General features: G+C 41.6%; 5 protein-coding genes, 1 long non-coding RNA gene and 1 pseudogene across 28 annotated transcripts; 2 read left to right on the top strand and 5 right to left on the bottom strand.

Annotated features, from left to right (window-relative positions):
• Positions 1–1,710: 1,710 nt before the first annotated feature.
• Positions 1,711–4,549, bottom strand: LOC115679516 (uncharacterized). The gene is made up of 2 exons (XM_056310922.1): positions 4,459–4,549; positions 1,711–3,853 (listed from the first exon to the last, which is right to left on the bottom strand). Exon 2 carries the CDS (start codon positions 3,831–3,833, stop codon positions 1,848–1,850), a length of 1,986 nt encoding a protein of 661 aa, XP_056166897.1. The 5' UTR covers positions 3,834–3,853; positions 4,459–4,549; the 3' UTR covers positions 1,711–1,847.
• Positions 4,550–18,452: 13,903 nt separating this feature from the next.
• LOC115679433 (uncharacterized) lies at positions 18,453–21,343 on the bottom strand. 5 transcript variants are annotated; one of them, XM_056310525.1, is made up of 4 exons: positions 21,231–21,321; positions 20,761–20,812; positions 20,444–20,617; positions 18,453–20,358 (listed from the first exon to the last, which is right to left on the bottom strand). In XM_056310525.1, the coding sequence occupies exons 3-4, from the start codon at positions 20,546–20,548 to the stop codon at positions 18,622–18,624; spliced, it is 1,842 nt and encodes a 613-aa protein (XP_056166500.1). In that variant the 5' UTR covers positions 20,549–20,617; positions 20,761–20,812; positions 21,231–21,321; the 3' UTR covers positions 18,453–18,621. The 5 variants fall into 5 exon arrangements, with proteins under 5 accessions (XP_056166500.1, XP_056166499.1, XP_056166498.1 ...); XM_056310524.1 differs by lacking the exon at positions 20,761–20,812 and having other exon boundaries at positions 21,226–21,326; XM_056310523.1 differs by having other exon boundaries at positions 18,453–20,617.
• Positions 21,344–22,330: 987 nt separating this feature from the next.
• LOC115679435 (uncharacterized) lies at positions 22,331–23,576 on the bottom strand. 2 transcript variants are annotated; one of them, XR_004005505.2, is made up of 3 exons: positions 23,311–23,576; positions 23,045–23,227; positions 22,331–22,703 (listed from the first exon to the last, which is right to left on the bottom strand). It is a non-coding gene; the product is annotated as an uncharacterized LOC115679435 (long non-coding RNA). The 2 variants fall into 2 exon arrangements; XR_008816488.1 differs by having other exon boundaries at positions 22,331–22,698.
• Positions 23,577–28,254: 4,678 nt separating this feature from the next.
• Positions 28,255–37,756, bottom strand: LOC115679436 (uncharacterized; annotated as a pseudogene).
• Positions 37,757–39,944: 2,188 nt separating this feature from the next.
• On the top strand, positions 39,945–45,362 carry LOC130137911 (uncharacterized). 12 transcript variants are annotated; one of them, XR_008816332.1, is made up of 6 exons: positions 39,945–40,665; positions 40,753–40,845; positions 40,946–41,672; positions 41,770–41,823; positions 42,697–43,351; positions 45,277–45,362. XR_008816332.1 is itself a non-coding variant. In XM_056310484.1 (3 exons), exons 1-3 carry the CDS (start codon positions 40,556–40,558, stop codon positions 42,876–42,878), a joined length of 390 nt encoding a protein of 129 aa, XP_056166459.1. In that variant the 5' UTR covers positions 39,945–40,555; the 3' UTR covers positions 42,879–43,327. The 12 variants fall into 12 exon arrangements, 1 of the variants encoding a protein (XP_056166459.1); XR_008816329.1 differs by having other exon boundaries at positions 39,945–40,108; positions 40,205–40,665; positions 40,946–43,351; XR_008816327.1 differs by having other exon boundaries at positions 39,945–40,426; positions 40,523–40,665; positions 40,946–43,351.
• A 5,865-nt stretch (positions 45,363–51,227) lies between these two features.
• On the bottom strand, positions 51,228–54,184 carry LOC115679443 (uncharacterized). 5 transcript variants are annotated; one of them, XM_056310519.1, is made up of 3 exons: positions 54,051–54,184; positions 53,258–53,429; positions 51,228–53,172 (listed from the first exon to the last, which is right to left on the bottom strand). In XM_056310519.1, exons 2-3 carry the CDS (start codon positions 53,360–53,362, stop codon positions 51,424–51,426), a joined length of 1,854 nt encoding a protein of 617 aa, XP_056166494.1. In that variant the 5' UTR covers positions 53,363–53,429; positions 54,051–54,184; the 3' UTR covers positions 51,228–51,423. The 5 variants fall into 5 exon arrangements, with proteins under 5 accessions (XP_056166494.1, XP_056166495.1, XP_030458893.1 ...); XM_056310520.1 differs by lacking the exon at positions 54,051–54,184 and adding an exon at positions 53,825–53,906; XM_030603033.2 differs by having other exon boundaries at positions 51,228–53,429.
• Positions 54,185–56,518: 2,334 nt separating this feature from the next.
• LOC115679499 (transcription initiation factor TFIID subunit 4b-like) lies at positions 56,519–65,749 on the top strand. 3 transcript variants are annotated; one of them, XM_056310628.1, is made up of 16 exons: positions 56,722–56,889; positions 57,111–57,265; positions 57,425–57,624; positions 57,744–57,810; positions 60,066–60,604; positions 60,700–60,795; positions 61,609–62,391; positions 63,209–63,327; positions 63,433–63,520; positions 63,625–63,760; positions 63,858–63,913; positions 63,979–64,035; positions 64,110–64,250; positions 64,443–64,508; positions 64,742–64,982; positions 65,213–65,749. In XM_056310628.1, the coding sequence occupies exons 3-16, from the start codon at positions 57,586–57,588 to the stop codon at positions 65,383–65,385; spliced, it is 2,601 nt and encodes an 866-aa protein (XP_056166603.1). In that variant the 5' UTR covers positions 56,722–56,889; positions 57,111–57,265; positions 57,425–57,585; the 3' UTR covers positions 65,386–65,749. The 3 variants fall into 3 exon arrangements, with proteins under 3 accessions (XP_030458959.1, XP_056166603.1, XP_056166602.1); XM_056310627.1 differs by having other exon boundaries at positions 56,722–57,086; positions 57,184–57,265; XM_030603099.2 differs by lacking the exon at positions 56,722–56,889 and adding an exon at positions 56,519–56,586 and having other exon boundaries at positions 57,111–57,624.
• The last annotated feature ends 4,097 nt before the right edge of the window (positions 65,750–69,846 follow it).

Genomic DNA, 69,846 nt, shown 5'->3' with positions numbered 1-69,846 from the left:
CATACTTCAAGATGTTAGGGTCAACTTCCATGAAAACACTTCCTCAATTTCGGTCCACATTAATCTCCACAAAAATAACAAAACAACATGACACCTCAACAAACAAATCCGAGAAACATCTCAGCAATCACAAATCATCAATTAAGCACAACCAGCTATCAAACCAACCCTAATTCATCTCTAATCAGCCCTTAACATGTCCATTAGTAACCCCTTAGTCTAGTCAAGAGTTAGGAAGCCACTTATCTCGAGTCTAGGCAAGAATGACTCGGGGGAAAGGGGCAGTAACAAGGTCAGTAGAATAGCAGTAGCGGAGCAGAAGCAGCAGTAGTGAAGCAGAAGCGGAAGTAGCAGCAGCAGCAGTAGAGGAGCAGAAGCAGCGAAGAAAAGGAAGCAGCAGCAGTGAAACAGAAGGAAAAGAAGGAAAAGACAATGGAAGAAGAGAGAAATGATGGGGTTTTTGTGTGGGAGTCGGTGGAGTCAGCTGAGAAAAGGCGAAAGTCAATGGCGTGGGGGTCAGCGGGGAAGGAGAGGAAGAGAGAGAGAAAGAGAAAAGAGTTGAGTGACTTGAGTAGGTCAACTACCCCCACTATGACTCAACCAAGGGCTAGGATTAACTAGTCAATCTCATCAAAGATCCAATGGCTCACATTGGTCGACTCCACTAACTCCTAGAGGCAAAATAGGAAATGAGCAAGAGGAGAGAGGGGCATTATGGTCCAATATTTTCGGCCAGCATGGGGGCAGCAACTTTACCAAAATGCCCTTCCATTTTTCAAATGAACTCAAACAATCCCAAGGGCAAAATGGTCATTTTTAATTCATGATCCAAATTTCACTTTTCCGACAAATCCGAGTGGCCCTATGGTTGGCCACACCAAATGTGACGTCGTCCAATGAATTAGTCGTGGCTTTCGAGAAATTTGATTCCCAAGTTCGAATTCCAAGTAATGGTCAAATTTAATTAAATGCAACTTTGGTGTGTCTCAAACTAACGGGCGGCTTTTAGGAATTATGCGTATCGACTCGTGGCCGATTCAATATCGGGCCACATCTAAGTTTACTTGAGCCATGGCGACCTCGGTTGTCATGTAATTACGAGGGTCAATCAGTAGTTCCAATTGGCGCGATCACTCGGATTAGGTTTATGATCGTTCGAAATTTATACAATGGTCAAGCAGATTCACCCGCGATCCAATTATACAACATTTGCGAATCGTTTCATAACCATCCTTGAATTGGTCTATAATGACCCATAATATCTTCTCGTCAATCCTTATGGTCGAAGTGTCGATCCATGGCCAAGTTCTTAGGTCAACGTACTTGATTCCTAGTTAGCCATTCCCTAATGGTTAGTGTTCTCGAGAGTAATCAATTCCGAGTGAGATTTAACTGAAGTGCATCGAAGATATAATCATTTCATAAATCCCAAAAATGGGTCGAATTTCAGAATGCCACACATTGAGAGATGTCTTCCAGCATAATGAACGTGGTCTGAGTTCTACCAAAGGAAAAAAACTCAGCCCTTTAAAAATCACCTGTCCGGTAACTAGTATGTCGGACCGTAGACAAGTCAAACAACCAAACCACAATCCTAGTCAGTTCTGGTTTCTAAAACTTAAACTACTTTCCAAGCAATGAGGGGCAAGGGAGTGTAAAGAAAACAAGCCTTTTGAATATATAGGATCTACATCCAAGATATATGTTGCTATGTTTCATTGACAAGTCTCTTAGCTGAATGCGATTACAGTGATTTTATTGAGAAAGCACCTCTTTACCAAGAAGGGAAAAGAGAGAAAACACACGCATATACTATAATCGGGTGCAGAGCATGACCAATCCTAGGATCACCATTCACTCTGCGACTTTCCTTTGGTTTCTCCGGTGTGCTTGGTCTCTTCAGTGTGGGTGTACTTATCAGTATGGTGCTTCAAGAGCAGCCATACATGAGTTATAAGCTCTCCGCCACGCCGCAACAGTTTCATGTGATGGTAAACTTGACAACTGTGCGCAGCGTAGCACAACATCTCCACCCAAATGCTGCTTATGATCTGCCACTTGTTGTTCTTTCCCTTTAGTGTCGCAGCCAATTTCTGCGCATCCAACAGCACATGCCAATCCCTGGTGATTATGGTTCCCATCTGATCCAGGGAGGGTTCGAGCACGTCCTCTTCTGACGACAATGTCCCCAAGGCCTGATTGCTGTCTCTGTACTTGAGAAATGGCTTCAATATGGTGCAAGCATGCTCCAATGTGATATCGGCAGTCGTTAGGGACAACATGTAGGGTCGCAGTGCTAGAAGGTACATCATGTAACTGGATAGCAGTTTGCTTCCTTCACGATTCGGAGACTCGTCAGAATCTGAATGGAGGCAGAAGGTCGTTGCCATGTGCCAAATGATGATGCTTTTGTCAAATGTTGTCGAGATGCTATATCTCAACACTTCAAGGTCCCGTGTCCACTCCACATCATCGCTGAGATTGTGAGCTTTAATCGTCCAGTCGCCACGTTCGGTGAAGGGCTTTTGGCCTCTGATCACGTTGAGCTTCTCCATATCTTCTACCAGCAATTCCTTGAGAGAGCCGAGGATTTCCACGCGAGAGTAAATCCAATACCTTCTCCAGGTCACCTGTTTTATGCCCAAGTACCTGAGGAATCTTCCAATGGGCCGCGGCCAGTCATCATCGTACAAGCGATGATCCAACAAACCGAGTTGCCCAACTGAGTTCGACCACCTTTTCCGCTTCATATACCTTTCAGCTAAGAAGTTCAACAGCCTTGTTGACACGAGGCAGTTTCTTTGGTGACGGCTCATCGCCACAATGGCCCATGCCGAAAAAGGTTGCAAAACAATTTGGTAACCTTCTAGGGCGGTGACTCCTATCAACAAGGCGTAAGTGTAGGTTATGTACTTGTCTATTAAGAAGGCTCTCCTGAAAATAATGGCAAATCGACACAAGGCTGAGACTAGACAGAAAAAGCTAGTGAAGCGGCAGATAAGACCGAGCGGTTTATAGAGAATTGGTTGCTTGGTGTAAAGTACGTCATACATGAATCCAAGTTCGACCTCAGTTGTGATGAAGGCTAAATCGCGCTGTACAGTTAACCGAGATTCCTTTAGCGATTCCGGGTGGTAGAGCCAGTTTGCAATGTGGGGCTTCAAGCGATCAAACCGATGGTACGCCTTAAAGATGATCTTTCGCTCCGTCGACCATTTGGGCCTGTCTTGCTTGTTGAAGAACTTGCCAACAATTTCGTCGTCCAAGATATCCTTGGCTGATATGCTCGACCCCTTCCAGTACACGTACGCGAGGGCCCAAACCGTCAGTGCTGATCGAATGATCCCGGCAACAGACAAGGGGAAGTACAAAAGCGGGACGGGGGACGAGCTGTCCCAGCAGCGAATCAGGATCCAGATGACGGAAATGACCCTGACAAACAGATTCAGCATCTGCCGGTTGCTGAGCCGATTGTCCTCGACCGAGTATGCGGTTATGGAGTCAGGGTTCCCAAGCTGCATTAAGAGCAACGGTGCCAGCAACCCCTTGAGCTCAGTTATGTAGTCCGGTCGATCAGGATTGTCGATCTGGACAACAGTGAGCTTGCCAAGGGCAATGGTCGCAAAGTAAGAAGAGAGCAAGTAGGTGGCGTGGATGACGTATCTGATTACGATCGAGGTCCTGTACCTCCGGCGGCTGCCAAGGATGGCTAGGGTGATCTGGCAAGCGAGGCTCATGGTGACCAGCGATTGGATGCCCCATGCTTCCCATAAATCTTTCGACGAAGGCCATTGTGTACTGACTATGGATGATATCAGATCGAATGACTTCATGGGGACGTGATGTCTTCTGCCTGAGAAGCAACGATGCAAGTGAAATTACTAACGATGAAAATGGATAAACCGCCTTGCACTCATTCCGAAGAATTAAACATAAATCTCTAAACTCTTGTTGCATTCATTCAAAATGGTCAGTAAAATTTTGGGATCCTAACACTGCTCTTATTCTTCCAGTCCAGTGAATGAGATTAATTACGTCTTGCTGTTCTGCATGAGTGAAACCCACTTAAAAGGGAGAAAGAGAAGTTTCATAAGTCTATAAGCAATGCTAGGTGCTAGTTTTGCTAAAACAGATCTACGATATTGATATATTCAATGAGATGCCTGTTTGCAGAAGGACATCTAAAGAAGCTGACTCATTCAAACACCCAACTACCGATTACCAGATTACTTAACGGACCGATTATGTAAACCAGTTCAGTACACCAAGCGTTTCCCAAACATCAAATATGAGATCACCGACACACACACATTTTTTTATCTTGCTGAACTGATCATCGGCACACTGCTAAAACAGGATAAACGTTCACAGAGACAAATGAAACTAATGACAAGATCATAAATTTTCTGGAAAAAGAAAGGAAGTACAAAGTGGTCTGGCAAGAAACCGAAACCTTACGATGCTGTGTGACTGCCAAGAAGCTGACGAATTATAATAATAGAAATGGCACTGAGTGTATCTGTGTTCCTAACACTTGTGGGGAAGCTTAAGTTAATTCAAAATTGAAGAGAAAATAAGAGGGATTACAAAACACAAAGAAAGCAAAGAATTGATTACTTGCTTGTAACTTTAATATGCGATTCTCTCTCTTTGTTCGGCTTAGAGACAAACCATAAGATTTTCAACTTTACATTATTCTTTTGCACTCAATTGTAAACTCTGTTGAGAGTATGCAAAGAATTCACTCTTACACTTCTTGGTATAAAAGTCACCGCCAGGGCTTAAACTAGTGCAATTCATGTAATAAAGTCTCTCAACTTCCCATAACATGGTCATTTAATTTATTGGTATATTTACAAATTTTTGTAATTACATTATTATCCAGATTTTGGAATATTATTTCATTTTAATTCATTTCTTGAACCAACCCATAATAAAATAACACCTTTTTCACTTCATATCTTTGGTACTTATAAGTATTACAGTAGTGACATTTAAGTATATTTTAACTTGTGATTTCTATAATAATTTAACCTCCTTTACAATATAGACTTAGGATCTAGATATACTAGGCATCAATTCCTCTCTCCAGGTGCCATTCCCTGTAATCATCATTTTTTTTTTTGTTTTTATGACACTACTACCAATATCTTGCATCCACCCATACTCCAAACGATATCCACATCAAAAGTTAATAGAACGCAACAATCTAAAATGACCTTGCATCACTTTTTTTATTGAATTTGTATTGTACAAAGCACAAAAATTTGTCACTGCTCACTGCTTGCCTAGGCACTTGGCTGATTGCGGCAACAAACCTCAACTATACTGATTCACAGTCACAGAATGCTCCGGAAATACGTCTCCGCGTATGACAATTGACTGGTAAATCCCCCGAAACAAAACATGTTGTTTGTTGGCCTCAGCAAGTGAAGATGGTATTGCTGACATTGGATGAAGCATTCCCTGTATTGGAAATTAAGGCATGACAGCGTAAGAAAAGTCATGTTTGGGGATAAGAACAACTAGAGTGACATAACTTTCGTACGACACTCGTTTGAGTGTCATAACTTTTTTTTCGCTCACTTGAGTATCATATCAGAGTAAAATCAATCATTTGAGTGCCACTTCTGGCAAATCATCCTACGTGGATTTTTTGTAATTTTTTTAAAATATATATTTTTTGAATATTTTTTTTCCTTATTTTTCTATGTTTTTTTCTTTTTCTGTGCGCCGGTCGCAAAGGCCTCGCCCTCAGCCGGCGATGTCACGCCCCGTACCCCATCGAGCGCACGACATCCTTCTGGGGTCGATTAATGCGACATCCCAGGGTATCGCCGACCTCACTTATATCATCAGAGGTTTAAGATGATCAGCGGAAACCACAAAATACCCGGACAATTAAAACTGGGGAAACCAGGGAGAATACACATATTCATTTCTTATCCAAACTTATACAATATTCACAATTTACAAACCACCATATAAGCAAGCACACCGAACTTCTATACTATAAATCATCGACATAAAAAAAAAAGATCGATGACCTGAATATCCTATCCTCAAAAATGGTACACCTCCAAAAACCTATTTCCAACCCCTACGCTAACCCATACGCCCTTTGTTTGGCGTCCACTCTGAGTCTGATTCTTCGTCCTCCGAATCTGAGTCCCCCTGGACAGTCTGCTCCTCCGAAGACTTCGGCTCAGCCCCGATCTCGATCGGGTTGTTTATATCACCGACTCAGCAGGAACCTCGTCTTGTTCCTCCTCAGCCAACTCCTCAAAGAAATTATCCTCAGGCACGAAATCAGGGGCCATCCAATACTCATACGAAGGAATGTACTCCGGTTCCTCCTCAGGCTCAGCGGGCTCCGCAGGCTCATTCTCAGGTTCCACCTCGGGTTCTTCTTCCTCTGGTTCTTCCTCTGGAATCGGCTCAAGGTCCACGTCCATTGGATCGTCTCCCGCTAGAGACTCTTCCGGCTCCGGCTCATGCTCAGCCCCTGAAGACCCCGGTGCTGCAGGCGCTGGCTGCAGTCTAGACTTCGCCAGACTAGTTTCCACACTAGTCAGCTCACCATCAGGAGGAGGTATAGCAGACGGGTACCGGTCCCCAACTCCATCAAAGGGGACGTCAAATCCACGGACGGGTCCAAACTCGTCTATCCCGTCCCTAAAGAACCAAGCGGTGTATGTATGGGGTTCCCACAGGGGTAATCCTACATCCACAAAGACTACGGTGGTATGCCTAATCCAGGTCATATTTTCTTTTACAAGAAACTCTACAACGTCGTGTTCGGTGTGCATTGGTACTCCAAAACGCTCAGGTGGCGGCGGCGGAGGAGGATTCATTGTTCCGGCCGGGGTTCTGAAATATTTAGTTGAAACAACCATGAGAATATATCTCAGCAAGTACACACCCTAAGCCCCACCTAGGCTATCACATATCTCCAGACAAACACGACAAACAATCACACCCAGTTAACACACAATCAGTACTTACCTGGTCTTTCCAGCGTGCAACCTGCACTTTAGACATAACAACACTATTTCACTCGCATGCATATTATAATTATATTTCATGCATTCGTTCCGACCTCATCACACCTTTTTCCACAACTCTCGCCAGTGACCCGCATTATAGTACACGTCTCAAGTCCACTGCGACCAACTCATAACAACACTTCAGGGCCCGCGTTACAGTACACGTGTAACAGTCTGAATTTCGACATAATTCCGGGATCAATAAAATTGACATTATTTCGCATTTCATTTTAGCAGGTCTCGTCCAGAGCTGATCACTCTCGGGATACTAACCAATGGGGTATGGCTAACTAGGAAAACGGTGCGTGGACCAGGGACCCGATCGCGAATCGGGCATCGATCTCGAGAAACGAGGAAGGAATATTTTGGGCCAACGTGGGCCGATCTTAGGAAAAGTGACGGATTTGGTTTGGCCAAGGCCAACGATGTACAATCGGATCGCAAGTGATTTTGCACGACCGAAAGTGCACATGGCCAACCAGTCCCGAACTTAACCTGAACGATCGTGACCTCTGGAACTAGTGATAATTCCTCTCTCTCTCTCTATGATTGGAACCGTCATGACTCGGATAACCCTAGGTCGATACGCGTAACCCCTAAACAGCCGCCCATTAGTGAGAGACCCTGAATTTGAAAATTTAGCGAGTTTTAGTCACGAAATTGGACCCGGACTTTGGTATCGATTTTCGAGGGCTTGCACGACTATTTTTGCGAATCCGACATCATATTATGTTGGTCACTCATATTTGGGGATGGTACGGTCGAAAAATGGAAATTCGGCCCAGGACCGGAAAATTACGATTTTGCCCCTAGGCCTATTTTTGGGTATTCCAAATTTTGGGGATTTTGGAAATTAAATTTGGGGATTAATTGTGGATAAATATCAGCCCCAAAAGATTGGACCAAAACGCCCTTGGATATTTTGGCTTGGATTAATGAGGACCAAGTGTTTTAGGGGTAAAATTGGAATTTGGAAAGTTTGGTCAAAATTTGATTATTTAAGTCAAGACCACTCTCTCTCTCCTCATTCTCTCCCTCACCTCACGGCAGCCCCCCCCCCCCCCCCAACCGAGAACTCTCTCCCTCTCTCTCTCTCTTGGCCGTGGACAAGCTAAGCCGGTTCAAGCCACCGCCGCCGTCGCCGTTTCGCCGATCGTCACCGCCGTGTGCCGCCGTGAGCTGCCGATCAGCCGATCTCCCTTTCGACTCTAGCCGAGTTAGCCTAGAGTTCGGGTAAGTCACGCCCTAAACTCTATTTAGGATATCGGGTATTAACGGACTCGTTTAGGCGCGGTTTAGGGTAGTTTAGGGGTTGATGGAAGTGATTGTAAATGGATTAGAGGAGAACTTGATCCCTTGTTGTGTTTATGGATGTTCATGTGGCTGGTGGATGATAGTTTGGACATGGTGGAATAAGTTTTGGCGGTTGAAATTCGGTAGAAATCAACTAGGATTTGAATCCGTGCGGTTTGGTGTGATTCTCGGATTCGTGACTACTGTACCCGTCCGGTTTGCTATTTTTATGGAGAATTTTGTGGGCCGAATTTGACAAAGTTTCCTTCATGAAAGTTTCTCCCAATATCTTGAAGTATAACATATTTTAAATTTGGAATTTTTGGAGGCCATTTGGGTCGCACGAAAGCCCATTTACAGACCGTATTAAACTGTCCGGAACACTGTTCATCCCGACCTTCTTGTCTTGCCGAATTTTTATAAAATTTTCCGGATCTATTTTCAATGAACTTCCTTCACAAAAGTTGTTGAAGACTTTCTTTTCTATGGCATATAAAAATTCAAAGCTTTCCAAGGTGATTTGTGTGTTGAAAGAAATGTATTTTGAGGATAAAGTAATCTGTTAGAGCGAACTGATTTTGGTCTGATTTCGAGGGACAAAAAGGCATGGTTGCAGATTGAACCGGATTTCGTGTTCTTCATAAGAAATTTTTATCAAGATGTTTTTTATGATATATCCAAAATTTAGAATTTTTGGAGTTCGTATATGCGATTGTATGGTTTGTGATTGTTGGTTGATTCTGGATTGTGTCTTGGGCTGAATGTGGCGTGATTGTGTGCCGAGAGTGTGTGGCCATGAGGCGTGATGGTGTGATTGTGCATTGAGTTCGTGTGCCAAGCATGGGTGATCGTGTGGTGTTCATGTGGCAAGAATGTGTATTTGTGAAGTGTATGTGAAGTGTACGATTGTGTGTGGCCGTGTGTATATGTGGTCGTGTGGTATGTGTGGTATGAGTGGAACGAAAGCACGGGAATGTAGGATTGGTTGGAAAGGTTCCGTCCTGAGGCGTGTTCGTTTACGCGGGACGATGCCGTCCCTGACGAGGTGACGATGCCCGGCCCGACGGGGTGACGATGCCTGACGAGGTCAGAAGACCGTTGGCCTGATGCGTTTTACGCGGGCGCGGTAGAAGGAAAGTCGAGTGTAGGATTCCGTCCTGAGGCGTGTTCGTTTACGCGGAACGATGCCGTCCCTGACGAGGTGACGATGCCCGACCCGACGGGGTGACGATGCCTGACGAGGTCAGAAGACCGTTGGCCTGATGCGTTTTACGCAGGTGCGGTAGTGGTGGAAAAGTTGGGAATGAGCTGGACTTGGCTTGACGTGTGAGGATTGCGAAAGTTGACGTATGGCGTGAGTTAGTGTGCGAGTGTGGTTGTATCGTGTGACGTAGTGCTCGATTATGGGGTAAAAACTGCTAGGCATGGTATGGGACGTGCCCAAGTGGGTTTTGCCTTATAATCGAGGCATGCGCGATTGTGATGCATTGATGCATGTAAATTCATATTACATGCTTTGGTTTTGCGACATGAATGAGGCATTATTGTGGCATGTTGGCTGTATTATTATTTGGCGTGCAGGGAGGTGTATGAAGAATCCCAGGTAGGTTCGCGTGTGAGTGTTAGTATGATTGGTTGTTTGTGTCAGGTATGTGTGGTCTGGAGGTACGTGATAGCCTAGGTGGGGTTTAGGGGTGTACTTATTGAGATGTAATCTCATGGTTGTTTCAACCAAACATTTCAGAACCCCGGTCTGATCAATGAACCTTCCGCCGCCGCCACAGCGTTTTGCAATACCGTTGCACACCAACATTAACGTGGTAGAGTACCCGACAGACGAGCAGGAGACTCAGGAGGATTCAGATTCAGAGAACGAAGAATCAGACTCGGAGTGGACGCCAAGTAGAGGGCGTAGGGGCAAGTGTAGGAGTTGTGGAATAGGCTTTTGAAGCGTACTATTTTTGGTGATAGGGTACCCAGGTTATCGATCCGTTTTGATATCGGTGGTATGTAGTGTGGCGATGCGGTGTGCTTGTATATATGTGGTTTTGTAAATTGTGGATATTATATAAGTTTGAATGAGAAATGAATTTGTGCATTCTCCCTGATTACCCCAGTTATTATCGTCCGGGTATTGGTGGTTTCCGCTGTTGATATAAATCTCTGATAAGTTTCATTTGGGTCGGCGATACCCTGGGATGTCGCATCATTCGACCAGAGAAGTGTGTCGCGTGCTCGAAGGGGTTCGGGGCGTGACAACACGCCTCAGGCCATGTCTCTCGCCCGCGTTACAGTACACGCCTCAGGCTCAACATCCACCACCTACGGCACAATCCGCGTTGAAGTACATGCCTCAGGTTGGCAGTCTTCCGGTAGTACCAGGCATCGTCCCGCGTTAAAGTACACGCCTCATGACGGCACAATTCTCCGCGTAATGGTACCGCCTAAGAGATTTCCATAATGACACGTGCCAAACCACGGACAATTTCCTCACTCAATTACATGCTCAACACCCACTTACAAATAACTTGGCCAATCACACGTGACTCGTACACGCACCAATTCACACACATTCTAATGCTCATTACGCATTTAGCACGGCTGATTGACAATTAATTCAATTCAGCCTGGGCGGGCACATAATCAAGCACATTTCAATCAATCAATTGCACACCAATGCACCCAATTTTATTACTACAATTCAGTCACATCACAAACACACAATTGACATACAAATTCTCATTTTTCCACCTCCAAATTTCGGCGAATCAATTCCGGCCCTTCACGACATTTTCTCACAATTAATCGCCGAATCCAAATATCCAATTTACGTACCGAACGGGACATCATAGCACACCTATCAGCCAATCACAGCCCACTTTTGACCTCAAATTTTCCACAAAAATTTCCCAAATTCATCTCTAAGGCCCGCTAATCCATTCCGCTCCTAAAATCATACAAATCCGTGCCTAATTAAACCCGATCACACCTCAAATTTGTCCGTCGATACCCGACGTCCTAAGTAAAGTTTAGGGCGCGACTTACCAAACTCTAGACTAACTCGGCTAGAGCGGAAAGCGGTGGCGATCGGCGGGGACGGCGGCGAGCGGCGGCGCAGCTCGGCGGCGTGGACGGCGTGCGGCGACGACGCGGCTTCCTTGGCCGTGACCCATGGCCACACGAGAGAGAGAGAGCCGGGAGGGAGAGGGGGCGGCGTGGGGTGGTGGTGGTGCGGTACGGTGGTGGCACGGCGGGGGTTGGGCGAGCGGTGGTCGGCGGCGACGGCGTACGGCCAAGGGGGATGGGCGGTCGGCGGTGAGGGAGAGAGAGAGAGGTTGAGCCGAGAGAGATGGAGAGAGAATGAGGAGAGCGAGAGAGGTTTGGGCCTTTAAATAATCAAACCAATAATTGAGGGCCAAAATGACGGTATTGCCCTTCTCTCACAAATCCAACCGACGGCCCAGATTCGATCTTATCCTGAAATCGACGGTCCGGATCGAATCTTTTCCAAAATATCCAAGGGCAATTTGGAGATTTCTCAAAAAGTCCAAGGGTAAAATTGTCATTTTCCAAAACTAGGGCAAAATGACCAAAATGCCCCTCCTTCTTAAAACTTGCCCTTAACAAATTCCTAAGGGTAAAACGGTCACTTTCCTCATTTCTTGCCAAAATTGAATTTTTCTGAAGGATCCGGGAAAATCCGAAGCTGTACATTCCAACCACAACGTCGTCCTAACGTCCCGTTGTGACTACCTAATTTTTCTGATGTCCAATTTGGGCTCAAATAAATAATTAAATTTTATTAAACGTAACTCGAGCATTTCTCAAACTAACGGGCGGCTTTTTGGGGAAATTCGCATATTCTACCCGTGACTGATAATAAATCGAGTCACGTGCAAGTTCATTCGGTCCGTGACGACTTCGGTTGTCACTTAATCGCAAGGATCGATCGCTAGATCCGAGGGCACGATCGTTTGGTACAGGTTTAGGGCCATTCGTCAATTCATTTCGTGATCCAGCGGAATCACCCGCAATCCACTACTATGACAGTGGCGAACTGACCCCTGGCTATCCTTGGATCGACCAACAGTAGTTCAAAATGTCACATCGGCGATTTTAGGATCGAAAATCAATTCACGATCGAATTTTCTTTAGTCGCACGAATTTAAATCCCTAATTAGCCTTTCCCTATTGGTTAGTATCCCAAGAATGATCAGTTCTGGGCGAAAACTAACTACGAGTACGTTCATAAAACCAAACATTTCATAAATCCCAAATGGACAAATTTCAGGATGTCACAGGCGATGCCGTGAAGGCCCTGGGCGAGGCCATTGCCAGCTATGGTCGAGTGCCTTCGCGACGAGGCTGCAATGGCCTCATCTAGGGCCATGGCAGCCTTGCCGATTGTGGGTGAGGGCGCGAAGGCCCTCGCCAAATCTAATAATGTTTAGGAATGCTGAGAATCCACACCTCACAAAGAGGGTGACATGAGGGAGGAGAGAGGAGAGAATAGAGTGACAGTCGCAAAGGATAACTTACTCGAGGGACAATCTCTAAAGTTTTCTTGCTCTTGTCTTCATTGGTCTTTGGTCAGAATCATTGATTAGTTTGGTAATGTAAGTAATTTGGTCATTTATTTTATCTTGATTTAATATCACAAAAAATTACAAACTGATATGCATGTGACAAATTTACCCTAAACTAATTTTTTAACCACAAAAAACACAAAACTGATACATTTGTGACAAATTTATCCTAAATTAATGTTTTGACCATCAAAAACTCCAAACTGGTACGTTTGTAACAAATTTACTTTTCATTAGTTTTCGTTAAATTGGATTAATACCACGAAAAATCACAAATAATTTGTTAATATATTGTCTAATAATTGCCATTTTAAGAGCTAATTAATAAGATGCAAGTTGATCCTTTATTCTAAGTCTGCATACGAAGCATATCAGTAGATGCTATCTAAGATAAAGAGATTTTCCTTGAAATTTTCACTTTAAAAGCCAATCGTAAGATTAATAAGTCAGCATTTGTTGTTAACCCCCAGGTGAGATCCTCGAGGTGGTAAATAAATTGCCAAGCGAGCTCAGATGGTCCCTCTTGCAGGATGGCGATTACACTTGGCTTTAGTTCTCCTAAACCCATCAATCGCAACTTGATTTGACTCGGTTAATTATAATATATAATTTTTTTTAAATTTTGGAAGCTGCCACTAACCTATTGAAGGCCGGTTAGAGGTCAAGTAAATGCAATGTGGGAGGCTATTTTATTTCTGCGAATCAGAGATTTAGACTAGGGAGCATGATTACGCTATAGAATTCTAAGACCCAATTTCAGTACTCTTTTTTTCCTTTTTGAAAGATAAAATCATGTGATCTTTTCCATATTTCATTAATCCTAAGCACACACATATGTAGATGGCCATACATCATTAAGTTCATACAATAAACATCCGATTCCATCAAATATAACACTCATATTGCAACAATTAAAATGCAGTGATAATAATGAAGTAGCTAAAATGCATGTAAAACCCGATACAAGTCGGACAATCTCAGATATGGAAGACAAGCATTTTATTCTCTCGCTCTGGTGAAGGAATTTGGCAGCCCGCTGATATGTCAAACCTAATTAGACCTAAAGGGCCAAACATGTCTTCGCATAGACTTGTATGGTTTCTTAAACTTGGCTTCATTTTATGGCACCTGGAAACTTAGCATAGATGACAAGTGTGTGCTATGCAATCGATATGGAAAAATTACTCAATCAATCCTAAATTGTACGGATATTAATTAAGTCATAAACTTTCAAATTTTGCCAATTTAGTCATAAATGTTTGCGCAAAATTTTAATGTAGTCATCTTGGTCAATTTTCGCCAAAAATCATTGACACGGTGGTCTAGTCATTGTCGGCTGTCGTGCACGTTGCCACATTAGCGATTTCCAACGAAAATTGGCTGGAAAAGCTAAATTAGAATTTCATGCAAAGTTTTAGAAAAGTTATCAAAATTGAAAAATTTACAATTGAATTGGTATTCGTTTAATAGATTTAGGACTTATTGGACAATGTCCCTAATCGATTGCCTGAGCCGAGGGCGTGTGGTGTAGCTTTTGTATATAAGTTATCATGGAAGTGTGGAGTTGGATCCTAAAGTTATTTCAAATTTCAAGATGGTCACCGTGACAAGGATTAAGATTGAGATAATACAAAACAGGCAATATGAGGAGATTCGTTTTTTTTATTATGTCTTGTTTGGTAGGTCATTGATAGACCTAGATTATGATTATATATATCACACCCCAAATCCTACAAGAATAGGGGAAATGACACGACCATGCTCCTACCCGAAGGATGCAACCTTAAACATAACCAACATTAACCTATTATCGGAATGTATATCTCCATTTATATATCTAATAGATATAATCTGGTTACATCATTTGAGTTCTAAAATCCATCAACCACATTTTTCTTCCAAACTAAGAAAGTACACATCAACAAATAACATTTCAGACATATCCAACTATTTAAACTCATACCCATAATTCAACTACCAAAAGTTCCCCATCGATATCGCTCTCGTATTACTTGTTACTAGCTGAAGAACCTGAAAATATTGGAAAGAATGGGATGAGTAACCACATCTCAATGAGTAGTACATATATCTCTTTTAAGCAGATCGAGCATCCATTATACACTTTTACAAAACAATATCAGCACTCACTTATCCCAAAATCTGAATATAATACACATATAAAATCATATTGAATTATATTGCTTAACAAAATCATATACATATCACAAACATTCCTTAAATCAATCACATCATAACAAACATTAATGGTATAATCCACTGATCAATCTTATATCAAATCACATGTTAATGTCAATTCCATCAAACAATCTATTGCTCAATATCAAACCATGGTCACAATACAATGCCTGGTGACGAGGCGACCCATATTCTCTTCTTGGCAAAGTCTTCACCTATTATCAATCGGTGGCTCGGCCTAGAAGGATATCCTTACTCTAGTATGCATACCTAGAAACCCCCAACCAAGTTCATAGTGATATTGAGTATCAAACCATCATCCTCCAATAAACCACAAAACCAAAAATAGATCCATCTCATTATTTGAATACATTTTACAAACCAAAATACATATGCTTTCACAACTTCGTTCATTAAAGAGAAAATATTTCACAGGATATTTTTCAAACCATTTCAGAATTCATTTCATAAACCAGATTCACAAATAAGTATGTATAACCTTTTGCAACGTCTTTCATAAAAAAAATCTCTCAATATCTCTTTCATAAAATATTTCTCAAACCATTTAGAAATAATCGAAAAATAATAAATATCCAATTTAGATTTTTAATCAACAAACGTGCTCTTTCATAACTCATAATGTATTGAATCCATATCGCTTTCAAGACATGAGTTCACAAATTCATAGAAGAAATAGCATTACTCACCCAGAATGCTCAAACCAAACAACCATAGCTAATCAAGCCGACGAACTCAAAATCCTATCAATAAAGTGAGAAAAGATATCAAAACTTAAGTAAATAATTGTTTTAACTAAGACTCGACTAGGCGACGCTATTTCAAAGTCAAAACGCTCACTACAGGTCGACAAAAGGTCTCAAGAATGGCCAATGGCAGCAAATAACCACTAACACGATGAACAACCACTCGCGTGACAAACTTTCTTGTGCCTTATCTCTCTACCGAAGTCCAATTCAAGTTTGCTTACTGTCAAGAGAAAGTACTTTCGAAGTATTTAAAGACCCAAAGCCTGGCCGACCTAAAAATTAGCCGGCAACCGACGAAATTCGGCACTGAATGCTGCTGGTCAAGTTGCTATTCAGCATGTACAAAGCATTCCGAAAAATCGGTTTCTCTCGAATGGGAAGTCCAAATCGCAATCCATAAAAATCTAAAAGTTCCTAGGGATGTGAGGGACCTAATTAACACTATTCGACAGCTCAAACTCGGCCAGAACGTCACCGGCGAAGCCAACCCAGGTAGGGCAGTAGTTTTGACTCCTAGAACGCAACTTGTAAAAGATAAAGGCGGGGAGAAAGTCTTACCAATCGCGTGCAAAAAGGCGTATTTCGGCATCAATCGACATTTTCCAACCAACCACCACGATTTCTCGTCTTTCTCAGTGGAGCTCTATCCCCTTTCTTGTTTCTCGATCATCTCTCTCTCTCCCTTCTCAATTTAACGAACGGTGCTTGAAGAAGAATAAGGAGTCTTTCTAAAGCTTTACTTGGACTGAAGTAGGCTGGGCCGCTTTTATTTCTCAATTTCTCTTCTATTCGGGCTCTTATTTTACAATATACATAATACAAAATAAATAAAAGAACTTATAAAAAAAATCTTATTTTACTGTGTACACAAAATAACCACCGTTCGTGGTGGTCACCATTTACTACCAACGACGAACTCCATAGCAGGGGTCACCTGACCATGACAATCAATAGCGTTGGGTGGTCACCTTTTTCGAGGTGGTCATAGCCAACCACTACGAAATGGGAACAGGTTTGACTCGCAATTGGTGGTAACATGTGGTGGTCACCATCGCCGCGGGGCAACCACTGCTAGGTGGTCACCTTGGTGACTATAACGCTGGTCCACGGTGGCTAGATCCGGCAACCTGCGCGATCAAGAGAGGAAAACTCTTAGGCGACCAATAGTGGCCTAAGAGTTGTGAACTTTGCGTGGTGGGCGCTTGAGGTCAGCGGCCGACAAGTGTCGACAACTATGTTTTTATTTTCCTTTAGTTTTTATCGTTCTTTTATCTTGCCTAACTTTTTCATATATAATCAGGGGTAATTTTATCCCACTCCTAAGTCAGAACGGTCTTTCCAATCTTTTATCCGGATATATTTATATTTTTAGAAAGTAGTGTAATACTATTGTTTGGATAAGATAGCTGATTACTCAATTGTAATTGAAGGAAATAAATTGCTCAGCAACATTTTCGCTATACAAGAGAGATGTGAATAAAAAGGTCCTCAAATGGATGCCATATGAATTATATTGTCTCTGAAACTATTTTTTGAGTTACTATGGAAAATTATATTTACTTTTTTTATGGCCGGTAAATTAGATTTACTTAAAAAGTTGAAATATCACGTCTTAGACCCAAATAAGCAACCAAGAAAGGAATAAATCGATTCTTGTTAAAAGCAGACTGATTTTACAAAACCAACTTTGAGCAATAATATAAAGAGCACTAATAAAAGAGTTTAGGGGAAAGACAAGTGACATCCTAGCTTGATGTGCCTATCGTCCACTCTTCCAATTCTAATGACACATTTAGGCTAAACTCCACTAGTTTAGCTAAGAGTGCGATCACTGCCATGTGGCACATATAGAATCTGCTGCCTTGCAGAACCAAAACTCCTTCTACAGCTACGCCACTACGAAAGAAACATCTAAAGTTTTTATAAAGGGCCCTCCACACCTTGTCTTCACCCTACGTACAACCACTTCTCTCTCGGGTTTACAAATGGGTTTCGCTCTTACTACCGCTTAGAATCAGCAGTCAAAAGCTATTACAAATGTGCTCATTTGTCCATGGTTTTTTGTAGGAATGATCTTGAAATGTCACACTTGATCGCCATGAACTTCATCTTCAATTTCAAAACTCCAGTGATCGTAAAGTATATACCTGGAAACTCCAACTTTGCACTGCCGGGTCAAATGCAGAGCTCACGATTGTCTCTATGACCCTGTGTTTGCAAATTTATTACACTTAGCAAATCTTCGTTGTACGACTGTAGCACCTGCATGGTTTAGTTAAACGAGTCTGCAACATGTAAGTATGCTTATCAAATACTTTGGATTCAGTTATCTTTGAACATTGTTTTCCAACATTTTGAACGTGGTCTGAGTACTACTACCAGAGGATGAAACTCTGCCCTCCAAAATCACCTGCCCAATGACTAGTATGTCGGACCGTAGACAAGTTAATAGCCAAACCACAATCCTAGTCAATAATGGTTTCAAAAAATCAAACGACTTTCCAAGCAATAAGGGAGTGTAAAGAAAACGAAACTTTTGAAATATTTTGGATCTACATCCAATATATAAATCAACTATGCTTCATTAACCAGTCTCCTAGCTGAATGCGATTACGGTGATTTTACTGAGAAAGCACCTCTTTACCAAGAAGGAAAAAGAGGGAAAACACACACACACGCACACTACAGTCGGGTGCAGAGCATGACCAATCCTAGGATCATGACACTTTTTGACTATCCTTTGGTTTCTTCGGTGGGCTTGGTCTTGGGAGAGTGGGTGTACTTATCAGTCTCGTGCATCAAGAGCAGCCAAACATGAGTTATAAGCTCTCCGCCTCGCCGCAACAGTTTCGCATGATGGTAAACTTGACAACTATACGCAGCATAGCACAACATCTCCACCCAAATGCTGCTTATGATCTGCCACTTGTTGTCCTTGCCCTTCAGCGTCGCAGCCAATTCCTGCGCGTCCAACAGCACATGCCACTCCTTGGTGATTATGGTTCCCATCTGATCCAGGGAGGGTTCAAGCACCTTCTCAGCTGATGAGAATGTCTTCAAAGCCTCATTGCGGTCTCTGTACCTGAGAAATGGCTTCAATATGTTGCAAGCATGCTCCAATGTGATGTCGGTAGTCGTAAGGGACAACGAATAGGGTCGCAGTGCTAGAAGGTATATCATGTAATTGGATAGCAGTTTGCTTCCTTTACAGTTCGGAGCATCATCGGGCTCTGAAAGGAGGCAGATGTTCGTTGCCATGTGCCAAATGATGATGCTTTTGTCAAATGTTGTCGAGATGTTTTTTTTCAAAACTTGAAGGTCTTTCTGCGTCCACTCCACATCGCCACTGCGTTCGTGAGCTTCAAGTGTCCAGTTGCCGCGTTCCGTGAAGGGCTTTCGGTCTCTCATCGTGTTGAACTTTTGAATATTTTCCACCAGCAATTCCTTGAGAGAGCCGGGGATTTCCACTCGAGAGTGAATCCAATACCTTCTCAAGGTCACCTGTTTTTTGCCCAAGTATTTGAGGATTCTTCCGATGGACCATGGCCAGTCATCGTGCAGGCGATGATCCAACAAGTCAAGTTGCCCGACTGAGTTTGACCACCTTTTCCGCTTCATATACCTTTCAGCTAAGAACTTCAACAGCCTTGTCAACATGGGGCGATTTCTTTGGTGACGGCTCATCTCCACGATCACCCATGCCGAAAAAGGTTGCAGAACAATTTGGTAACATTCCAGGGCGGTGACTCCTATCAATAATACGTAAGTGTAGGTGACGTACATGTCTATCAAGAAGGCATTCTTGAAAATAACGGCAAATCCGCACAAGGCCGAGACTAGACAGAAAAAGCTAGTGAAGCGACCGATAAGACCGAGTGGTTTATAGAGAACCGGTTGCTTGGTGTAAAGTACGTCATACATGAATCCAAGTTCGACCTCAGTTGTGATAAAGGCTAAATCGCGATTTACAATTAACCGAGATATGGATAGCGATTCCGGGTGGTAGAGCCAGTTTACAATGTGGGGCTTCAAGCAATCAAACCGATAGTACGCCTTTAAGATGATCTTTTGCTCCTCCGACCATCTGGGCCTGTCCCGCTTGTTGAAGAACTCGCCAACAGTTTCCTCATCAAAGATATCCTCGGCTGATATGCTCGACCTCTCCCAGTAAACGGACTTGAGGGCCCACACCGTCACCGCGGATCGTATGATCCCAGCAGCAAACAAGGGGAAGTACAAAAATGGGACAGGGGACGAGCTGTCCCAGCAGCGAATCAGGATCCAGACAACGAAAACGACCCTGACGAACAGATTCAGCATCTCCCGGATGCTGAGCCGGTTGTCCTCGACCGAATATGCAGTTATGGAGTCAGGGTTCCCAAGCTGCATCAAGAGCAACGGTGCCAGCAACCCCCTGAGCTCGGTAATGTAGTCCGGTCGATCAGGATTGTCGATCTGGACAACAGTGAGCTTGCCAAGGGCGATGGTCACAATGTAAGAAGAGAGCAAGTAGGCAGTGAGGATGACATATCTGATGATGATTGAGGTCATGTACCTCCGGCGGCTGCCGAGGATGGCGAGGATGATCTGGCAAGCAAGGCTTATGGTGACCAGCCATTGGATGCCCCAGTCTTTCCATAAGTCTGTCAACTTCGGCCATAGTGTACTGACTATGGATGCTATCAGATTGGCCGATTTCATGGGGGTGTGATGTCTTCTGCTGTTCTCTCTGAGAAATAACAATGCAAGCCAAACTCATAAAGATGAGAATGCATAAACCACCTTGGATTCGTTCTAAAGAATTAAACATAAATCTCTACACTTCTTGTTACATTCATTCAATATGATCAGTTAAAGTTTTGGGATACTAACACTGGTCGAAATCTTTCATTAGTGTGAATGAGATTGATTACGTGGTGCAGTCCTGCAGGAGCGAAACACACTCAAAAAGAAGAAAAAAGATGGAGAAGTTTCAGAAGTCTATAAGCGATGCTAGTTACTAGTTGTGCTAAAACTGATCTACGACATTGATATATGTAATGAGATGGCACACCGCAGAACGACATTGAAAGAAGCGACTCGTATTCAAACACCCAATTACAGTTTACAGCATTACTTCACAGACCGTTTATGTAAACCAAACTGTAGACAAAGCGTTTCCCAAACATCAAGTATGCAATCATCGACCCACATTTTTCTTGTATTTTGGTTGAACCTATTGTCGTCACACTGCCAGAACAGAGAAATGTTCACAGAGACAAAAGAAACTAATCACAAGATCATGAATTTTCTGGAAAGATAAAGGAGGTAGAAAGGAGTCTGGCAAGAAACCGAAACCTTACTAATGCTGGGTTGCTCCCAAGAAGCTGACGATTTAGGTTCTTGCCGATAAGAGAAATGGCACTGAGCGTGTCTGTGCTCCTAACACTCGTGGTGAAGCTTAGTTTATTCAGTTCTGAAGAGAGAACAGGAGGGATTATAAAGGGATCAAGAAAGCATAGAATAATTCAATTACTTGTTACTTTAATCTCTGCGACTCTTTTATCTTTGTTGGGCTTTCGCCAGCGACCATGGATAAGCTTTACATTATTCTTTCGATGGATTCTCGAGGGGGGTATAGCACGTGATTCTTGCACTCAATTTTAAACTCTGATTGACCTTATGCAAAGAATTAGATGATAAATTTTGGGATAAAAATCACCATAAAGTCCCTAAATTATTACAAATCATACCATCTAATCCCTAAACTTCCAAATTTGTTTAATCTAGTCACTCAATGTTCCATAATATGATCTAATCAGTACACCGTAACTATTTGCAAGTTTTCATAATTACACTATTGCCCATATTTTTTAATGCATTTTCCTTCGAGTCCATGTCTTAAGCCAACATAAAATAAAATAAAAATCAATCTTTTTCTTTACCTTTTGTATTTTGGTACTTATAAATATTACAATAGTGATATTTAAGAACGCGGTCGCGCCTTTGACACTCCCTATTGCAGTGTCTTTCCCGTGTTACCCTTGCTGCCCTTTTTTGGTTCGATTTCTTACTTTTCTTTCCTTGCGGGTCTCACATTCTTCTTTCTCCTTTTTGTTCTCACTTTCAGCTCATGGTGATGCTAATCTAAAGGAACCCGTGCCCGATGGCAGCTGCAGATGCTAGCTTCACAACATTATATTCCTTCTTTCGGAGCATCCAATGTTCTGTATTTGATCGCCTGTTGAGGTGGTACTTTCTGACACTAATGCTTAGACAAGCACCCTGCGGATGCAATTTTCTCACTGAAGAAATTTATACGAGTCCCACAACCGGTTCTCCGGGGAGATCCTCGCGGGCATTTGCGGCTTTCCCGAAGAAGATCGACTCAATCCCCAAGACGATGAATGCAACAGCAAGTACAAGAGCCAAACAGGGCTTCGGCCGGTGACCATAACAAAATGAGGGACAGCGAGGAAAGAATATAATAGATGAAGATTGAAAACAAGGGCATTCCCTGTCTAGTTTTCCCCCCAAAGACGAAGCTACTGTCCTCGACCCGAAAAAAACAAAAAAAGCAAATAAAACAACCGAACCCACATTGTCAATTAACAAGCAAACCAAATGACACTTTTTCGAGCAAAAAAAACAAACGACACTTTTCTCACAGGCATTTTATCAAATAGCTGGAGGACAGACATTTTCTGGCAAGTACTTGGAAATCAATCAGGAGAGGCACTTGGGTCTCTCCTCCACTTTGGGAGAGAGAGAGAGAGACGAGCAACGGCCGAGAGCTGAGTCATCCACGGCTTCTCTTCCGGCAAACGGTAGCTGTCCTATCCAAGTAGAATCTCAATTAAAGATGTATCGAGTGAATATTCCTGCTATTCTAAATCCCAGTATTTTCACGAGAATTACTAAAAACGGTATTAATTTAACTATAGATACTCTTTGTCATATTAATTTAAATCTTGTTCCTAATTTCTTAGATAGTTATAGTTTTCACGTTTTGTGCCTCTTATGTTTTCTTTGTTCCTTAGTTATTAAAAAAGCCTGAATATAAGTCAATTTTCAAGGAAATGTGGAGCATCCTCAAAATTTCCTCATTGCTAAATTCTGTTTAAAGTGCTAGAAGACCGCCCAACTATCAAAGGAAAGTTGAAGAAAAGGTCCCTACCTTTTGGAGTTTCTTCATCACAGAGTCCTCAAAAACTTAATACCCAGCCCCTACAAGATCACGGTTGAGATCTTTCTCCACAGGCTTGTTGAAGCTTGCGAAGTGTGTTGCTACAACTGGCTGAAGAGGGATGACTAACAAAGGATTTGAAAGATCTCCACACACGGTTCCTGTGGCAGCAACCTAAAAAAGTGACATTCGTCATTGGGGTATTGCTAAAAATAGCAAAGTCATACTAAATGAAGGGTGATGATAGAATGACATACAGAACATCTTGAGATGCCATCACGACTAGTGCAGATCCTCTCTTCTTCCTAGTGACATCTTTGACCTCACCAAACACTGGAAACAACTCCTTCAACCTCTCTACGGTATAGTCAGCGCCACTCATCTCCCAGGAAACTTTAAGAACCTTCTCGTTGTCCGGACCAACCCCACCACCGTTCTTCCTATCCTTCCCCTCACTAGCGGCCTAACCAGGTTAGAATACTAACCGGAGGCAATCAAAGAATTTTGCTGAAGTTAGGCCAGAAACGATGGCTCTGATACCATGACATAAGACAAAGAAGAAATTTTGGAGACTGAAATTGTATTTCTGCATCTCTCTTACATGTACATAGGGGAATATGTAATACAAGAAAGTACGATGTAGGAAATCATATACGAAACAATATTTTCCTATTTTGCGAACTAAGTATCCGATATTATGGATTGACTGAATCAATCAATCTATCAATCTGAGATTTGCACAATCAATCTAAGGAATGAAATCCTACCTTCAACACTAATCTGCATTATATTACCCCAAAACAACATATTTGTGGGAATTGGTGATTCCGTGGGGTGCATCCCACCAGATAAATTCTCTTCCATAGGTTGACTGTGACCATTTTCTTCTTCCTAATCATCATCAATATCAATGGACTTTGAACAATCTGAACCGAGACCAACCCATTACCTACAAAAAGGGCAAGTGGAATGTGATTGGAACCACATGTCAATGCAATTCACATGAAACCCGTGATTACATTTGGTCAAGATCCTAGCTTTCTCTCCCTGAACCAGCTCAGAGGGGCAAACAGCACATTAAAGACCCTCCTTGAACTCCTGGGGATTGAACACCACCACCGGCAGAGAGCACGACCTTGGGATCAAGCCAAGTACGGACAGCCACCATCGGAGGAGAGGAGGTTTCAACTCTCGCACAGATCTGGCTAGGCAAGGGCTGCGACGCCCAATGCCCTCACCGGCCATCACTAAGGCCCCAGCAACTGGTGGTTAGAATAAGATGAATAGGAAAAACAAGGAAAAAGAATAAAAGAAAGAAAAGAGAAGGGAAAAAATTCAGAAAATTTAAAAAAAAAAAACTATAAAAATCGTCCATATCAGCCACTGTTCATTCGGCCATGCCATATAGGAAGGCTGGTGCCAACTAGATTATCATGCCAGCAATTTTCAGGCAAAATTGGCCAGATGAACTACATTGAAAAATCATCCAAATATTTAGTGGACATCAAACTCGTGGGTACCACAAAGAAACTTGGGACCATTGCTAACCGAGAAAACTAAATTGGTCAAATTGAAAATTTTAGAATTGAATTGGCAATCATACAATAGGTGTGACGCCCCTACCTCGGGGTCATTCATGCGACGTCCCATTCATTATTATATTTCGTTACACACAGGCGGAAGCATATCACGGGACAATCACAATCAATATACATAGCGGAAATAAGACAAACAACATCATGAGCAAACCTTATGTTTACAATGCATACAAACATGTTTTAACAAGCCCTTCGGGCCATGACAACACATATTTCATAGCCGACTGAGTAACAAAACTCGGCTTGGGTGATCCTATCCCCTCTACGGCTTCTCGCTCCTCGCTTCTTCACCTTCACCCCGGTCCCGTCCGCCTGGCCATCTCACATCCCACCCGTGGCTTTATCCCGGAGCCGGCCCGCCCTGAGGCACCAAGTCCGTTAGGCCCTCATCGAACATCACAAGCGTCGTGATTCGACGGTAGGCGCGGTCTTTACTGACATCTATCACGGTGAGCACTTCGGCTCTCTGCTCCACGGGATTGCCAACGCGGGCTGGGGGAGACGCCATCCTACGGACCTGAAAAAGGGGAAACAACGGGGGATGAGTCGGGGAGACTCAGCAAGTGAAAACACTAATATCAAGCGAGGACGAGACAATCGTCGTTCACACAAGTCAATTCTTACCGTACCGGCATCAATGGCATTTAAAATAGCAAAGTCATGCTACAAAACCAACCAAACAAACATCAAACGTGAGTATCACACATGAACATCATTAGATGAGAAACAACGAACAACCATGAAACCAGGAAACGGGCCAACCAACCCATGTTACAACGTATCGCAACATCCTTTCCCGATATTGGGGAATTCACTTACTCAACGACAAATAAAACTAGGGAACGGGGGTCGAGACGGGTGAGCTCGGGAAATTTCGGGCTCTTTCCTTGCTTCCTCCTTGTTTGGCCGACCAAGACAAGGCCTACCAAGGCCAAATCGTGGTTCTTGGATGGGAACGAGTAGGAACACGGGCCGGTTCGGGGTTGATTTGGGCGTGAGCTTCTCGGCCAAAGTGAGAAATACAAGAAACAAAGGAAGAAGAAGATGATAGTGAGGTTGGCGTGAGAGAGGAGAAGGGGGGAGGGGGGGGGATTTCACGTGAGGTTTCTTGCTTCCTTATAGCCAAATAGGCTTGGAGAAGAAGCCAAGTATTAATGTGCACAATAGTCAAAAGTCATGATAGCTTGTATTTAATGCCATTAAAAGCTATTAATGGACTAAAATGATGAAGAAGCTAACATCATCTCTTCCTCATTGGTTCTCCTCTCTCTCTCTCTCTCTCTCTCTCTCTCTCTCTCCTCTCACGGCTACTCCCTCTCTTTCTCTCTTGGCCGAATGGCCTCTTTCAATTTATCAAACCCCAAACTTGCTCCTCACTCAAGACTATTAATGCTTGTCATGATGAAGAGGCCTCCAAAGTCTAAGGTCATGATGGATAGCATTAAAGTTCATTAATGAACTATAGCCAAAGGATCACGATGAAGAGAGCACAATGAATCCAAGCCACTAATGATTTCTCTCTTCCTTTCCCTCTCTCGGCTCTCTCTCGGCTCACTCTCGTTTTCCCCCTGAGACGGCCTCCAATCAAAGCATAAAATATCTCATTTGAAAGCTCAAAACGTATGCTTTAAGTCACCAGAAGACACCAAGTCCAAATTCCAACGTTCTCGTATAGAAAATGCTGAATCTTTGAAATCTGACAAAACCGGACAGCTTTGCACTGTTCACGAAATTGGACTTGAAAATATAGTAAATGGACTCCGAAAATTCTCATATTTGAATATGTCATAAACAAGGCCTTAACAAACATTTTTCATGAAGAATAAAAAATCTAAATCTCTCTGTAAACACTATTTTTAGTAGCTCAAAGACAGACTAAAAACAGTTCGCTGGAACAGACTTCTTGTTTCTCAAAGTAAGCTCTGTTCAGAATCCAAATCATCTCGAAAAATTCCCAAATTTGTACACGTTATAGAAAAGGACGTTCTCAACAAATTTTGTGAAGAAAACGTTTCCAAAATCGGCCCAGAAAAGCTTGTAGAAAATAAATACGGTGTAAACATCACCGAAATACTCATTCTAGGCAGTTTTACACGGTCCGAAAATCAGACCATCGTACTACTCATATCAACTCCAAAAATTATGAAATTAAATTATGTAAAACTTCAAGATGTTTGGAACAACTTTCAAAAAGTAAGTATTCGGAAATTCGGATCACAAAAGTCTCTCCAAAAATAACAAAACGAAGGGATACAAAGGATCCGAAACTGGGTTTTCCAAAACAAGAGAAAACAATTTAGTTCTGATTGGAAAACCATCAAACTTAAACCATAGGCATTTCCCAGGGACTGAAATTGAGGATGTGACAATAGGTTTATGATTTTTTGGACAATTTTCTCCTCCAATTTCTTTGTTGATTGAATGTCTCCAACATTATCTTACCCTCTATAATAATTATTTTACTAATTTTTCCTTGTCTATTTGGCTTACCCTGTAACTGATTAGACCAACTCCCGAGCCTTGTGATCTCTGACTAATGCAAAAAGATGAGCAGTTCTCGAATACTTGACCATCTTGTTCTTCATTTTAGCCCCCGATCCCATGGGAACAACGGGACAAATGAACCGAGCTTGTGGATTGAGCTAGCGATTCCTCCTTCATGGACTCTGCCTCCGTAACCAGTTGAATTTTCGAGAAAGTAACTCCAATCTAGTAGAACTGGATGGATGGAGGTGGAGGAGGTTTTTTATGGGCGCAGCAGAAGTTCGATACCTTACCCAAGAGGATCGCCAAGAGAAAGCCCAAGTCTAGCCCGTCAACATATAAAGTTGGATCCATTTTCACTCAAAAACTTATATATTAACTATTCCACACCGCACCAATTCTCTAATATGAGACTTCTTTAACACAATTCAAACATGCATCTTAACAATCTCTCCCTCACGTGTAAGCTTGGTGTTAGGTTTGCTTCCTCCTTAATTCAGGTATCATTCTACACCAAGTTATCTCAACTTAAATCTCCAACACCCACCTTCATCCATTGTCTTTTTTCTAGACCGAACTATAAAGTCTACCATCAGGCCTGCGTTGCTGCACCACAATGCCCACTTGCCTGGAAACCACTTTGGTCACCAAATTCCTTCACTGAGATATTCACCAGACACCGGATAAGTTTTACTACTTGATTGCATCTTTGGAAATTTTAGAACTCAATTGCACTTTCGCGACAAATTTTAGAACTTCTGATGCACTTATCCCAAAGTAAAATGATTAAATAAAAGAAAGCATGAAAATATTAGGAGGAAAAAGTATATTGTTTCTTAGTGTTTAATCCAACTAGATTAAGCGATCAAGCATGTTCGCGTGATTTCACTAACTTCACCGAGTAACCGAGTTCATCTAATCAATTTGATGAGCCCGTCAACAATTTTTGTGAGCAATACTAGAGGAAAGCAAATAGATTACCATACATGACAGATGTACATGCATAAGCTGCTTATATACATAGGAAAAAATATTAAATCATGTCTTCATCTAATAGTTTAATTTTTTAGAATAGTTGGTGGTAGTCCCACATAATCTATATCTAAGGCTATGAAAATATATAATTAGCCATACAAATAAGAAATTTAGAAAGATTTGAACTCAACATCCTGCTCTGATATCACATGACAAAGCCAACCGTGGATCAATATTTAAATATTCTAACATAAACAATTCATTCACGCGCGAAGATGCTGCCTGTATATAGTTTTAGCTTCTTTCCTCCTGAAAATCCTCTGGAAGCAACTAGAACAACCTTTTTCCGAGGAGGGAGATTCTGTCCAGGCAGTGGGATCTTTAGATTGCTCTGGGATGCTCGAGTGGTATTTGTCTGTCTTGTGAGCCAAGAGAAGCCACACATGAGTGATGAGCTCACCTCCTCTTCTCAGTAGCTTGGCATGGTGATACACTTGACACTTGTATGCTGCATGACACAGCATCTCCACCCAGATGCTGCTGATGATCTCCCACTTGTTGTCCTTCGCCTTCAGGTCGACCACGAGCTTCTGCACTTCCAACAGCACGTGCCAGTCGCGAGTGATAATTGTTGCCTTATCATGGTCCACGAGGTCTGTGACATTTCCATCCGCAGACAACAGTTCGCTAATTGCTTGGCTATGGTGTTGGTCCCTCAAGAAAAGCCTCAGTGCGCAACAAGTGTGCTCTAGCGTGATGTCGGCAGTGGTGAGGGACAACATGTAAGGACGCAAAGCAAGGAGGTATATCATGCAACAAGGAGGTATACTTCGAGGACCCTTGTTTCTCACACCGGGTACGCCCACGTGAGCTTAGGGAAACTGAAGTGTTATCCGACGACATGTGACCCCTGCGTGCGGAATGCGGGGGTTCGGGGGCAGCGCCCCCGACACGGGTGTCCCGCTGCCCGGTCAGCGGGCGGGGGTTCGGGGGCAGCGCCCCCCGACGGGGGTTCCGCTGCCCGGTCAGCGGACGGCTGCCCCGCTCGCCGGTGAGCGGGCGGGGGCTCGGGGGCAGCGCCCCCGAAACCTCAACGGGTTTGGGCTTTTATTTAAGTTGGCCCGTATGGTGCGAGATTAAGATATTTCGTATAGGTTTAGGTTTTGGGCCCGTTTGGGGCATATATATATTTTGCTCGTTTTTTTTATCATTGTAACGAGTTGAGTGGCTGTAAACCGAAAATATAATAAAATCTCTTTGCAGGACGCAGCCCTACATGAGGGTGAATCTGGGTAAATTCGTGCATCGTCTATTTTCTCTGTTTTCTGCGTGATCGTTCTGTTTCGGTTCTCGATACATCCCTTCAAGGAGTTTGCTTCCTACATGAGCATCGGAGTTTTTGCTTTCCGATAAGTGCAGGATTTCCATCGCGACATGCCAGATAATGATGCTCTTATCGAATTCTGTAGTGATGCTATCGCTCAGTGTTTGATTCTCTTGGATGTCGTGAGTCTTGAGCGTCCACTTACCTCTTTCCGTGAAGGGCAGGAGGTGTCGTTTCTCCTCTAGCTCGGTCATCTTTTGAACCACCAGTGCCTTGAGGCCCGAGGGGATGGTCTGGCGGGAGTGTAACCAAAACCTCCTGAAGATCTCCCTTTTGCCAAACCAATCAAGAACCACGCCGACAGGCTTCCACCAGTCTTTGTATAGGAGGTGGCGGTCTAACAAATTGAGCTGCCCTATCGACCTCGACCATCTTTTCCGCTTCATGCACCAATCGGCTAGAAATGGGAGGAGCCTTCGAACGAGCGGCACCTCAAGGTTCATACACATCTTCACCACTGCCCAATCCGAAAATGCCAGCATCACGATCTGATAAAGCTCGAGAGATGTGACAGCCATCAGTAACACGTAGGTGTAGGTGATAAACATATCGATCAAGAAGGCATTCTTGGAGATGACAGCGAATCCACACAAGGCAAGAAGCCACAGAAGCGGCCTATGAGGCCGAGTTTGGTGTACAGAATCGGCGCTTTAGTGTAGAACACGTCAAACATGAAGTCCAGCTCAATCTCCGTCATGGTGAAAGAGCGGTGGGCAGTGTAATTGTCAATGGACATGCAATCGTGGGATATGAACAGAGGGTGGTACAGCCAGTTCAAGAGGTGGGGCTTCAGACAGTCAAACCGAAAGTAGGCCTTCAAGATATCCTTTGCGGCGTCAAACTTCTCATCCTCTGGGGGGAAGGCTTCGAACACTCGCTGAATGCTGGCTTCATCTTTCATGTCCTCAGCGGTCACGCTCGAATTCTCATCATACACGGATCGGAGAGCCCAGACCCACCCCGCTGACTTCATGATTCCAACCATGAACAAGGGGAAGTACAGCCTTGAGACTGGGGACGATCCATCCCAACAGCGAATGAGAATCCAAACCACAACGACAACCGTAGCTCCAACGTTCAGAACCTGTCTCAATCCCAGCCGGTTATCTTCCACCGCATAGGCCGTTATGCTGTCTGGGTACCCAAGTTGCATCAGAAGCAATGGGGCCAATAGCCCTTCCAACGCTGCATTGTTACCCGGATTTTCAGGATCATCAATGCGGACCACAGTAAGCTTGCCCAGCGCAATTGTCGCAACATAAGAAAGGAGCAAATAGGTGGCCCAAATGATGAGTCTAGCTAAAATCGACGTCATAAATTTCTGACGGCTGCCTAATATTGTGAGAACAATCTCGCAGGCAAGGCTTGCAGCGACCAAGAACTGAATCCCCCACGCTGCCCACAGGCTTTTTAACAGTGGCAACACGGTGTTGATTACCGAGAAAATCCAACTGATCAAACTCATGGCAGCTTCGTTCAGGTGTGCTCACTAGACATCAATGCAAATGCCAGGGTGAGGAAAATGTTCACATTGCTTCTGAAGAATAACTACTAAGAGCTTGCACATAAGTGCATAAATGCATACATTATTGCATGCATTACTTCTCTCAATCTGTCAGAATTTCGCACAACTGTAAGTAAGAATGTGCACATAGTTTATCCTACAAGCTATGCATAATTGGGACACCGGATCTTCATTTGGTCTGTATTGGATGCATCATATGCGTCCTGACACACACGGATCAAACCCAGCGTGCTTTTTTATGCACAAGGTATGAACCGATGAAAAATATTTTCTTGAGCTTATCGTGTTTCGCTTGTTATTAACAATGACTGTCAGGCGTTATAATTACCCAAGAACTAGAAAGGAAGATTTACAATGCAGTTAAAATTCTTTTTGATAATTTTCTCATCCGATTATCTGACAATTATAAGAATTAATTTAGTTCATCGAGAGTCCAGGCAAAGAGAGTACACAGGTAGATATCTGTTTTTCCGAAGCCTATTTGTTTACACTTAAAACAAAAGGAAAAAGTTTTTTTCTCCCGTCAAAATTTACAAAGAATTCAGAAAAATATTTAAAAATTATATGCAAATCTACAAATTGACCAATGAAAGTTGTGAAAGTGTCGGGCATTTTGAATATGAAAAAATAAGTAAAAATTATACTTTCTCCGCCATCTATCTCCATGTTCATCTCTCTTTCCTTTCCTAGAGTTGTTGACCGTATTTTCTTTTGCAAGACTTGTATTTTACCCTTTTCTTTGTTACTCCTTCTACTTTATTTATTTATTTATTTTTGGTGATGTGCTCATCTAGATCTTCACTATCTATGAAAGTGGCACACTTCTCGTGAGTCTGCATTTTCAGAATACTAAAGCATTTTCTTAAATCAAATAAGATCTAAGGTGACTAATATCTAAAGGAAAGAATCATCTACTCCAAGAAAATTTCCCAATTACAGCTGAAAAATAATATCATTTTCTATTATTAGCTTTGCTTTCTTGAAGCTAGTAAGTTATGACCATTCTTAGAAAATATGGACTACCCTTCCGTGGGCTAGGGGAAGCGAAATTATTGGTCTTCCATTTGGTTTTATCGTCATCGATTCTTGGTTTGCAAATGGTAATTACAATTTCAATTGTATTTTTCTTGTATATTTGAAAAGGTTATGAGTTAAATCTTTAGTTACTTATTATTTTTTCCAGTGATTAGAATTCTGATTTTAAAAATTAAAATAAATATTTTATTTTCCGGAAAAAGTACATTTTTCGCAGTTTGAGTTATATTCAATTTTTACTGGATTTTCAATGTAAACCCAATGATGGACCGGGTCTCGTATTCCTCGTAAGGCAATCATGAAAGCACACAATTGGCAAAACATACTAATTTATTCAGTTTTGTCGAATTTTTTATGTTGACTGTCACGCCCCGAACCCCAACGAGCTCGCGACACCCCTTCCACGGTCGTATTGAACGCGACGTCCCAGGACACGTCGCCGATCCAAACGAAACATCCAACGATAAAGGCAAGCGGAAGCGAAATAAAAACAACCCAGACAATTAACCATGACCAAGGGATAGCACTAGCATAAAAATCAATATACGCATTTTATAAAAATACTTGGAAGATACAAACAGCAGAAACACGTTCATCAAAAGGGGTAAAGGTTGAATAACCTACTTCACTATACAAAACAGAGGCAACCAAAAAGGTGGAATGAAACATCAAATGTCCACAGTCACTCCCGGTTTCCGAACTGCACATGACAACTATTCGTCACTCCAAACCTGAAAATGTTTAACAACGGGAATGAGATAAATCTCAATAAGTAAACAACCCAAACCCCACGTAGGTCAATGCGTACCCAGACGAGTCTTAACATGCAATCTAATAATCGACGTACTAAAACTCGAACCAACAATCTTACCTCGCCATAACTCATGCACCATCCCTGCACATTAGCCCAGTCACTAAAATGCAACAACACTCAGGCTGTGTTCGTTTGGCGGAAAATATTTTTCAGAAAAATATTTTCCGGTGTTCGGGGGCGGAAAACATTTTCCCCTCAATGAGGGAAAACGTGACCAAATTGGCGGAAAATGATTTCCGCTTCTGAAAAGCAGAAATCATTTTCCACCAAACTTCTCCTTCCCCCCTCCGGTTGCCGCCGCTGCCCCCCTGGATGTCGGTCACCGCCGCCGATAGCCGGTCGACGCCGCCGCCACCGGTCGCCGGCCGCCGGTCGTCGGGGGAGAAGAAAAAAACAGGGGAAGGGAGGTGGTGGCGGCCAAGGGGGGAAACAGGGGGGCAGAGGTGGCTGAGGGGAGAGGCTGGGTGGCGGAGGTGGAGCGGCAGCGGCCGGAACGGCGGCACGCGGAGGCGGCGAAGCCAGGGTCCGAAACAGGGGAAGGTGCCGGGGAAGAGAGAAACAGGGGGAGGGGGATGGTCGCGAGGCGGCCGGAGGCGGCACGGCGGCGTCGCGGGCGGCGGGGCGAGGCCGGACGAGCTGGGCCGCGGCGGACGCACGGCGGTGGTGACTGGTCCGGGCGGAGCAAGCAGGAGCAGAAGAAGCAAGAGCAGTCGGCCCGACGAAGAAGAAGAAGAAGAAGAAGAAAAGAAAAGAAAAGAAAAAGGACGAGAGAGAGAAGAGGGGACAGGTCTGCATGAGCAGAGGGGGAGTGGACGTGAGCGTGAGAAGGGGGGAGGGGACGCGGCAGAGAGAGGAGAGAGAACAAAAGTCAATTATTGCATTCGAGTGTGATCCAACGATCACGGTTCAAACTCAAAAACGATCCAACGGCCCACGAAAATCCTAATTAATATTTTAGGAAAAATGGCCAAAAGAAAATAACTCAAAACACACTACGAGGAGATTTACTAATCCAAATCTGCACCCAGTTAAAATTTCACTTTCCACATATCTCAGGCAATATCGAGGCTAGCCATAATAATATCGACACCGTCCAATTAAATTCGTTCCGAAACTCCGAGAAATTCGACGCCAAAGTTTAGGCTCTAAATAACGGCCAAATTCGATCGAGTGCGATTCTAGCGAAATCTCTAATTTAAAAATAATAACCCAAGAGTGATCAGTTCCGGGCGAGATTTTATTATAAGCACACTGACGAAATACCCGTTTTATAAATCTAAAAAATGGGCCGAAATTCGGAATGTCACATTGACTTTTTCGGTGACTAAAGAAAGAAAATGTGGAGACTGATTTGCGGAAAACAGAGAAGTTTTCATTGGAAATGTGGCAATTCCTCTTGAGGCAATCATGCATAAAATTATTTAATTTTAAAAAAGATAAGATACATAAACATACGTACGATTATGCACCAAAAGACATCAACAGTGCTAGCTTTTTGGCAATTCACATAATTTTTCTTGTTTCAGTTTAAACATACATAAAATTATTTTAAAAAAGATACGATACAAAAGGTGATTATTTTGAGTATTTTTGTTCATTCAAAGGATTATAAATCGTCATTGCAATCTTATGCAAGATCAGCATATTCAAGCAATTAATGTTTGGTAAATCACTCTTCGATATAATTTTTATTGGAAAGAAAAGGAATTGAAATATCATTTTTTAACATAGCTATGCGAAAATGAGCTTAGCCATTTGTAGAGAGAGTACTCAAAAGTTTGTTTTCTTTTTCACTTTTGAACAAATGATGAATTTATGCCTAACCGAATAATTTCGTTTTGGGATTTTCTTTTTATTAGCCTCCACATTCTATTGAAGTTCTCTAAAGGTGAATTCTCCACAAATTCTTTATATGGTGGCTTGTAAGTTATTCTGCCTCTACTACCTTTCATTCATTAGCTTTTCAAATTATTTTCAAAATATATTTATAAAAAGAAAAGGAAAAAGGTGGAGGAGAGGTGTTACGGGAGTATTTAGTAGCAATGTGTAGGTTCAGAGTGGGTAAAATATTTGCCCTACACTGCATGATCTTGGAATCACCGTGCAACTTGGAACTTGTTGGTTCCACAGATTCTAAGGTACCCTATACTATCTTGTTCTCCTATTTTTCTCTTTGACCAAAAATTGTTGCGATACTAGTTATTAAGACATTGAACATTCAACATAAAAAAAAAGAAGAAGAAGAGATTACATGTTAAGATACATGCACATGTCTAATAGTAACATAATCCTAAAACATTACAAACATCAAAAGTAAAAATAAAATAGATAAAATCAGCTTCTACCTATCATTTAAATACATGAGTTGACATGAAAACCTATCATAGTCTATTGAGAATGAGAACAAGAATTTTGTCATCCGTAGACATTGCCAAGCTCGTCACACACACTCACACGAGAGAGAGAGAGAGAGAGAGAGAGAGAGAGAGAGAGAGAGAGAGAGAGAGAGAGAGAGAGAGAGAGATGTTTTTCAAATGAGGTTGTAAACTACTGATCAGTTAGAGTTTTCGCACATTGAAATGTGAAAAATTTCATGAGGAAAATGAGAAAGTTGTGAATAATTAAGTACTCATTTATTTACTAAAGAAAGTAAAAAGGGAGTATCTTAGAAAGGGTACATTATACTCACTGTTCCGAAATTAATTGAACCTACCGTGCAGGTTCTGCAAGGTCCGCAGATTTAATGGGTTCTCCTATACAGTCCCAGTATTTTGTCTTAAAAGAAACCTATCCTAACTTTGGGTCTCTGACCTCATGGACTAAGGCCTTCTTCGTTTATAATTTTGGGAGTTCTATTACTTGTAAGCTTTGGGAACGGTGATAGAAAAGATGAGTCACACAATCAGAGGGCCACATGTCAACTTCTCAATGGCCTTCTACTGTGTTCACCAAAATGCTCATATAGTGATGGATTAGATGACTTTAGGACAATTGCTCTCCGGTTGAATTTTCAAAAATTTAAGTAGAAGCGGTTTGGGAAAATTGTCCAAAAAATCCTAAACCTATTGGACTTTTGCCAATTTAATCATAAACCTTCAATTTTACTAATTCAATCCTAAACATTTTCACTTATTGCTAATTCAGTTCATTCGATCAATTTTGGCTGGCTGGGGCTGACGTGGCTACTGCCATCCGACCAACGTTGAGATCGAGGATGACCTCACCGTTGTTGGCTTTCACCTTGCCTAGCGACGGCGAGTCGGCCTCGCCCAGCCAAGGCGAGGCTAGCTAGCGCCATCGTAGGTCGGCCTCGCCCAACCATGGCGAGACCAACCTCGTCGTCGCTGGGCAAGGTCGGCCTCGATCTCGCCCAGGCAGCGGCGGGCAAGGCTCGCCTCACTAGTGGCTGGTGGGGGTGAGCTTCGCCAGAGGTCGACCTCGCCGGCCAGTGCCTTTGGCCGATCACCGAACTGGTCAGAGAGAAGAAGGGTAGAAAAAAAGAAGAAAAAAAGGAAAAATATATTAAATATTCGAAAAAAAAAAATTAAAAAATTTTCACGTCAACGCCGGCTGATCAAAATTGGCCGAATGGGCTGAATTGGCAAGAAGTGAAAAGGTTTAGGACTAAATTGGCAAAATTAAAAGATTTATGACTGAATTGGCAAAAGTACAATAGATTTAAGACTCTTTGGATAATTTTCCCCTCCGAAAATAATTCCTGTAAACCTACCATATTTCTAAAATCCCATTCACAAAGGACAGATTGCATTCAATAGCATATCTGCTATACCTTTCCAGACCTAGCAATCTGTAAATGTCGAAATTGACAGGTTGTGGAGGAACAGAGAAGGGTCATAATTTCTCCTGAAAGTTCTTTCATCAATCGGAAAATGAACATCGAAAACAAAACTAAACATGGGCTATAACTTGCATAGAATATGGTTGAGTGTACTGACCAACAAATTAAAGTACAATAATTAATTGCCGAAACATCCAAAGCGCGGAGAGCTGACGGACATTTTTAGAATGTTATGGGTTAGTAAGCACAACAAGCAAATGCAAGCTAACTAAAGTGACAGGAAAGAAGGAGGTCCAATGCAGTGCAAGACTAGCGCCACCACACCTGAACTCTGAGGGCTGACGATTCCCAGGAGGATTAGTTAGAAGACGCACACCCGACATCAGAAAATTCGAAGAAACTAAAGCAGAGAAAAGCAACAGAGATATTTGTCCTAAGAAGCAATGGGAAGGAACAAGTACCTGGAATAGGTGACGTTGTCTCTTAGCTAGCAGAACACTTGTTTCTTAGCACTCAACAGCAATTCACTGTTTGTGGAACGTCCATTTGTTAAGTAAGAAAAGGAAAGGCATGGGGATAAAAAGGGCAAAAAGAAATGGGAATTTGATTATTTGCTTGCAACTTGGGTCTGAGGCTCTTTTCTCTTTTGTTTGGCCTAACGGGTACGTTACTGTGTCTGAAGATTCGACGTCCATCTTTAAGGTCACACGTGATTCTCGTTCTTTCCTGGACTTTTGGCTCTTGGATTGGACAAAATGATAACTCTAGCACCAACCTCGGGTCTTGATGAGGAAAACTTCAAGAAAAATGTTTGTATTTCTTGCGTTTAATAGGATTTGTCAAATGAGCTGGAAATCATTATCGGAGGTTCGGTGTCGGAAAACTTTAGAACGCATTTAAGACAAATAAACCTTGGTTCGGTGTGTGATCTCGGGACCTTGGCTGCAAGACTCAAGACCTCGAGCCTTGTGCTTAGGATTAAGGCGCCCAGATTCTGTTGGAATCATCTATTCTTCACTTTTATTTGCTAAATGCAAATTTTATCTTTATTTCAAGTCATATTATATAAGGAACGCTTTGTCACCATCGGCATTTGGAGTATGCAGTGAAAAGACCTATAGAAGCTAGATTGACCTTGATAGACGATAAAGAAGTTGGAAAGAACGGTATTGTCCTGAGAACTTAGAAGTTTCATGATAATTTGAACAGACTAATATACTCAAGAAGACCAGATAGTAGTTCCTAAGTCAATTACCAGCAGATTGCTTGGATAGACTCGATGGACTGCTAATACAAGTAGCTTTCTATATTAACTATGATGAATACATTCATCATGTAATTACATGATCGGGATAAGGAGACTTTGATTTTTCTTTAACTTATTTCGGAAGTCAAAAGGAATAACAGCTAGCATCAAGACTTGGAATTTCTGAATAAAGAATTAAAGCCAAATTAAATAGATTGTTACTTATTTTACTCACTCAATCAGAGTAATGGACTATTACCAAGAATAGCTGTCTCTATGTGGGAAACCTTAGCATCATTAGGATGATTTGATTATGGGCGACCAGATTTCCAGTGATTGTGTCCATCATTTCCAAAAATAATTCAATCCTCTTGAAGATTATCCAATGATTAATTTGGAGATTAAAGACAACAAAAGAGGACCAGCACACATTGAAGGAGTAACGGAAAATTGAGAATGCTACAAACACTGATATAGTCATATTCTCTCTGTGTACTGTGAGCATGATTACATTCACTTGTGTTCTACTCTTTTGAGAGTTGTTGTTACTCATTCTAATCTACTAGTTGCGGAGTGTACGTGTATTAACAGTGCTTGGTTATTGATAGTGGGATCTATCACCTTCAGGTGGAAGCAACACGTGGTTCATTGTAACTACTCACGAGGTTACTAGTGTACTCCAGCCTTGGTAAATGTTAGTCTAAAACAGTGAACGTAGGCTTGACTTGAAACGAATCACTATAAACTATGTGTGCAGCTTTTTTTTTTTTCTCTTTACCTATTTTATATGTATCTAAATAGAAGCATCTTGCAAATTGTTTTTGCATCTATCAAACTTAACTTGAGTTATTCCGCGACAGATTGTGAAGTTTTGTGAATCAACTTATTTACCTTAGGTTGCATTGTTAGCCTCAACAATTGTTGTCTGAGCTTGCGATGCTTGTTATTTGAATTTTTTTTCCTTCTAAGCATAATGATCATATTTTATAACTAACAACATTAATCCAAGTGTTTATGAAGGTCAATCTACTCATATTGAAATCAGGCTTCATTTCGGTAGTCTAGTCAAATGGTTGAGTCTTGAAGAACAATAGTGTTTGGGCTATGGAAATTAAGCAAGACAGCACTTAAGCAACACCATGGCAACCAACAATGTAGGGTGGTCACCTCTTTTGAGATACGAATAGACTCATCAAATGAGTGGGTCGGGTTGGATTTGGGTCAAGTCAAAAATGGTTAGACCCAAATTGACCTATTTAACCCATTTTAACCCATTTCCAAGCAATATAAATCTAGTGACCCAACATGTATTCGACCCAACCCATATTGCTAAAAACTTTAATATTTAACTCAATTTAGGAAAATTTATACCCAAACTGAGGTGAGAGCTCGGAGTAAGCGAGTTCGAGATTGAGTGAGGGTGGGAGAAAGTCATAGAGGTGGGTTGGGTTAAAGTAAGTTGTGAACCCATCTAACACCCATATTATTTTGGTATAATCATTCTAAACCTAATTATGACCCATTTACTAAATATAACTGACATACATAACAACTTTACCCATCAAATATCGGTTAAGAAATGGATTTATGATCAATTTTGACAAGTCAACATACAGAACAGGTTTGACTCGCAAGTGATGGTGACATGTGGTGGTCACAATCACCGCAAGACAACCACTATCAAGTGGTCTCCAAAGCAAGGTGATAACAGCGGTGGTCCACGACGGCTAGATCTGGCCAACCCATGTGATCGAAAGAGGAAAACCGTCAGTTGCTTGATGTTGCACCTAAATTTTCACTATTTCACTTAGTCATTTGCCACATAGAAAATTAGAGATCTACCCCGACCCCTAAATAAAAATATCATTGGCATTGGTTCACATTTGTGTTATAAGCACTGGGAGCATTTTTCATTTAGTAATAACAGGTCTAAATAAAGTGCATTTAAGTTGGTTCAGTCATAAATTGTCGTGGAATTAGGCCAAAGTGCTGCGTGGGTTTGAGGAGCGAGACCATAATCTTATTTTTTTTTTTTGGCCAGAATCAAATACTTTTCATTGATATCTAGTAAAACCATAACCCCTTTTCGGAGTCTCAAAACAGAGCAAGTCTCTAAGGGCCTGCGGAGGACAAATCAACCAGTGATCAGCGAGTGTTTTGTTCATGTGGGTCTTCGCTACCCAGTCCGCGACACTGTTTGTATTTCTATTACAGTATTGCAGTTTTAAATTTGTAAAGAGAGACAGCAACCCACGTGCTTCAGTAATGAGTACCTGCTGTTCCCACGGCAGTGCTTGTGAAGACTTCAAGGTGTTGACCAGGTTTAGACAATCTGACTGGACAGTCAGTCTTTCATCAGCACGTGAGGAGAGAAATTTGAGGGTTTCTACCATTGCTAGGCATTCGGCTTGCTCGGCTGAGGAGGCAGGAACGTCCTTTGCAAATCCGTCAATCAGGGTTCCAGCTGAGTCGCGGCACATACAGGCGATTGATCCTTCGAGTGATCCAGGTTGGTGACCTGCATCTATATTGATTTTCGTTTCGCCCCTTTCTGGAGGAGTCCAGGCGTCTTCTCCTTCACTGTTCTCGGCTGCGCTTTCGTTGTCAAGGTTGTTCCACCTGCTGAAATTTCTGAGCAATTGATGTCCTCTTTCAACCAGCAGCTTTGGATCTGGGAGGTGCCTTCTAAAGACAAAATTGTTTCTTGCTTTCCAGATTTCCCAGAAGACTACCGAGATTATCTCTACACCAGGTGAGCTATTGCTTCTATGATTATAGAGCATCAACCATTCATCTATTCTTGAAATTTGGAATTTAGAAATCTGGATGTTTAGTACAGGGACATCTCAGACTTCCCTCATCCATTTACAGAGAAGAAGTAAATGTTTCGGGGTCTCCACATGCGCTCGGCATATTGGGCATAGTGGGTCAGGTATCATTTTCCTTTTGTACAAACTTCCTTCGTCGGGAGTGCGTTTTGACATACAGACCAGATGAAGTGTCTGATTTTGTGGGGGGTTTTCATTTTCCAGATTCTGTTCCATAGCTGAGTTGGGGATTGATGAGAGGACGAGGCACTTTGAGCTTCTGTTGTTTCGTTTTTACGGAGAGTGTTGTATCCGCTCTTTACCGTGTACTCTCCTTCCCTCGTACCTGTCCATATCAATTTATCTTCATTTATCTGTGGTCTAATATGTATAGTGAGGATCTCACACACCACCTGTTCTTCGAATATTCTTCGTAGGACCCGTTCCTTCCAAGTGCTTGCCTCTTGATTCACAAGTTCATAAACCATAGTTGGGTCTCCTTCATTTGCCGGTCCCCTTATAGTTCCCTAGTTGAGCCACTTATCTTCCCTGATGTTAATTTTTTGACCATTACCAACTGACCACATGACCGAGTCTTCAATTGCCGTTCTCCCCATAAGTATGCTCTGCCATCCTCAAGATGGTCTGGATCCCTTCTCTGCCTTCCAAAAGCACTTAGTTGGGTAATATAAGCCTTTTAGGACCTGACTGGACAGAGATGTCTGGTTTTTAGCTAATAGCCAAGCCTGTTTTCTAAGCATGGCTTTGTTGAATGCTATTAAGTCCCTAAACCCTAGGCCTCCCCTGTCTTTTCCCTGTTTTAGCATTGCGGCCTTCCTCCAGTGTACTCCTTTTGTTGCTGTTTGGTTCTTCCACCAGAAAGCTGTTATTTTTTGCTTAATAGCCCGGCAAACTGAAAGTGGGATCTTGAAAATTGACATGGCATATTGAGGTAATGCTTGGACAACAGTTTTTAACATAATTTCTTTCCCTGCTTTAGACATCATGTTCTCTTTCCACCCTTCAAGCTTCATATTTACCCTTGCCAGAATCCAAGCAAACATTTGCTTTTTGGATGTTCCCCAATAAGAGGGAATACCCAGGTACTTTCCTGTCTTATCAATCTCCGGGACTCTTAGTTCTCTAGCCATGTTCCTTCTTAATGCACTAGGGCTGTCTTTGCTGAAGAATATACCTGACTTGTTCAAGTTCACTGCTTGTCCTGAAGCGTAGCAATACTGGTGAATTATGCTAGCAAGGTTCTAGCATTCTTGTAACGTCCCATCTAGAAAGAAAATTGAATCATCTGCGAATAGTAGATGAGATAGTACAGGATAATGTCTGTTCAATTTGATCCCCTTTATAGTGCCATCTTGCACAGCCTTTTTCATCAACATTGATACGAAGTTTGCAACCGGTATGAATAGGTATGGGGATAAAGGGTCCCCCTGCCTTATTCCTCTAGTAGGCTGGAAGTAATTCAATGGTTCCCCATTCACCTTGATACTCAGTGAGGTTGTTGTAACACATTGCATTATCAGGTTTACCCATCTTTCATTGAACCCCATTTTTAGCATACCGGCCTTCAGAAAGTCCCATTCGATCCGATCGTATGCCTTTTGCATGTCTAGCTTTAAGACCGCCTGAAATTTTTGTTTTCTCCTTCGAACCCTTAGCTGGTGCAAAACTTCCTGGACTACAAGGATATTGTCTTGGATTTGCCGTCCTTCTACAAAGGCACTCTGTTCAACTTCAATTAACTCCGGGAGCCATGATTTCAACCTATTTGCTAGCACTTTTGAGATGATCTTATAAGCAAAATTGCACAAGCTTTAGGCCTAAACTCTTCCAGCTTCTCTGGGTTTTTAACTTTTGGCACCAAGGATATAAGCGTTCTATTTAATTGGGGATTCAACAGTCTAGTTTGGAAGAAGTTTCTGACCTCTTAAAATACTTCCTATTTTATATCTTCCCAGTAGTGTTGAAAGAACTGGCCATTCAATCCATCTGGACCCGGGGCCTTAGAGATTCCAAGCTGGAAAGTTGCTTGTTTAACCTCATCCATCGTTACTTCTTGAAGCAGCCTAAGGTTAGTTTCCTCCTTCACACTACAAGAGCAATGCTGAAGAATTGGGTCAAATTGTCGATGTCCAACTGAGGTATATAGATCTCTAAAGAAATTAGCACTCATCCTCTTTAGTTGTTCTTGATCTCGGGTCCAATTCCCTTCTGCATCTTTCAACATAGAAATTTTGTTTCGTTGTCTCCGCTGAATAGTGGAAGCGTGAAAAAACTTTGTATTTTGATCCCCCCCACTTGAGCCAGTTTATCCTCGAACGCATTGCCCAGTACATTTCCTCCTGACTCCATAGCCGTTGAACATCATTCCTTAACTTTTGTAGTTGTTCTTTTTCCTCTTCAGCAGTTTGCCTATTTGTTATGTACTGGATTTGTTCCATTAAAAGCTTTATTCTTGACTGCCCATTTGAGAACTTCTTGCTCCAGCTTTGTAATGTAGCAGCAGTATTGGTCATCCTGCTCGGGAGGCCCTCAGTTGCTGACATCAAAGAATTCCATGCCTTATTAATCACTCCTCTGCATTCCTCATCTTCTAGCCAAAATGCTTCAAAGGTGAAGTTCTTCTTTCTCCTCTTTTGTGCTTGACTAATAGACAATAAAATCGAACTATGGTCAGACCCAATAGCCGGTAAAGCGTATACTTCTGCCTGAGGGAATTGTAGTCTCCATCTTAGATTGCTTACTGTTCTATCCAGTCTTTCTTTCACCAGCTCTTCTCCTTCACGATTGTTGGACCAGGTGAATGTGCAGCCCTTGCTTTCAAGGTCCATTAGTTCGCAGCTGTGCAGGAACTCTCTAAAAGCGTGTAGTCTATAATGTTCAGCCAATCTTTTACCTAGCTTTTCCCAATGATACAGAACTTCATTGAAGTCCCCCAAGCACACCCAAGGCTGCCTGTTACTCTGGCTGATTCTATATATCTCATCCCACACCTTGATTTTATCCTGGTGTATTGATGGAGCATGAACAAATGTGACTCTCATTCTTGTTTTACAATTCTCCTCTTCGCATTCAGTATCTATTACTGCATCCGAAGCATGTAAGATTGATAAAGCAGCTGGAACATTCCACAAAATTGCTAGGCCACCCCTTATTCCAGTTGGGTTGACCACAAAACACTCATCAAACTTCAACTTCCTCCTCACCCAGTTGATCTTTTCCTCTCGGTTTTTTGTTTCCATTAGAAATAGTACGTCGGGCCTTTCTTAAGCCACAATGGCTCCCAAAGCTTGGACTGTCAAGGGTGTGCCCAACCCCTGACAGTTCCAACTTATAATCTTCGTTTTAACCCCGGTGGCTTATTAGGGCTAGCCACCACAACCCATTTTCCTATGTCTTCCACTGGCCGGATTGGCGTTTCAAGCAATTTGTCTTCATCTATTAGTAACGATTTATCTCCTTGAGTGTCATATGGGCTAAACCTTCTAATCTTCTTACGCACTGGAGTTTCTGCCCACTTTGTTTCTTTTTGTTAGTACTAAGTGGTACCATAGTTAAAACCGGTCCCTTGGGGAGTGCCTAATCTCCAGCCAAATTAACATGGAATTTTCCCAGTTGCTTACTCTGACTTGTTGAATTGCTCTTATCAGTAAGTATGTTCTTTATGCTGTCTTCCTTATTCATCCGGAGTTGCTGGATGGAGCCGGAGCTACTCTCCTCGTAAATAACTAATTGTCCAGGGTGGATTGGTGTCTCTGGAATGCTTTCCTCTTCCATATTATCAAGTAAGTCTTTACCATGGAATAGCTTCCGGAAAGGGCTGCTATTACTGACCTTAGCCTTTAGCCATGAGCCGAAAAGTCTGTCCTCATCCGTGTTCACATCCTCTACACTGAATGGCACCTCCTCGCAGTTAGGTGCATAATGTCCTATTTTCCCACAAGAGAAGCAAAAGTATGGGAGCCTCTCATATTTAAAGTCCAGCCAAATTTTCTTTCCTTCATCATCAGCAAGCATACCTGACTGCAGGGGTAATTTGAGGTCCAAATTCACTCGCGCCCTTCCATAAGACACCATTCCTCGCGTCTCAATCTTTACTTCTTGCACTAGTCCTATGGTACCAGCTACATCACGAACTACTTCCACAGAAAGCCACTCAAAAGGAAGCCCCAAAATATGCACCTAGAAGTCACACGAGTCGAAGTTATAACATAAAGCTGTGGTATTTGGTGTCCATTGTTTCAAAATCAACAGGTTATTCATGAAAGACCATGGACCTTGGTCCATTACTCTTTTTCTTCACAGCTGGAGAATCAAAGGTTATAGCGAAAATACCCTGTTCTAACGGAGTAAAGTCTACATTTTCCACTCGCCATGCTCTCCTCAAAGTGTTTTGGAGAGCTTGAAAGTTGATATTTGGGTTCTTGAGGAGTTGTCCTATCAACGTTAAATTACCTTCCTTTCCTTTTGCTGATGCTAGAGTACTCTGGATGTTCTTTGTGACTTTATCTGACCACAATCTTCCTAGTTTTTTACAGAGCATGGCTAGCCTCTGGTCTGCATCTTCTTCCGACTCCATGGAGGTCGTTTGACACTGGTGCTTCTGAAGTTTCCCGCACCATATGGCGTGAGAAAACCTTACTTTCACAGGACAGTTCCCGCTCCAGAGAGCGATTTGAGGGTTTTGCTGAAGCGTTCAAAGCTATAGATCTGTAGCGAGTAAATGGGTTTTGAGTGGGTGGTTAGTGAACGAAGCATTAGGTTATGGGGGGGCTGATTGTGATTCAATGTGGCTGAGTCTGAATTGGGAAGGAAAACGTGGGGTAGTAAAGGTTTCCTTCTGCTTGACTTCAGAGAGGCGCTTACGGGGGAGCTATTGGTGATTAATGGTGACTGAGTCTGAAAGGGGAAAGGTGAAGTTTGGTAGTTAGGGTTTCCATTTGCTAAGCTACCCCATTGGGTAGAGGGAAGCTCTTCCGAAGGAGAAGAGAGAACTCACCTTGTCGGGGTGGGAATTACTTAGCATTTTTTGACCATAATCTTATTTGAATTGTCAAGATCAAGCCAATTTAATTGGGAATTTCGACCAACAAATTTGTCTCGTTTGCTTGACCAAAAATCATATGAAAGTAAGGTTACAATTGGTAGCTAAGATAAATGTCTTCATCCTATCATATGTTTGGTTCCCACCTAAGATAGGATAAGGTCAAATATAAGAAGATTATAATCCAAATAAAAATATAACGTGGAGAAGTGGGATAAAAGTGGAAATGATTTATATCTATTGTATAAAAGATAGTTTTCTCGAATAACAAACTTTTTAAATTAATTAAATATAAATAATATTTGAATTCTAATATAAAAAAGAAAATTCAAAATAAAAAAATTAACAACAATTTTCGTTTCTATTTATATATTCAAATTTCTTTCTATTCAACAACATATATATATATATATATATATATATATATATATAGAGAGAGAGAGAGAGAGAGAGAGAGAGAGAGAGAGAGAGAGAGAGAGAGAGAGAGAGAGAGAGAGCCTATATTGATTACATATTTTAGGTTTACTAGTATAGTTTGCTATTTAATAAAAACCTTATCAAGGAATGATGGAATGGAATAAAAAAGAAAAGAAATTAAAAAAAGAGGAAAAAATAAAAAATAATAATGAAATAAAAATTAAGTAAAACAACCTAAAATTTAAATGAACAAATTCAAACTTGAAAATGATCTTTCTAATTCTTGAAGAATGAGGGGCAATGAGTTTTCTAAGAAAACTCCTCGCGAAACTTCATGACTCCTCCGTAATTCTTTGATTCACGTCAAAACTCCACGAAAATTGCGAGAGAGTCGAAGCTCCTTATCCTTCATAGCTCTCTTGTTCATGTCAAAAGTCCATGAAAACAGAAAGAGAGTCGAAACTCCTCTCAACTGTAGCTCTATGGTTCACGTTGAAGCCTCACAAAAGTAACGAGAGTCGAAGCACTAGATTTTTCAGAATTGCGAAGGCGAATGATTGTGTTTTCTCGCTTTTACTAAATTCGGCATTTATTGACTGATCTACCTCGTCGATATTACTGGAGCTTGTTTACATTTCTTGCATAGTCAAACCCATGGCTCTAGAATAGTGCAATGAGCTCTTTTGCCGTATAAGATTTAGATCATACAATAATTGTTGATTGATTGATGGAGGTTATCTTTATTTGTGCCTTTGTGGTTTCTTTGATAGCGAATCTTGAGAGATTCTTACTATCTTCATTTGTGCATTTTCAAGTTCATTTACACTGATACATCATCCATAAATAATGGACAAGATATGATATAAAAGTATCCAGCTTTATCACTGCGATTCACCAAATAGTGGATAATGATATTGCAAAATCCCTGGATTTTATATCCTATCCAATTAGTCGTATGTTGGTTAAAAATCCGGACGACTAAACACAGCCTAAGTAATTTAAGGCAAAGAATCAGCAAAATATGGAATAGGAAAGGATATTCGGTCACCAAAATATGTAGGTGCAATAAATTAATTAGTGCGTCTCATGCATGTAGTCATCATAAAAAATACAAAAAATGAATTAGCATTGCATCATTAAACTACCATTCTTCTAATAAATAAAAGTCATTGGGTCATGTTTAGTTTCTCATTTCTATAAAAAGAAAACACAAAGAATAGTCTCTCACATATTTTGAATAATGGGGTTAATCCATTGCTAATTCTATCTTATATCATAGCATTCATGCCTTATCATTATTAATATTGCATATAAATCGCATTTAATTTGTTATAGCATAGCATACATGTCATTTAGGGTTTCTTGTTAGTTCGTTGATGCATTTTAAGTAGGATGCAGATATAGTCATAACATTTAAATTAAGTCATGTTTGTGCTAATTTTATTTTAAACAAGAAAACCAAAAAAAATTAATTGGCATTGCAATATAAATCTAAGTTATTTCACATAGTTTAATTATACAAAAATCATGTTGACAAAGACTTTTAATAAATAGCACTAGGTTAACATCCATATTGGGTTTGCATCTTAGCAATTAGCTGTCCCTGCCTAATTACATTTAGAAGTCATATCTAGGACATACACATATCATATCATTATTTGCTTTTCTAGTCGAAGTTTGCAGAATTCCTGTTTGATTGGGCGATGGTGAAGCTTTGCTTTTTGCTCGCTCTGTGTATCAAGATTCTTTTATCTTTTCAAGTAATTTACTGTTATGATTATTGGGTGCTACATTATTGATTGAGCATTCACATGATCATCCCTCACATATTAGTGACTTAAGATTAAAATCAACAAAGATTGCATGCAAAACATCTTCGAAATAAAAAGAAAATGTACCAAAAAGACATTAGATTAATCTGATGTAATCAACTCTCCGAATCCATGAATCTCTAGTTTATAGAGGTAAAATGTACTCCCGCATTTTACTTTGGTGTCTAATCAACCTATAATTAATTAGTGGTAGCTCCAAAATGCAAATTTATATTACACTATTGAATTGAGAATGCAAGATGCAATTGGTATGGGCTTTAAAGAGTCCACACTAGGCGATAGCATTATCTCTTTAATGAGTAACTATTTGTACCCACCTATTAATCTATTAGCTTTTTTTTTTGTATGGTTCACCTCGAGAAAGGTCGCGACACCTTAGAGTTATGACCACCATGTGGTGGTCGCCTAAGTTCAACACCCTCCCAACTAGGGGTGTGCAAAACGAACCACCCAGACTGGACCGGACTGGCCGGTTTGGTCCGGATATCGGGAGTGTCGGTTCGGTTCCCGGTTCCTAAAAATGGAACCGGTATCCAGGCGGTCTGGTTTTCGGTTCCAAGGGGAAACCAGACTAAACGGACCGGACCGACTATATATTTTTTATTTTTTTATTTTTTTCTTCAAAAAAATTAGTAAAATGTGAATTAAACCCTAAGTGTTTGACCAAAAAAAAAACTAATCCCTGAGTGACCGGTTCCATTGGACTAGACTGGGGGTCCAATCCGGTCCCTGGTTCCCAAATTTGGAAACCAGACCGGGAACCGATCACCCTTACTCCCAATGGTGGTCAACAGCTATGCACAACGGTGCCATGGTGACCCACTGAGTGGGGGAATAAAAACGATCGTTTTTATTCTCCTTTGTTTTTCTTTTTTTTATCTTTTCAAAAATTATTCATGTTTAATCGGGATGGGGTAATTTAATCTCACCCCTAGGGTAAGAAGAGGTTTTTCGGCTTTTTATTGGAATATATTCAGATATATCCCGCCTAAAGTGTGTCACCACATTCCAAATAAGATATTTCTTATCCTATCCGGCTTTCTATGTGGGCCAACAAACGCAAATTGGAATTTTGAGTTTTTCAGGGGGTATTGCTTGAGGAAAGAATAGATTAGATTGATATGGAATGCTTCATTCGATCATATATGGCAAGCTCGAAATGAAGCTATCCATGGAAGGTATCTTCCTAGTATTGGTAGGAGGGATATTGACACATGTCGTCCCGATAATTTATTTACATAATCAAGTCCTCGTAAACTTCATGTCTTATGTTCGAGTTTTCTCCTATTTATAAGATTCCAAATACGAGCATTGTACGTGAATATCGTATAGTTGTTATATCCATTAGGAGGTCCACAAAAGCTCTTGGTGAAATTCCTTGGATAACAAGTGCAAAACCTTCTCTCAATCTAGTTTATCATTATAATCTTCTATTAATAGCGAGTTTCATTAATCTCTCGTGCTTATTTGTCCTGAATTATTGCAAGATTAATCTAGAAATATCCTATTCAATTGCCGCGAGCTGGGGTATTCAACTTCAAAACTCCAACGATTGTAAAACCTCTGTACTTGGAAAGTAGTTGGCACTGTCCGATCAAATGCAGAACCTACGCTTGGTTATCCGAGCTTGCGTTTGCAAATTTCCACACTTAGCAGATCTCTCTCGCTTGAGTGTAGAACCAGCTGAATCTCTAGCTTCTGCAACACATAGATAAACTAATCAAATACTTTGGATTGAGTTCTGTTATCGTCAAAATTACTTAAAGATATTTCTAAGGGCTGCACTTTTTTCACTCCTCCTTTGGTTTAGGCACTCCCATTTTTTTGTGTTTGACCATATTATCTTTTATGGGGCTCACCATTTATAGTACAACTCTACAAAAGTGATCTTTTTTTTTTTATTATTTGGATATTGTTTCTTTTTTTTTCCTTGCGGGTCTCACTTTCCTTCTTCTTCTTTTTTTCATAGCTTTGACGTCTTAATTCTTCACTCTTGCAAATCGCCTTTGGCCTCCATTGTCGTCAAAAAAATAGATTACGTCAATTCTCCTAAGATCAAACAACTAGATTAAATATATCATGTATCATTATTTCCAATAAGTCAATTAATGAGAAGCAACAAGAGCATCACAAAACTGATGATGAAGAACTTATGGAAACGATAGTAAGAAACTGAACCCAGAGGAAGAAAAAGTTTATAAGACGTAAGTACGCTACAGACCACAAAGCAACTGTGCAATTGATTCACAAACACTGTTTTGATGTACACTATGCTCTAAACGCAGAATTGAATAACAAAATCAAGAATTTCCACGACCCAAAAGTCAAATTCACTTTTAAGAAAATATATCAAGAAATACTCAATAGAGACCGGGATGAGCATGATTTGACAACAAGAAAACTAAAACGAAAACAAAAACAAGCTTTCGCCAGAACCATACCTCCGATAGCAAATGAGGAGTGTGCAAATTGCTAAAGTAAGCATTTTTTGGGGGATTGCAGATGCAGGATAGATTTACTGAAGAAGAAGGAGAAGGAGTGGGAGGCCTAAGAGAATGGCTTGTCGGAGAGAAAATATAGAGACAATTTGCAAAAGCGAAGAATTGAGACGTCAGAGACATGGAAATAAAAAGAAAAAGGAAAATGGGATCCGCAAGGAAAAAGAAGAAGGACCGAATAATTAAAAAAAAATCATTCTTCTAGAGTTGTACTAGAAATGGTGAGCCTTGCCAGGGATGGTATGGTCAAAACACAAAGAAAATGAGTGTCTAAACCAAAGGAGAAGTAGAAAAAGCGCAACCCTATTTCCAAACATTATGAACATGGCCTGAGTACTAATTCAGGAAAGAGTTCCACCCTCCAAAATCGCATGCCTCGTGGCTAGAATGTCGCACCATCGACAAGTTAACGACCAAGCCATAATCCTGGTCAATACTGGTTTCGAAAAATAGAGTAACTCGCAGTCCTCGAGTCTCTTTGATATTGGAAGTAAATCCTCTGCCCCTACCTCCACGCCTCATGTATATTTTGCACGCCCGGAGGGAGAGGGGGGCTAAATCCAACATTGCAATTGATTCTGCCGAAGCTCATGCGCGCAAGCCCATCTCGCTTTCCTTGTTACTACCAAGTTCATGGAGTGAACTCGTTAACAAAGAGAATAGAAGATACTTTACAAGCAAAGTTAGACAAGGGACTGTAAAGAAAACAAGTCTTCTCAAATATCAAGGATTCACGTCCAATATATATATAACTATGCTACATTGACAAATCTCTTGGCTGAATGCAAATTACAGTAATTTTACTTAGAAAGCACCTCTTTACCTAGGGAAAAAGAGAGAACACGCGCACACAAACACAACACAATCTCGTGCAGGGTATGATCAATCCTAGGATCATGATTCACTCTTGGACTCTCCTTTGGTTTCTTTGTTGGGGTTGACCCTGGGAGTGTGGGAGTACTTGTCAGTATTGTGCATCAAGAGCAGCCAAACATGAGTTATAAGCTCTCCGCCTCGCCGCAACAGCTTCGCATGATGGTAAACTTGACAACTATACGCAGCATAGCATAACATCTCCACCCAGACGCTGCTTATGATTTGCCACATGTTCTCCTTGTCCTTCAGCGTCGCCGCCAATTCCTGCGCATCACTCAGCACATGCCAGTCCGTGGTGATTATGGTCTTCTCCTTCTGATCCAGGTACGGTTCAAGCACGATCTCTTCTGTCAATGACAGAGTCCTCAAGGCCTCATCGCGGTCTCTGTACCTGAGAAGTGGCTTCAATATGGCGCAAGCGTGCTCCAATGTGATGTCACTAGTCGTTAGGGACAACGTGTACGGTCGCAGTGCTAGAAGGTATATCATGTAATTGGACAGCAGTTTGCTTCCTTCACAGTACTGAGAATTATCGGGCACTGAAAAGAGGCAGATGTTCGTTGCCATGTGCCAAATGATGATGCTTTTGTCAAACGTTATTGAGATGTACCTTTCCAACACTTGATTGTTGCCGAGTTTGTGAAGTTCGAGCGTCCACTCCCCGCGTTTCGTGAAGGGCTTCTGGCATCTGATCTCTTCGAGCTTTTCGATACCTTCCACCAGCAGTGTCTTGAGAGTGAGGTGGATTTTCAGGCGAGAGTGATGCCAATACCTTCTCAAGGTCACCTCTTTCTTGCCACAGTGTTTGAGGATTCTTCCGATGGGCCGCGGCCAGTCATCATACAGGCAAGGATACAACAAGTCAAGTTGCCCAATTGAGTTGGACCACCTTTTCCGCTTCATGTACATTTCAACTACGAACTTCAACAGCCTCGTTGACACGAGGCGATTGCTTTGGTGCTGGCTCATCGCAACGATCGCCCATGCCGAAAAAGGTTGCAGAACAATTTGGTAACCTTCTAGGGCGGTGACTCCTATCAATAATGCATAAGTGTAGGTGATATACATGTCGATCAAGAAGGCATTCTTGAAAATAACAGCATATCCACACAAGGCTGACACTAGACAGAAAAAGCTAGTGAAGCGGCCAATTAGACCAAGTGGTTTATAAAGAATCGGTTTCTTAGTGTAAAGTGCATCATACATGAATCCAAGTTCGAGCTCAGTTGTAATGAAGGCTAAATCGCGGTCTACAATTAACTGAGACTTAGATAGTGAATCGGGGTCGTAGAGCCAGTTTACAATGTGGGGCTTCAAGCAATCGAATCGATAGTATGCCTTCAAGATGATATTTTGCGTCGTCACCCATCTGGGCACCGCGTGCTTGACAGTTTTCTCGTTGAAGAACTTGGCGACAGTTTGAGGGTCGAAGATATCCTTGGCTGATATGCTTGACCTCTCCCAGTACACAGACTTGAGGGCCCAAATAGACCCTGCGGATTCAATGATCCCGGTGGCGAACAAGGGGAAGTACAAAAACGGGACGGGCGACGAGCTGTCCCAGCAGCGAATCAGGATCCAGACAACAAAACTGACAGTGACCAACATATTGAGCATCTGCCTGACACTGAGCCGGTTGTCCTCAACCGAGTACGCATTTATGGAGTCAGGGTTCCCGAGCTGCATCAAGAGCAACGGTGCCAACAACCCCTTGAGCTCAGTTAAGTAGTCCGGTCGATCGGGATTGTTGATCTGGACGACGGTGAGCTTGCCAAGGGCAATGGTCACAATGTAAGAAGAGAGCAAGTAGGCAGCGAGGATGACGTATCTGATGATGATCGTGGTCATGTACCTCCGGCAGCGGCCAAGGATGGCAAGGGTGATCCGGCAAGCAAGGCTCGCTGCGACCAGCAATTGGATGCCCCAATCTTCCCATAAATCTGTCAACATAGGCCATAGTGTACCGATGATGCTTGCTATCAGATTGACTGATTTCATGGGGATGTGATGTCTTCTGCTGTTCTCTGAGAAACAACAATGCAAGCCAAACTCATAAAGATGAGAATGCATAAACCACCTTGGACTCGTTCTAAAGAACTAAACATGAGTCTCTAAACTTTTTGTTGCATTCATTCAATATGTTCAGTTAAATTTTTGGGATCCTAACACTGGTCTAATCTTTCACTAGTGTGAATGAGATTAATAACGTGTTGCTGTCCTGCAGGAGCGAAACCCACTAAAAAAGAAGGAAAAAGATGGAGAAGTTTCAGAAGTCTATAAGCGATGTTAGTTACTAGTTTTGCTAAAACTGATCTGCGACATTGATACATGTAATGAGATGGCAGATCACAGAATGACAATTAAACAAGCGACTCGTATTCAAACACCCAATTACAGTCTAAAGCATTACTTCACAGACCGTGTTTATGTAAACCAAACTGCATACAAAGCGTTTCCCAAACATCGAATATGTGATCACTGACCCACGTTTGTTTGTTTTTTTTTTTTTTTTGCTGAACCGACTATCGGCGCACTGCCAGAACAGAGAAATGTCACAGAGACAAAAGAAACTAATGACAAGATCATGAAATTTCTGGAAAAATAAAGGAGGTAGAAAGAAGTCTGGCAAGAAACCGAAACCTTACTAATTCAGGGCGACTCCCGAGAAGCTGACGAATTATGTTCTTGCCGGTAACAGAAATGACACTGGTTTGTGTCCCTGTTCCTAACCCATTTGAGGAAGCTTACTTTATTCAATTCTGAAGAGATTATAAGCGGGACTACAGGAGAATGAAGAAAGCAGAGAATTGATTAGTTACTTGTAACTTTAATCTGTGATTCTTTCTCTTTGTTGGGCTGTCGCCAGTGACCCACCATGCCATAAGACTCCTAACTTTTCATTATTCGTTGGATGAATGCTTGAGGGGTATAGCACATGATTCTTGCACTCAATTCTAAACTCTGATGGAGATTATGCAAAGAATTACATATTATATTTTTTAGATAAAAATCACCACAAAGTCCCTAAACTATTGCAAATTTTACAGTCTAATCTCTGAACTTTCAAATTTGTTTAGTCTCTTAACTTCCCATGATTGGATCAATTCAGTCAATCGTAACTATTTATAAGTTTTCATTTGTTGCCCATATTTTAGAATATATTATATTCAAATCCATTTCTAAAACCGACATAAGATAAACCAATCTTTTTCGGACCTTTTATATTTTGGTATTTATAAATATTACAATGGTGACATTTAAGTATAGGGCCGCATTGTTTCCATCCCCTTTTTTGCTTCGACACTCCCTATTACAGTGTCTTTCGCGTATTACCTGAGCTGTCCCTCGTTTGTTAATACTTTACCAATTACCACCATCGGAGGGAGAGAATTTACTAACCTGTATTAGTGAAATTGCTATATGACAAATCATCCTACTCCTCCTCCCTATCGAGGACCTCATCTTGACGCGGTTACCGTAATTGCTCTCCATTAGGGATGTGCAAAAGAACCGGAAATCGCCCGGACCGCCTGGAACCGGACCGGAACTGATGGTTCCCTTAAGAACCATCAGTTCCGGTCTGCGGTTCCAATTTTTGGGAACTGGTAGGTGTCGGTCCGGTTCCCGGTTTCAGGCGTGGAACTGCCTGCCCGCCCACCCGGACCGGACCGATAATATAATAATAACTCACTCGACGTTCACAGCCTCACATTGACTCGAAAAACACCTTCTTTCGCTTTCGCCTCACGCTCACTCTCACTCTCTCAGTCTTCCCGGTTGATGCTCACCTCACCGTCTCCGACTCTCCATCTCTGTCCCCGTCTCCGTCTTTGACTAGTGGGAGCGGTTCCATAGACCCATCCAGAAACCGGACCGGACCGACGGTCCGGTTCTCAGGTGGATCTATGGAACAAATAGGCGGTTCTTGATTTCAATTTTTTGGAGCCGATCCTTAGTGGACAGTTCTCGGTTCTAGGGTAAGAACTGCCCATCCGGACCATGCTCGCCCTTACTCTCCATTGCTTTCTTGTTTGTGTCAGGGCGTCAACCACAACCAAAGCTCACCCATAGTTTTGCTTGAGAAGACATGCAGAAGTAAAATATAAAAACAAGGCAGCGAAGAAAATCTAAACACAAAATTAATTCTAAACCTCAGTTATAATAGAAGCGAATTGATTTTTGGGAATCTAAATCATCCTTAAGATTGCTGTAAAATCTTCTGGAAAAGATGAAAAAGAAAAGAAAAGGATCAACTGTCATAAGCGTGCGAGCATTGTCTTAAGGATAATTCTGCTGTTCGTAGTACGAAACTCGGTGTGTTAGGCTATTTCCCCAAGATACAACATACTTTTTTTCTTTGCTATGCACAAAATATTAAAAAGAATAAGAACAACCACATTATATGTATAACTTCGCGAAAGAAAGAAATGAAAGGAAAGGAGAGAATTTCATTTTACTTCGATGTGTATATTAAAGGATCGTGGTTTGGAGTTTCATTTTATTGGCAAATGAAATAAATAGCCATCACGAAACTGCTACAAAATCAATCGCTAATCATTAAAGTGATGACCGTTACAGAACCCTTTCAGAGCCGTTACAAAATAATTGCTTTCTAAACCGTTACAAACATGTCACCATAATTTACAAAATAATAATTTTCAGATTTTCAAAGCTATTGAAATATCCAACATTAGCAACTTTAGTTTTTCCAAATCTGCGCTTGAGCTCCGCCTCGGCATCGAGCTCGACCCAAACTGTTACAAACATCTCTCGTCTGGTTTGAATTTCTTCTCTTTTGCTTTTTAAGTTTTCCTTTTATTTTTTTTGGTTATCTTTATCCAAATTTTATCTTTGAACAAAAATGCCCTATTCCGATTGTCGGAAAAATTAAGTAGTCTTCGGTCGGCGAAAATTTGGCCAAATCGACAAGAGCTTAGGCTAAGATTGATTTCGCTGCTTCAAGAATTTATACCTTATTTAGAATTTTAATCTTATTAAATATGAAATGAAAGAGGCTCAAACGAACGCCTGTCCAAAAAACAAAGACTCGCTCGCCCGTTCGCTCGCTCGCAGCTCGTTCCCTTGCCACCGTCGTCGTCGAACTGGCAAACCGCGGAGACGCCGCCGCGCCGGCGCAGCCCCTCCGCCGCCGCCGCCGCCGTCGCCGTCGCCAGTCCTCAGGTACCAATCCGGTTGGTCTCTCTACCTCTCTTTCTCGTGCCCTAACCGACCGATTCTCTCTCACTCTCTACGTCGGGCGCGGGCGCGCGCGCTGAAACTTGGGGGGGGGGGGGGGGGGGACCCCCATCTGGATTTGAGGCAGAGCTCGAAGCTTGGCATGGTGGGTGCGTGTGAATTTTTGTCTCTCTGAGTATCGAGAGGTCGTGAATGTCAAAGGGGAAGAGGGGTGTCGATGAGGCGAAGGAGCTTCCATGGATATGCCGGCTCGAACCGGAGCGAAACTGGACCGAGATCGTGTTTCAGGTTGAAGCCTTGTCAAGGCTCGGTTGAATCGAATTCTATCTGATTTGAACGAATATGGGCAGTGGGCAAGCATTGCTTAAAGGCCTAGATGAACCCATCTTCTGATCTCTCTCTTTTTCCCTGTTTGTTTGCACCTTGGACATTTTCGTTTCGTGGCCGAGCTCTTGGAGTTGCGCTCTGTCTCCCTCTAAAGCAAGGTTTTTTTGTTCGTTTGTTTGAAGTGTCAGCGCAGCGCAATTTGGGTTGAATTGTAATGTTTGAAGCTATTCTTAATGCCCTTTGAATCAAGAGTAGTTGGAGCTGGGAGCTGCTGTTGCCAGTGATTGAGGATCGCGCCAAGGAATGGAGTTCCACCGTTTCCATTGAGAAGCTCGAGGTCGGGTTTTGCTGGGTTTCTTCCTCGGGGGCACCCGTCGTCGTCGCACTGATCTGTGGCGATAGCTTTTTCGGCTTGTTCTCTGCCGAATTTCAGGTTTAACGACTCGATCTCGAGTGTAAAAGGTTGAGCTGTCGGCAATTGCCGTCTCTTGTACAGGACTAGGGCTGATCATTTGCTGAATCAGTAATCGAATGTTACGGCCATATGCGATCAACTACTTGTTCAATTGAGTAGCTTTCTCCGCGAAAAAATAGGTGTTTTGGTTCAACGGTCATTGATATTGGGCAAACGATTGCGCTGTGGGAGTACTGGACGCTATGGATCCTTCCATAGTGAAGCTTCTGGAAGAAGATGAGGTTTCCGTTCTTGTACTTCTTTTGTTTTCACATTCATTTGGACAATTTTGCTCTCTCCTTGGATTTCAGGTTTAATCGGGGGAGAGGGATTTTTTATTAAGTTATTTGTGTGCCTGCAGGACGAAAGCATGCACTCAGGGGCCGATGTGGAGGCTTTCCAGGCTGCCCTCAATCGTGATATTGGAGGTGATACATCAAATTCTCAACGATCATCATCTGATCAACGTGTTGTTGGCTTTAAGTTTCTGCTGTCTGGGGATTAGGAATCTCTTCCTGGGTAGTGTTTGATGCGAACTCTTAGGTTATTGGGATGTTGTTGCATTTCGGGTCTATGTGATAATGAAATTAGGACGATTGTATTTAATGAAACAAAGTTAGTTCAGGGAGGATATATAATGTTTTTGTCTCTGTCACGCCACATTGAAAGTATCTAACATATGATAAGTCAAGTTTTTGTGGGCTTGGAATAGCATGCAGATTGTGCCATGCCATTCAAGAAAATTGCTTTCGAATTTTAGTAATGTCAATCTTATTATTGCTGAATGTTTGGACTTATATAACTTGTTTGATGTAGATTGGGGCTTTTGATTAAATTTTGAAACTGAAGTCTAGTGAAATGTGGACCCTAGTCTCTTTGTTGATGCCTTAGAAATAGTTTTGACCTGTAGGTCGAGTAATCGGGTCCTTGGTCACAACTACTGAGTTTATGTGGAACCAGAGTTAGGCTTCTTCGGATGCTGATTGTGAGGATAAGACAGGAGCAAGTGATTTTCAGTCTAACAGGCTGCTTCCAATGGATTTCATTCATGTTGTGGAATATTGGTACATCGTAATCTTACATGACTCTAGAGAAGTTAGATTACGCCCTACTAAACGGGCCGTGAGATTGAAGGGCAATTAGGCTGTTGAAGATTTTGATGAACCCAACTTTGTTTGGCCTATATAAATCCTTAGTTCCAATTTCTCAGGATTGCATTAGTTCAAGTATGTCTGAACTTAAATTTTGCCAGTGGAGAATTTATCATACGCTATCACATGAGGATGGGGATGAGGATGAGCATGAGCATGATGAGATGTTTCTTTGGTTCTTTATCCTATTTGCGATTTTGGATTTCCTTGCTGAAGCCATAAACATGCAAAGCCTCTAACAAAATGGGGAATATTTCTCTCTCTTTTTTTTTTTTCCTTGGAGCGATCTTCTGTGATGAGGAGGATTAGTAGGTTGATATTAATTACCATAACTAAGAGATTGTCCAGCTTTTTGTCCAACTTGCTGTTTGGCATCAAAAGCCCATCAGAAGCCAGCTTATAAGAGTCAATAATGATGCTGCAAGCGAAAGTTGTCCCCTCCAAATCTTTAGCCTTTGTCCAATGCCTTTTCTATTTGCATATAGATGAATCGTAAGTGTGAAATGTAGGAGTATTATTACTGTTCATAAAATTTTTACTGTTCTGAAGCCAGCTTATAAGAGTCAATAGTGATGCTGCCAGTGAAAGTTGTCCCCCATATCCTTAGCCTTTGTCCAATGCCTTTTCTATTTGCATATAGATTAATCGTAAGTGTGAAATGTAGGAATATTATTACTGTTCATAAATTTTTTAGTAAAGCAACAAAATTGTCATTTGAAAGTGGAGAATACTTTTCAACCGTGAGAATTACTCTTCCATGTTTAGACCTTCCAAAGAAGATAAACGCTACGTGAATAGGGTTTTTAAGCTTTTAATTATATTGTTGTCAATGAGTTGTTGTATTGGCATCATTTGATTGTCTTCTTTGGCTGTTAGAAGGTGTTTCTATAATGAATTTTAATGCACCCTTTGGGTGTATATAACAAAATTTGCTCGTGAGGCTAGTGTATAAAAGGATGATCAGAGTTTTTAAGATGGGCGATTGGATTGGTTCTTGGAAGTTATAGTTGGATCGCCAAAGAAATATGTAGATGTGATGAGGTTTGAGCCATAAATGGAGCTCAGTTGTGAATTCTCTTTTGGCATTTTATCTTAATGTCTGAAAGTGATGAGAAGCAATTTTGTTACAATAAAATTAAAGTTAGGAAAGAAGACAATTTTTGTAGTTCCGAAGCTTGTGGTGTGCTGTGGTTTTGGGTAATACTTTTAGCCATTGGTGTGTGGATGCAGTGTTTGGCAGTGTCAGCTGTAAGAAGTTTACTATACTTCGTTTGCTACATGAAATATGTGTCTGATGAATAGACATGCTGGCTTGGTATATGCTCATTGCTTTGGTGTAATATTGGAAGAATGCAAACAAAAGTAGAATCTTGGTCAATATGGATAGTGGAGAGCAGCTTAGAGGTAGTGTGAAAACAGTTGTTCCCTATCTATCTAGGTTACCTTGATCATTCCCTTCCTTCTCTCTTTTTTTGTGGCTGCTGATCTTATATCTTTTGCCTCAAATGGTCTTACTCTTAATCAAACTTCAGGTGTCTCTCAAGGAGACAACCATATGCCCAGCCAATCATATACGGGATGGCAACCTACTAGCCAGGCTGAAAATGCAAATTCTCAAATTCAACAGGAACAAAAAAATGCAGAACATCAGGAACAGATGTTGGCACAGATGCAACGGCAGCAAGGTGACTCTCTTGCTGATCCACAACAAAATAGCACTTTGGACGAAGTCAATCACCAGCATTTGAAGCAGAAACAAGTGCAAGATGGTCATCAACTAGGGCAGGGAGAACAAAATGCTCTTCAGATTAAACAATCTCCTGGGATGCCAGTGTCAGATAGCAATTCCCTCCCCATGAGTGAGCCAGGTAGAGTGAATACACTAGACAGTGAATCTCAGTACTTAAAGTTACAGCAAATAAGCAATCAACAGGCAACGGTCCCTGGGCAAGCACCAAATAAACCAAATCGCGTTAAACAAGTTCCATTTGCATTATTGCTCCCTGTGATTCTCCCCCAGCTTGATAAAGATAGAGCCATGCAACTGCAAACTCTTTATGCCAAATTGAAGGTGAGTTTTTGGTAAAGCTCTTTTGAATTCTTCACTTGTTGAGGAAATTTCAATGAAGTTTGTTAGTCATCTCTTGTTTGGTCTCACTATTGTAGAAAAATGATATTCCCAAGGAAGGATTTGTGAGAATCATGCGAGGAATTGTTGGAGATCAGATGCTGAAGATGGCGGTTATGAAAATGCAAACGCAGGTATGATTGACATGATTGATCTCATACACAGAATCATAAATGTTGTTAAAATATGAATAGTTTGAGCCCATAGCGAAAGTCTCAATTCACATAGGAGATTTCCTATCTGGGATGTCCAGCCTTTATCCAATGGACACCTGAATGTGGAAATTGAAAACTCATAGAGATGGTCCTTGATTTGGGAAGTCCATATCTGTACTTTTGTTGCCGATTTGGGTAAGTCCGAAAGTTGCCTACAAAACACGGAAATTAGTTTTGGTGTTTGAGTCGGCAAGGCCTAAGCTCCACTTTAATATATAAAGAACTTTAATATATAGAGATAAGGATTCTCTTTTGGGAGTTAGCCTTTTGTGCCATGTGAGTGCTTTGAAGGCACTGTAAGTGCACCCATGGGTGTGCTGTGCTTGGCGTGAATCCAAAGGTGGGCTTCATTGTGATTACATCCAGGCGCAATTTGGAGAGTCTTTTGAGGCCAATAGATCTTGTGTTAAGATTTGTAAATTTCTCTATGAGATTGAGTGAATATTTTATGAGGAATTGTGTGAGGCTCAACACTATGTGAGTTATTGGGTGTAAATGGGAGTTAGGAAACACCGAGGGTGTTTGAGTGACTCGAGTGTGGTTGAAATCTCCATTTTATTGCTTGATCTATAGTGGAATCATTAACTGCTCTACCCATAGGCTAGGTCACATTAACCAAACCACGTAAATCTGATATTCGCTTTATTTCCTTGTTCAATTTGTTTTATTGTTTGATCGCTTGTTTTCACAACAAATGCCAATATTTAACTGAGATGAGTCTCTCTCTTGCAGCCTCCTCCGCAGTTGCATATCCAAGGTCAAACTTCAGCTCTACTGCAGCACTCTAGAATGCAGCCTGCTAGTGCTGCAAAGTTCAACGATTCATCTCCATCAGGGCAAGTCCATTCCACAATGGACAGAAATGGTCCAAAGGCTGGAGAGGTACCAGATTCTCAATTTATGCAGCAGCAGCATTTTCAGAACATGCAGACATTTCCCAAGTATGGAAGTCCTGGTGGTTATCATCCATTCAGTGGGACAAATATGACTAGTTCCACTTCATCTGTCAAAACACAACCTAATGATACCCAAATGAAGCAGATTACAATTCATCAAAATTTGGGTTCGAGTCATCCGGTAGGGTCAACTCAGGCAATGAGCTTGGCAACTGCACCAAAATTTGATCGGCAGCATCCTAGCAATGATAACAAGAGAGTGCAATCTGGTTCTCTCCCTCCATATGCAGGCAATATAACACTCCAACAAAATTCGGTTCCTTGGAAGCCGTCTACTACTAAAGACCAAAGTTCTGGTGCTTTCTCATCGTCAGTCTATGTAAAACATGAACCTGTTGATCAGTCCAGTGATCAACAAAAACAACAGTTATCTTCCCTTCAAGGGCTGTCTTCTGTTTCAGCTGGGCATCTTGAGCAAAGAATTCCCATATCAGGAACCTCAAGGGACAGTTCTTTCGACCCGCAGTCTCCAGGAGTGGGATTCTTGACTCCTACAAGTACTGGGACTTCGCATCAGGATTCTCTTTCTGCTACACCAGTTCAGGATACTAATGTCCAGGTGATCTTTTAACATTCATCCATGCCTTTATCTTACAATCTAATCCAGCTAAATTATTTTAAAGGCAATAATTTCCTTCAATATTTGGATTTATTAGATTGAACAAGTGATTGCATAGGCAAAGATGTAAAAGGTTGTCCTGATGGTCCGCTTTTCGGGGGGTTTATCTCTGTGTTTCTTAAATTCGAGGGCTAGAAGATGTTTGCTTATGGGAGTGAATAAGAAGACTCTGGAATGTTTAGGTGTTAAAACTACTTGAACCTTTCCTCTTCATTTGCTTTGATTTAACAGGTCTGAAAATACTCTTTATTAGTAGGAAGCAAGGATTGCTACTAACACACCTACCTGGCTGTACTTCTACCACTTAGAATTAACAAATGAAATAAAAACTTTAGAAGGATGATACAGTACAAGAGCATATTTGCTAATTAAATATGCTCCTTCCACTTAGGAAAGGAATTGTCTAGTGACATTGTCACTAGGAGTGGTTGCTATGACATTATGTGTTGGATATGTCTTGCATCTACAGCTGCAAAACAGAGAGGATGTTTGTGAAATTTTTAGACTGATTGGGCTACATTGCATTGTCTGTCTAGTAGGGCAGTGATTTTGAAAATTCACTTTTGAAGCATTGTACGGATGTATGTGCATGCGATTTCTTTGTGGCCCTCTTCATTCACTTTGCTCTGTGTTTGGCAACAAGAACTAGTGGTTCTTCTGAGAATGATCAGTATAAGTATTCATTCCGTGATGATATCAGAAGAAGATTTGACAGCATGTATGCCCTTTTAAAAAGATTTTATTTGCCTTATATCAGCTAGGCGCCCGTGCAGCATCCACGCCAGCAGGGAATAATGCAAGGACGCCTTCTAAAAAACCTTCTGTTGGCCAGAAGAAGCCACTTGAGACACTTGGTTCTTCGCCACCTCCCTCAAGGTGATGTGGCTTTTAATGAATATGCTATCTTGGTCAGTTGAGTATGAAATCTTACTTTGGATATTAACATTTGTCATTGCAATGTGGTCTGTTAAATCTGTGCAGTAAGAAGCAAAAGACATCTGGGTCCTTTGCAGATCAAAGCATCGAACAACTCATTGATGTCACTGCTGTTAGTGGGGTCAATCTAAGGGTATGAATTCACATCTCAATTTTGTATGTTTTTTGCCTATTAACTAATTATTCAATTTCTAAGATTTAAACTTTTTTATACATGGAAATTGGTATTGGAACTAGGAAGAAGAAGAACAGCTGTTTTCCGGGCCAAAGGAAGATGGTCGAGTCTCGGAAGCATCTCGAAGAGTTGTCCAAGAGGAAGAAGAAGCTCTGATATTGCAGCGAGCTCCCCTGCAGAAAAAGTTGGCAGAGATCAGTTAATTCCCTTCTTCAATCTTGATTTCTGAAATTTAATATTTCTCTTCTGTTATGCCCCAGTACATTCTAGATATCTGACTTTATGCTTCTGCCAGTGGCCCGATGTGGCGTGAAGAATATAAGCAACGACGTGGAGCGGTGTCTGTCTTTGGTGAGATGCTAGCTTCTCTGCTCTTAAACTTTCCTGTTTAGTGTCTTAACCAACTCATTATTCAGTGTGTGGAGGAAAGGCTGCGTGGACTGCTGTGCAATTTAATTAGAGTCTCAAAGCAGGTCAGTCTTTTTCAACCCTTCTGCTAACTTGATTCAAATATATCAGACTTTCCTTATTAATCTATTTTTGATAGAGGGTTGATGTCGAGAGGCCCAGACACCGGACCATTGTCACTTCAGATGTCCGCCAGCACCTTATGATTTTGAACCGCAAGGCTAGGGAAGAATGGGAGAAGAAACAGGCTGAAGCAGAAAAGCTAAGGAAACAAAGTGAGGCAAGTCTTTCCCCATTCTTCTGTTCGCCTTTACAACTAAGAAACTTGTGCTGAAGTATGAACACGTCTGCAGATCTAACAAATATGTCTATACATATAAAATATGTTTTCCATAGTTGATTCTCTTTCCTCCTATTTTTTACCTCCCTTTCTGCTTCTCTGTTTAACACCTGCTAGTGTACATCATTGCAGCCTGATAGCAATCAGGGAGTTGATGGTGATAAAGAAAAGGATGAAAACCGTGGAAAATCCGTGAAGGTAATATTGGATGTCTTTTGGGGTGTAATGGCTTGGTTAGACAGAGGCTATCCCCCTTTCCCTTGAACCCCTCGCCTAGTTGTTTAAAGGATGATTAAATCCTGAGTCATTGGTTCATCTACCTAGTGACTTTAATTGCTAAGCTTGCTCACCTCACAGCTTCTCATGGTCTAGCCCGATCATATTACTAGGCAACTGAGAACAAATGCGTGTCGTCTTTTGTCTCTATTTAGGTAAACAAAGAGGAAGATGACAAGATGAGAACAACTGCTGCAAATGTTGCTGCCCGAGCTGCTGTGGGAGGAGATGATATGTTGTCCAAGTGGCAGCTTATGGCTGAACAAGCCCGTCAAAAACGTGAGGGAGGATTGGAAGTGGCATCTCAGGTTGGTAAAGACAGTCAAAAATCTTCAATTTCTGGAAGAAGCAATAAGGACAATCAAGAAGCAGGAAAAAAGGGGCAAGCTGCATCTGGTACGTCATAGACTCATTGCTATTTTGATGTGTTGGACTTCTGGTTTTGACAGTATAAACAGTGGCTGAAAGTGATTCTTCATTGTGAAAAGCTTATACTGGACAGAAATTACCAGTTTCATCAGACAAACCATGCATAATACCATAGAGTTTGGAATGTGATCTCCAACTCTCTCATATGTGAAGCCTCGTCACGATCAGTCCTTTTACCCACTTTTTGTGCTTTACAGGGGCCATTAGAAAATTGGGGAGGAACCAAGCTTTTGCATCACAACTGAAGATAGCTCGAACAATTTCTGTCAAGGACGTTATTGCTGTTCTGGAAAGGGAACCTCAGATGTCAAAGTCTAGTCTCATATACCGCCTTTATGATAAAGTTGGTTCCGAGAGAAGTGGTGAATAATTGAAGTGGCAATGTTGGTCTCAGCTTTTCAATTCCTAATCCAGTCACTCCTACAAATCATTCAACGTAGTGCAAAAAATTGCTCATCCAGATCAAGTCTCACTAGTGCATTCATTCTTGATCAGAAAACAATCATCTATTTCCGTCTTAGGTCAGACTCTCTTTAATTAGAGATCCTTCCTACTGTGTCCTGGTAAATTATCTGTGCCAGAGCTTTCTCTTCTTTCGATTTTGCATGTATTTTTTGCAGAAATCACTCTGCCTCAATTTTCCAGGCAGCAGTTGTATTCTGTCAATACATATTTAGTGTACCATTTTAGTTTGGTAACTTCTATGGAATTTGTCATTGGCTTTCATGCAGTAATCTTTCATGTTATTTTTTTTTTTTGGGTCGTGATCCTTCATGTGATTGAATTGTTGGTAATTAGGACATATGCGATATATTCATATATGGGGAGGCTACGTCCATGGAATGTGGTCCTCTGTAACCTTAATTCCAAGGATTGCCTCTGTTCTTCATCAAGATTTGGTCACTTGGACTTCCATGCTCCTGGTTAATTTGCGAATGCAACTTTGGTTGGCATGACATTAGCACTATAAGGTGCACTTCAGGGAATGTTTTGTTTGCACTACATCTAAGCAATCTATTAGAGTTCGACATGCGGATTGTGGATGAATGTTCTATCTTGAGTACGGCTTATGTTTTTCTCCAACTAGCCTTTTGATTGGTGGATTACAATTTACGAACACGAACATTATGCCACCTTCAATCACGAGTGGAGGAAAATAATCATTTTTATATTGAGATTCTAAAACCTTTGTGCTAATATAAAAATATTGTGGAGAGGTGTTACGATATATTTATGCTTCGAGCGACTATGTTCTATAACCTTAATAAATCTATGTAAAGTTAAATGGTAGTTTGAACAATATTTTCCCGAAAAAAGGAGCATTGTTTTACTTTACCCATTAACATCTATGAGTGAGATAAAATATGATCGAGATAGTAATTTTCCCGTGGCATTGGATATGCTTTGGCTCGTTTTATCATTGATTAGTATAAATAGGATTCCTCGGATTCCTTGGTTTTCTCTTCATTTCTTCATAGGATATATCTGATTTTTTTTTGGTCGAAAGTAAAATTCATTCAATTGTCATAATCAAACATGAGAAGAACATCGAAAGCGTTCAAGCAAAGCAAATACCAAAAGATCTGCAAAATAAAACAAAATCCAAAAAACAAAAAAGTGCTACTTACAGCTATAAGTACGCTCATCCTAAAAGACCATATTTGTAACAACGTTAAAAAAAATTGGTAGCTGATCACTGGAATTGTCAGTATTAGGTACCCGCCGAGATCTACCCCTTCAAAAACTACGGCTTGTAGTGCGTGCCTAGGTTCAATGTCCTTGATACCATCGCCATATGGAGATAATAACATGTTGAACCACTACAGATTTAAATTTAGATCGAGAGAGAAAAGCTCTAAATTAAAATCATGTCTCAGGCATCCTGCTGGCTGGATTAGTGATGGCATTCTCACAAAATTTTCAACTACAAGTAAATTATTTCATCATGACGAGCGAGAACAACAATGAGCGAAAAAGACGCCAAATAAGGAATTGTGACAATTCAATCATAAACATTTATTTGTGTCAATTCAATCCTAAATCATTTGCATTTATGCCAATTCAATCCATCCGATAAATTTGGGCCTGCTGGCGCTGACGTTGACATTGGGTTATGCTAGCTATCCGGCCAACGCTGATGTGACAATTTTTTAATATATTTTTATTATTTTTTCTTTTTCTTTTTTCTTTTCTTCCCCACAGTGGCCGGCCCTCGCCTGGCCTTGCCGATTACGGCAAAGTTGGCCTTGCCCGCGGCTGGCAAGGCTATGGCTGCATTCACCCACGGCCGACAGCCTCATCCAGATCTAGGCAAGGCCGCCTTGTACACGGCCCCTAGGCCTCGCTCCCAAATCGCGAGGGTGGCCTTGCCACGGTTGCGCCTCGCTATTTGGGTGCGAGGCCTAGGGAACGCGTGCGTGCTCGCTACGGGTGAGGCTTGTAACATCCTCAATTTTAGTCCCTGGGAAATGGCTATCGTTTAAGTTTTGTAGTTTTTTAATTGGAACCAATTTTTACTCTTGTTTTGGAAAACCCAATTTCGGATACTTTGTACCCCTTCATTTTGTTATTTTTGTGGAGACTTTTGTGATCCGAATTTCCAAATACTTCCTTCTTGAAAGTTTCTCCAAACATCTTGACGTTTTACATATTTTAATTTCAGAATTTTTGGACTTGATATGAGTAGTACGATAGCCCAATTTCCGGACCGTGTAAAACTGTCCAAAATGGGTATTTCGGTGATGTTCACCCTTTCTTTATTTTCTACAAGCTTTTCTGAGCCGATTTTGGAAAAGTTTCCTTCACAAAAGTTGTTGAGAACGTCCTTTTCTATAACGTATATAAATTTGGGAATTTTTCAAGATGATTTGGATTCTGGACAGAGCTTATTTTGAGAAACAAGAATTCTGTTCCAGTAAACTGTTTTTTGTCTGTCTTTGAGCTACTAAAAATGGTGTTTACAGAAAGATTCCGATTTTGTGTTCTTCATGAGAAATGTTTGTTAAGGCCTTGTTTATGACATATTCAAATTTTAGAATTTTCGGAGTCCATTTACTATGTTTTCAAGTTCGATTTCGTGAACAGTGCAAAGCTGTCCGGTTTTGTCAGATTTCAAAGATTTATCAATTTCTATATGAGAACGTTGGAATCTCGACTTGATGTCTTTTGCTGATATTTGAGGAAATTCCTGTGCCGAACCTTGGGTTGAACGAGATTATTATACATATTTTTTCGTGGAAAACCTTCGGAAATCATGGAATTGATTATGATGCGGGTTTGCAACTTAAATGTCGATTAGTTGTTATTGTGCAACTCGATGGTGCTGAGTTATTGTGGGCCGAACCGACATTTCTAGAAGGCCAAAATAGGCTCCACGTTTGTTTAATTGGGAAGAAACTAGAAGATAAGCTTTGACCTAGTCAAATCTTCCTCAAGAAGCCTCCATTATTGGCCATAAGACTTTAGGGACTCCTTTCATCATGACATGCATTAATGACCTTAGACTTTGGAGGCCCTATCATGATGACATGCCATTAATGAAGATAAGCTGAGTTGTCCCTTGCATTTAATGCCTCGAACACCAATTATTGCGGATAAGTACAGCGCAAGTACTATAACTTTTGTACGGAGGACACTTAAGTGCCATAACTTTTTTTTGGCTCACTTGAGTGCCATAACTTTCAAAAAAATGATCACTTAAGTGTCACTTACGAGCTGGTCGTGAGGGCCCAAAACCGCGGTTTTTCCGGCCGAACAATGACCTTCCCGGGGAGGCGAGCACCACCAGCTTGAAGATGGGGTGTCGGTGAATTATTTCATGGCCTCCGTTCGTCTCGAAATTTCCGTTTTAACCTCTGTTGACGAAGGTAAAAATGCTTCGTAGTCACACAATTTATCGAGCCGATTTGTGTGACTACGAAGCATTTTTACCTTCGTCAACGGAGATTAAAACGGAAATTTCGAGACGAACGGAGGCCATGGAATGATTCACCGACACCCCCTCTTCATGCTGGTGGTGCTCACCTCGCCAGGAAGGTCACCGTTCGACCGGAAAAGCCGCGGTTTCGGGCTCTCACAACCAGCTTGTCAGAGGAGTTGGTCGTGAGGGCCCGAAACCGCGGCTTTTCCGGCCAAACGGTGACCTTCCCGGCGAGGCGAGCACCACCAGCTTGAAGAGGGGTGTCGGTGAATCATTCCATGGCCTCCGTTCGTATCGAAATTTCCGTTTTAGCCTCCGTTGACGAAGGTAAAAATGCTTCGTAGTCACACAAATCGGCTCGATAAATTGTGTGACTACGAAGCATTTTTACCTTCGTCAATGGAGGCTAAAATGGAAATTTCGAGACGAACAGAGGCCATGGAATGATTCACCGACACCCCCTCTTCAAGCTGGTGGTGCTCGCATCCCCGGGAAGATCATTGTTCGACCGGAAAAGTCGCGGTTTCGGGCTCTCACGACCAGCTCGTAAGTGGCACTTAAGTGATCATTTTTTTGAAAGTTATGGCACTCATGTGAGCCAAAAAAAAGTTATGGCACTTAAGTGTCCTCCGTACAAAAGTTATGACACTTGCGCTGTACTTATCCCCCAATTATTGCTAGAACCAAGAGGAGAGTCGGCCAAGGAAAATGGTAGCCGAGAGAGAGAGCCCGCTCAAGAGATTAGCCGAGAGAGAGAGAGAGAGAGAGAGAGAGAGAGAGAGAGAGAGAGAGAGAGAGATCTAGAAGCCAATTGTGGTTAGATTTTTCTAGGTCACTCTCATCATGACAAGCCTTAATGCAAATTGGACTTCGAGGCCCCCATCATCATGAATATCATTAATTAGCTAGGAC

The sequence above is a fragment of the Syzygium oleosum genome, unplaced genomic scaffold, assembly GCF_021117445.2.
Source record: "Syzygium oleosum isolate NSW1041296 unplaced genomic scaffold, Sole_v2.1 Sole_v2.04, whole genome shotgun sequence".
Lineage (NCBI taxonomy): Eukaryota > Viridiplantae > Streptophyta > Magnoliopsida > Myrtales > Myrtaceae > Syzygium > Syzygium oleosum.
Note: the sequence above shows the minus strand (reverse complement) of the source record. Positions and strands in the feature narration are given on the sequence as shown.

What these genes read in the sequence shown, in the direction of transcription:
- LOC115679443 (XM_056310517.1), bottom strand. Translation starts at nt 53,849, where the DNA reads ATGCAGTTTGGTTTACATAAACACG. An exon ending in GTTTGGTTTACATAAACACG is followed by an intron (nt 53,430 to 53,824) that starts GTCTGTGAAGTA and finishes GTTGTTTCTCAG; the next exon opens with AGAACAGCAGAAGACATCAC.
- LOC130137911 (XM_056310484.1), top strand. Translation starts at nt 40,556, where the DNA reads ATGTCCTCTTTCAACCAGCAGCTTTGGATCTGGGAGGTGCCTTCTAAA. An exon ending in CGAGATTATCTCTACACCAG is followed by an intron (nt 40,666 to 40,747) that starts GTGAGCTATTGC and finishes CTGGATGTTTAG; the next exon opens with TACAGGGACATCTCAGACTT. An exon ending in TATTGGGCATAGTGGGTCAG is followed by an intron (nt 40,846 to 42,696) that starts GTATCATTTTCC and finishes ATATCTTCCCAG; the next exon opens with TAGTGTTGAAAGAACTGGCC.
- LOC115679499 (XM_030603099.2), top strand. Translation starts at nt 57,586, where the DNA reads ATGGATCCTTCCATAGTGAAGCTTCTGGAAGAAGATGAG. An exon ending in GAAAAAGTTGGCAGAGATCA is followed by an intron (nt 63,761 to 63,857) that starts GTTAATTCCCTT and finishes TGCTTCTGCCAG; the next exon opens with TGGCCCGATGTGGCGTGAAG. An exon ending in AGCTAAGGAAACAAAGTGAG is followed by an intron (nt 64,251 to 64,442) that starts GCAAGTCTTTCC and finishes ACATCATTGCAG; the next exon opens with CCTGATAGCAATCAGGGAGT.
- LOC115679516 (XM_056310922.1), bottom strand. Translation starts at nt 3,833, where the DNA reads ATGAAGTCATTCGATCTGATATCATCCATAGTCAGTACACAATGGCCT.
- LOC115679433 (XM_030603026.2), bottom strand. Translation starts at nt 20,589, where the DNA reads ATGAAATCGGCCAATCTGATAGCATCCATAGTCAGTACACTATGGCCG.